The sequence below is a fragment of the Phoca vitulina genome, unplaced genomic scaffold, assembly GCF_004348235.1.
Source record: "Phoca vitulina isolate PV1807 unplaced genomic scaffold, GSC_HSeal_1.0 scaffold6, whole genome shotgun sequence".
Taxonomy (NCBI): domain Eukaryota; kingdom Metazoa; phylum Chordata; class Mammalia; order Carnivora; family Phocidae; genus Phoca; species Phoca vitulina.
In genome coordinates this window covers 53,646,001-53,706,948 of record NW_022589709.1, presented here as the reverse complement: position 1 = coordinate 53,706,948, position 60,948 = coordinate 53,646,001, and the positions used below count along the sequence as shown (strand labels likewise).

Below are 60,948 nucleotides of genomic sequence, written 5' to 3'. Positions count from 1 at the left end.
GGCTCAATCGGTTAAGCTCTGACTCTTGATTTTGGTTCAGGTCATGATCTCAGGGTTGTGAGATCGAGCCCCACATTGGGCTCTGCTTTGGGTGTGGAGGTTGCTTAAGCTTCTCTCTCTCTCTCCCTCTGCCCTTCCCCCACCCCCCTCTCTCTCTCTTTAAAAAAAAATAAATAAATAAAATAAAACAATAAATTTTTTCTTTAAAATAGCAATAGGAGATTCTTTCTTGGTTTCCTTAGTCCAGTCTCTCAACCTTTGTCTTTTAATCGGAATGCTTTGTCCTTGTACATTTAATGTCGAATTTAAGTTTACCATCTTTTTTTTAAAAAAGATTTTATTTATTTATTTGACAGAGAGAGAGAGAGAGACAACGAGAGAGGGAACACAAGCAGGGGGAGTGGGAGAGGGAGAAGCAGGCTTCCTGCTGAGCAGGGAGCCCGATGCAGGGCTCCATCCCAGGACCCTGGGATCAGGACCTGAGCCAAAGGCAGACACTTAACGACTGAGCCACCCAGGTGCCCCTAAGTTTACCATCTTGCTATTTGTTTTCTATTTGTCTCATCTAGTCTTTGTTCCCATTGTCTTCTATCCTGCCTTCTTTCAAATCAATCAAGCATTTTTTTATTAGTCCATTTTATCTTCTTTTGCTTACCAACTTAAGGTTCCTGGTCAGGGCTCTCCAAAGTGAATTTCATATGTGTTATACTTGTTCCCTTTTTTCCCCTTCTTCACAGAATGCCAGTGTTTCTCCCCACTCGGCCCAAGCACCACAGAAGTTGCTGGCCCTCAGTTGACTGGGTATGACTGGTGGATGCTAGGTTAGTCTTAGTCTCCGTAACTGGTTCAGGAATGAGCATGTACCCCAATGTAGTAAATGAGACTAGAGGAGCAGCTCTAGACAGAAATGGAGAAACACGTGGCCCCTGTTTTATTAGTAACCACACCGTGGCCCCGAGGGAAAGCGGACTTAAGATGGTACTGAATTGTTCCCAGCAGAGTGCAAACTGAAGTAACCAAGTCTTACTTGACATTGATCTGCTACATCAACCAACCTTGAAGTCCCCTGAACTCTGGATTTCCTCCTATGTGAGCAAATACATTTACTTCTTTGTTTAAGCCATCTCAAGTGGGTTTTATCTTGTAGCTGAAAGCATACTAACAGATACAAGAAGTATACATTACTTTTATATTCAGAAAAGATAAACATAACAGTTTTTTAAATGCCTAGGTACTGAGGATTCTGATTTTGGCTTCCTGAAGCCACAGAAATAATTTTCTTTCCCAAATTAACTATTTGCCATCAACTTTTGTTATCTATTACCTCACATTGCTTCGAGCTTAGTTCATTTGTACCGCATTCTCTCCCTGACGAGACCACCAAGGTGCAGTGGCCATGACTCAGCACCTGATACAAACCTTGACATTTGTGCTGTGCTCTTTCTCATGAGACAACGGTGGTGGATATATCTGATTTTCTCCCCCAGGAGAAGGCGATGTGAAAGCTGACCACACAGTACACAGTGCTTTCTTGGGGAGGGCCCTGTAACATCTCATCAATACAGGGAAGGCAACATTATCTTTTAAGAAGAATCTAGGGGCGCCTGGGTGGCTCAGTCGGTTAAGCGTCTGCCTTCGGCTCGGGTCATGACCCCAGGGTCCTGGGATCGAGTCCCACATTGGGCTCCCTGCTCCGTGGGGAGTGTGCTTCTCCCTCTCCCTCTATGATCTCTCTCTCTCTCAAATAAATAAATAAATAAATATTTAAAGAAGACTCTAGAATGGCACAAAGAGAGTGGTTTATCTGTGAAGAAAGCAGTAAGGCCAAACTCTGGCTCAAATGGGCTCTTCATCAGGGCAGCCAATTCAGAGGAGAGAAAAATTTTCGTAACAGACAGTCATGGAGGAGGGGTTACCTGGCTTTGTGGATGAACCCAGTAAGCTAGCATCAGTTCTGGGGGGCGCATGCTCAGTCAATGCCTGTGTTCCAAAGGAAATCCTAGAACAAAGGAATAACAAGACAAGCTGTTTGGCATTTGTTGGTATGAACTACTCTCCTGGATGTTCAGGGCTCCTTTTTATCTGAAAGGTAAGCAAAATAAGTAAACAATTGTATGGCATCAGAAGTGGGCTCTGTCTTTCAGAAACACAGGTTAATAAAGGATGTTCAGTCACAACTAACAGCTCATTGAATAATGAAAGGTGAATTATTCACAAAAGGTAAGATTAGTGTTTTGAAATTCTTTGTCACAGAGACTTAAAGGGGAATGTGTTTACCTTTACAAAAGAACCATAGCAGGTACCAACAGGCCAGAGAGAAAGGATAAGCCAGGTTCTTTCATTACGTTATTCTGTGGACAGGACGGCAATGTGAAAGGCAAATGCTAGAACGTGGTTTGGAATACACTGGTCCCATCAGCTACAGCAATGGTTGTCAGCCTTGGCTATGCATTAGAATCACCCAGGAAGCTATTGCCCGTCCCCATTTGGCATCCCGGACTAATAAATCAGATTTTCTGGGGGTGAGACTCTAGCTTCAGTATTTTCTAACGCCCTCCAGATGATCCCATTGTGCATCCCAGCTTGAGAACTAATTAATTGCCCTTCGAGGGGAACCTCCATGACCCTCAGATCCTCTCCCTCTCTTTCCTCTCAGGACGTAGAGGTTTCTGTTGTGTCAATTAGTCAAGGAGGACTAATGTTGGGACACAGCAGAACAATCAGCATATGATAACCCCAGTAATAGGCATTTTAGAGCCTTGAACATGCCTCAGTTAATACATGACATTTTTAACTTGTCCTCAGGATGTATGGGACAACTGGAGATAATTCTGAACAAAACCAAACTTGCTGGGAGGCAGATTCTATATGAGGTCTGCAGGGCAGGGCACGGAACCAGGTTCCTGTATCCTCCACTGCACCCCCTGGGTCCAGCCCAAATCTAGCATAGAGTATGGGCTCAATAAATGTGTGTTGAAATGTGCGTGATTGAATGACTGTTAGGGGAAATTTCTTATTTCAAATATTTAATCTTTTGGAGAAGAGACAGTGAACAGAAGACTAACTGAGCACCAGCAAGGAATTTATGACACTTTCCATGAATTGATTCTGAGATATGTAATATGTCTGACTATGCTCAGTGGATGTGAATAGGGAACATAATGGAAACATCTAAAATTTTAAGATGGTTTCCAGGCCCATAAAGTAACATGAGTAAATATTTCTGAATGGAGGGGTGCCTGGGTGGCTCAGTCAGTTGAGTCTGCCTTCAGCTCAGGTCATGATCTCAGGGTCCTGGGATGGAGCCCTGAGTTGGGCTCCTTGCTCAGCGGAAAGCCTGCTTCTCCCTCTCCTTCTGCCGCTCCCCCTGCTTGTGCGTACTCCCTCTCTGTCAAATAAATAAATAAAATATTGAAAATATATGTCTGAATGGAGAGCAAATTTCACTGAATTTATGAATAAAAAAATAAAACATGGGGCAAAGGGATCATAAAGTGATCTACACTTCTTTTCACGGGGAGAACTCAGCAAGCAGTGAGTCTGGGGCAGTCTATTGTGAATGTAATAATTGTGTATCCAATTGTAATTTCAATTCCATAGAGCTTAAAATCACCAATAATCAAGTTTCCTGCCCTGAGTCACTGACATGGTCATGCAGGTGAATTTTGTTCCTGTGCACACTGCCAGCATCACATAGGCTATCTTATTCAGAAAAGATAAACATAACAGTTTTTTAAATGCCTAGGTACTGGGGATTCTGTCTCACTCCAAAAGGCTTTACTTGTCTTAAGAGGAAAACCTATACAAAAAACAAAATAATTCTTTGAAGTTTATTTGAACCAAAGAATATTTACACAGTTCTCTTTGTGTTGCACAAAGAGAATGATTGTATTTCCTTTTAATAAATGATTGTATTTTCTGTCAAAATGCATGTCTAAATGGCTTCAATCATGTTATGGTCCTTTCTTATATCTTTGGTGTTATCTTTTATTTTATTATTTTTTTATCCTTTATTTTAAAACCAATATACATATATTATTAAAAATTTTTTTTTTAAAGATTTTATTTTATTTTGAGAGCGAGAGCACACGAGAGGGGGAGGGGGCAGAGGGAGAGAGAGAGAGAGGGAGAAGCAGACTCCCTGCTTAGCAGGGAGCCTGATGTGGGGCTTGATCCCAGGACCCTGGGATCATGACCTGAGCTAAAGGCAGACACTTAACCGACTGAGCCACCCAGGTGCCCCTAAAAATTTCTAAGCATTAAAAAAATGTTAAAAGTTATTGTTACCATTTTGCATTTTATCAATAGTATCCACTACAAAGAGAGAGGTGGTAAACTATTTTTTTTTAGATATTTTATTTATTTATTTTAGAGAGAGAGCCCGCAGGAGGGAGCAGGGGAGGGGAAGAGCAGGGAGGGAGAGGAACAGAAGGTGGGAGGAGCACAGGGGGAGGGAGAGGGGGAGGGAGAGGGAGAGAGAATCTTAAGCCGACTCTGTGCTCAGCACAGAACCCCCCTCCGGGCTTGAACCCATGACCCGAGATCATGGCCTGAGCTGAAGCCAACAGTTGGACACTTAACTGACTGAGTCACCCAGGCGCCCGAAAGGTATTTGATTTTTTTTTTTTTAAAGATTTTATTTAACAGAGAGAGACACAGTGAGAGAGGGAACACAAGCAAGGGGAGTGGGAGAGGGAGAAGCAGGATCCCTGCTGAGCAAGGAGCCCAATGTGGGGCTCGATCCCAGGACCCTGGGACCATGACCTGAGCCAAAGGCAGACGCTTAACGACCGAGCCACCCAGGCACCCAAGATATTTGATTTTTAAGAGAGGAATTTTATAACTGCTCCTTAAGGATCATTCCTATTGTTCCAATTAACTTGTGTCTACTTCTTAAGGGACTTTTCTGAGGAATGTTACCAGGGTCCCTGAGGCTAAAAGATGACAGAATTGGAAAGGGGAATTTTAAGATATTCTCTGAGATCTGTTGATCTAAGAATCAGAGTAGGAGTTAGGTGGTTATTTTAGACTCCATTCCAGCATTAAGTCATTGAGTTGCTCTTCAGTTGTGGAGAGCACAGGTAAGCAATACTCACACTGATGTGCCCAAATGGATCGTTGGATTTTGTTACCTTGTAATACGAACAGGAACTAATGCTTCATGGGTATGTACCATTAATAAGAAAGGGAACCAGGGGCGCCTGGGTGGCTCAGTTGTTAAAGTGTCTAACTTCGGCTCAGGTCATGAGCCCAGGGTCCTGGGGGAAGGACCTCAGCGGGAAGCCTGCTTCTCCCTCTCCCACCCCTCCTGCTTGTGTTACCTCTCTCGTCGTGTCTCTCTCTGTCAAATAAAAAATAAAATCGAAAGAAAGAAAGAAAGAAAGAAAGAAAGAAAGAAAGAAAGAAAGAAAGAAAGGAAAGAAAGAAAGAAAGAAAGAAAGAAAGAAAGAAAGAAAGAAAGAAAGAAAGAAAGAAGAAAGAAAGAAAAGAAAGAAGAAAGAAAAGAAAGAAGAAAGAAAGAAAGAAAGAAAAGAAAGAAAGAAAGGGGACCAAATGGAAGGGTTAATGGTTTTAGGTAAGTCCATCAGAAGTGCTGGAAAATCGATTTGAAGTATATGCCTGACAACGGGTGAAACACTAGTGCTGTTCTCACGTATTATTTAGATGGCCATCGGGATGAACATCCATTATTTTTCTCTCCTTTCTCTGTGGTTTTCTTTCTGGCAGACTTTGCCTCTTGCATTCCAGGAAGTCCGGGGGCAATGGTGGATTGTTAGCCAGTCATCCCATTCTCCCCCAACTCCAACATAGCAGTCTATTTATATCCCATGCTAGCTTTCTGACTCCTAGAAACTTATATCTTGAGCACAATGATAAGGGGTTTTAAGCTAAACATTACCAAAACAGCATCCAAAATAACTGGCCATGATTTCCTGATTGAGATCCCTGGCCTAGTTTCCTTCCTTGGTATTGCCGGCTTCTTCAGCTTTGCTCTCCATTCTGTGTCTTTCCATAATTCCCTTTTGCTTCAATCGGATGAAATGTGTATGGCTTACAACCCAAGTATCGTAACTGATGTAACATCTGTTTTAACCCAAGTCTCACACTCATTGGGCAAGCAAAATTCCAGCCCATGGCTCTCTTTTCTAGATTTTGGTGTAACACAAGTTTATAGTGCTCCTTTTGTGGAATTAAAGAACATCTGACTTTTATTGAAGGACAAATGTTTCCTACTGAAAAACTTATTTACAAGAGAAAAACATTCTAAATATACTTCTAAAAATGATAATTAAGTCTTTGTTGATTGACTTACATTCAATTTATTTCAATTATATTATTTGATCTAACGGAGTATCCTGGCAGGACAGAAGGCTAAACTAAAAATCCTAAAATAATCCATTAATAATCATATAAATTTTTTAAAAAACTACCATGCAAACTAACAGCAAAAGTACTTTATTTATTTATAACATCATTTTGTAAACAATCACACTGTGCATTTTTAAATTCAACAATAACAAATTTTTTTCCTTTAGATTTACAGCAAACCTGTGTGAAGTCAATGAGTTAATACAAGAGTGAAGACGAACAGGGTAGAACAATTTTTGAAAATGTTAAATTACAGCACTTGATACAAAGACAGATAACTATCTGTACCATAAAAATTTACATGCCACAAAACATTAATTTATAATTTTAAATATGCAGTAAAACACATTTATAAAAAAGCATCAACATTAATTTTATTATAAACCAGTGAATTACTCAGAGGAATATTAAAACTTACTAAAACCAGTAAATTTTGCAACTGAGGTAAAAATATTTAAGTAAACAAAACTATCATTTATAAGAGCCGAAAAGTAAATGGAAGGGCAGACAACACTTCCTGACGACTATGTCTACTCCTTGATATTCTGAAGCAGCTTCAGTAAATGTGACTCAATGACCTGTTGAACTGAAACAGACAGGTTATCAAGACCACCGTATGTTGATCACAGAATTTTACACAGAACTATCAAATTCAATTTAACATCAACTTCTCCTTAAAATAAAGGTATTCCTCCTATTCTGAGGATATATGCCCAATAATATATATTCATTGTCTGAGGATGGTAAGATTGCAATGCAATACTTAGTGCACTTAAATTTAGTCTGTCACTGACTTAGTGATTGTCCAAGTTACTGGATTCTGTTCTCGTTCAAGGTGTGTTCTAAAGAACAGAGAAAGGGCAACTTTTACAATTTGCTACAAAAATGTTAAACAAGTCTTGTATGTAAATAGGTGTGCACTCTAGCAACGAATTATTTGGGTTGGTGAAAAGTAATAGTAACAAACTCATTTCCAGACTTTGTAAGAATTTGTTGATTTTGCCCACAGTTAAAAGTTACTGTCACTAGTTAGGATAACATGCCATATTTTATGACTACAAGTGATGAAAACGGTTTAGTCCGCTAGTCCGTACTGTTTACAGAGCTTTACCAACTAAAATAAAACCTGACAGTTCTAAAATACTTACCACTTCTATAGCCCAAGGCTACCGCTAAATCCATAGAATTATACCCAGAGTCTGTTTCAATGGTTGGGTCAGCTCCATTTTCTGTATCAAAACAGAAAAATCTGCATAAATAAAATGAAAATGTAGATATGTTTGTCTGTGACTGGCTCATGTGCAAATGGCAGGACAGATTTTCAGCAAATTGGATATTTGCAGGATGGCCTAACAAAGTACAGAGCACACGAAGTGCACAGAATTCACTTTGGTGCGTCAGCGGGAGGATGCCTCAAAGAGGCGTCCTCGATAACAGCTGAAACTCATAAACAACTATAGACAAAACTTATGCACAAAGACACCGTGGACAGAGAAAACAATGATGGATTCAGACACAATCTTCAAGAAGAAAGCAACAGGGACAAATGTTCCAAGCACAGGTGTGCTACGGGACGGAGCTGCTTATCACATGGGCAACTCTGTGGTAGCAGGTGCTTCGCAGGATTAAGGTATTTAGTAATGGGTAATGATTCTCCTGAGTAATACCAGGGGAGGCCAGCTTGTAAGGAATTAAAGTCCTCACATGGTATTTTCCAAATATTTTCACTTTTATTGGCTTACCTAAGAGCATTTTTACACATTTAACATGATTTCCATGTACAGCATAAAGCAAAGGTGTCCCTCCATTCTGCAAAAGGAAAAGGTGATTTAGTTTTTCAAGGTGAGCAAGAGTTGAATAATGTTTGTGTGAGACGTTTTACTAAGAACTGGGTATGTAAAAGTCGTTTAAGGCAATTTTCATATTTTGTGAAGAATATTTAAATCAGAAGTAATAACTGAGTTTGTACCATTAACTTTTTCTTCCGCGTGTTTAACTAGCTAAGTTAATTATTTTTCCAGATGTTTAGTAAAATTTATTATGTCTCTCCAAACTAAATAATTCCTAGAATTTATTACAGTATTTTAAAAATCAGTATCATAGACTCACCCAATCATACTCATTTACATCAACTCCACAATCAAGCAGCATTTTGACAATATCTGTGTAGCCTTTACTACAGGCCAATGAGAGTGCACTTTCTCGACCTTTTCCTAAAAGCTGGGGATCAGCACCCTGCAGTGGCAAGTGGAGATAACAGACTTTTCAATTCATGTAAACAAGAATATTGTTATTTCTGTCAATAAGAATTACAGTTCAGTACTTAGGTCAAGTAATGTTCTGGGGTTAATAACGTAAACTTCTACTCATGGATGCCTTTGTTATCAGGGTTGTCTGGAGGGCCTTCCTTCCTCCCTCTATCTCAAATGCTAACTATCCTTTCACTCTTAAGTTACACTTCCCCCATGAAGCTTCTCCTACAGCGCTGACCGTACTTTTGTTCTCATTGCACTCTGAGGGAGCTGGGCATGAAATTCTCTCTCGCTGTTTCATGTATGCTTAGTCTTATTTGCCCAACTAGATCCAAGTTCCCCAAGAATATGAAAAGCGTGCAAAATTTTTTTGGATCCTCTACCATTACATCTAGTTGGCTGGAGATAGAAAATCTTTACTCAAGACTTAAGTAACTATACGTATACATTTTCCAAAGCATTTTCCTTACATTCTGAAGTAGAAACTCTACCACAGCTATTTGCCCGTGTGCTGCAGCCCACATCAGAGGAGTAAATCCTTCTTCATCTGTGTGATTGATAACATTTTCTATTTAAAAGAAAAACAATTTTTGTCATCTAATTTAACAACCATCTATTAATATTATGCAGCCATCCAAAGGAATGAAATCTTGCCATTTGCAAAGATGTGGATGGAACTGGAGGGTATTATGCTGAGCAAAATAAGTCAATCAGAGAAAGACATGTATCATATGATCTCACTGATATGAGGAATTCTTAATCTCAGGAAACAAACTGAGGGTTGCTGGAGTGGGGGTGGTGGGAGGAATGGGGTGGCTGGATGATGGACATTGGGGAGGGTATGTGCTATGGTGAGTGCTGTGAATTGTGTAAGACTGATGAATCACAGACCTGTACCTCTGAAACAAATAATACATTATATGTTAAAAAAAAAAAAAAGAAGATAGTAGGAAGGGAGAAATGAAGGGGGGAAATCAGTGGGGGAGACGAACCATGAGAGACTATGGACTCTGAGAAACAAACTGAGGGTTCTAGAGGGGAGGGGGTGGGGGGATGGGTTAGCTTGGTGATGGGTATTAAAGAGGGCACGTTCTGCATGGAGCACTGGGTGTTATACGCACACAATGAATCATGGAACACTACATCAAAAACTAATGATGTAATGTATGGTGATTAACATAATAAAATAAAAAGATTAGGGAGGAAGATAGAGTGATAGGAAAGGGACAACAAGCAGAAGAGTTTGGTGTTTGCAGGAGTGTGTCTACAGGGAAAATGAACACAAGATTGTAAATAAAGATGTGGCTGCATCTGGAAAAAAAAAATAAGCAAAGGTGCTCCTCCATTATTTATAATCTTAAAGTAGAAAATCCTTTCGAAGGATATAAAACTCAGAAGTTACAAGGAAAAAAATAAATTTACCATTACAAAATGTTAAACTTCTGTTGAAAACATGAGAATCAAAGGAAAATGACAAACTGGAAAAAAAAATATGCAACATAAACAACAAAAAGTAAATTTCTTTAATTTAGATGAGGACATATAAATCAGTATGTATCAGGCAGTTCACATACAAAAGAGCTTAAATAGACCATAATTTAAAAAATCTAAACACACCCAGTATGAGATACCATTTTTCACCCATGAGATTAGCAAAGATTAAAATCTGATATCTTGTGTCACTGAGGGTATGGGGAAATACAAACTCTAACTTTGGTGTGAGGATAGGACAAATACCTGGCAATATATAGAAAAGTGAAAAATCCATATACTTTTTGACCCAGCAAATAAACTTGTAGGAATTTATCCTATGTGTATTCTTAAAAAGAATGCCAACAAGAATGTTATTTAATACTGAGAAACTGGAATCAACCATCACCAATGGGATTAGTTAAAAAATAAAAACATAGCATATATGTATGCAGCAATACAGTGCAAAATTAGGGAGCTATTAAAAAGAATGAAATAGGGGCGCCTGGGTGGCTCAGTGCGTTGAGCGTCTGCCTTCGGCTCAGGTCATGATCCCAGGGTCCTGGGATCGAGCCCCGCATCAGGCTCCCTGCTCCGCGGGAAGCCTGCTTCTCCCTCTCCCACTCCCCCTGCTTGTGTTCCCTCTCTCACTGTGTCTCTCTCTGTCAAATAAATAAATAAAATCTTTAAAAAAATAAATATATATAAAAAGAATGAAATAGGGGGCGCCTGGGTGGCTCAGTTGGTTAAGCGTCTGCCTTCGGCTCAGGTCATGACCCCAGGGTCCTGGGATCGAGTCCTGCCTTGGGGCTGGGGGGGGGGTCCCTGCTCAGCAGGGAGTCTGCTTCTCCCTTTCCCTCTGACCCTCCCCTCTGCTTGTGCTCTTTCTCTCTCAAAATAAAGAACATCTTTAAAAAAAATAAAAAAGAAATAAATCTTTATGTGCTCATTTGGAAAGATCTCCAAAATATTAAGTGAAAAAAGTACAATGCAGTGTGCTCCCTCTTGTTTACATAGCGAAAAGCAAATATATATTTCCACACATAACTCCAAAAATAAACAGAAATGTTTTCTAAAAGAGTTTCCTGAAAACATAAGAAATTTATAATGTTTGCTTTTGGGGAAAAGGTTAGGGTGGTAAGGGAGGCTGTAACTTTTATACTTTGTAGTACTTTATTTTCTTTACTACCTATAGAGTTATCTGCCTGGTGAGATTATGCAACTATTTTTTTTTTTTGTCTTTACACCTTCCTGCATTAAATCTAATAAATCCAATTAAATATGTTTTAAGTACAGTTTAAAAAACAGGCTATTACCTTGTTCAATCCGAGTAGCTAGGTAGAGCATCTCTCCCTGAGCAGCCAACTGGTGAACAGATAAAGCTGAAACGATACCACAAAAAGCTTCATGTTTTTCTCCCTGCAGGGTACACTTTCATCATGTCATTCATATTTGTGCAGCAATTCTCTTTTCTAAAACAAAAACTATAATTTTATTGTTTAAAAAAATTTAACTTAAAATATATCCTAACATTACAAGTAGCCATTCTGTATCTGAGATTTAATATACGTTTAAGGCAATTCTGACATCTGCCAAGTATTGTTATCAATGAATATGCAAACTGTTATGATCAACTATTAACAATGCAAATTGCTAATGATCTTATCAATCAAAGAAATGGCTTAGGTATTTAATTTTTAAAATGCTAACTCAATATCCAAACTTAAAAGGATGTTGGGTCTAAAACACATAAAGACACACCTTTTGTCTTTTTATTAATTAAATCATCTGAAATCCCAAATATCATTATTTCAAGACTCCATGGGTTTTTCTTAACTTTTGGAGTGAGGTAGTAAATGGAAAAATGACTTCGAGAGTAAATTCTTGAATGCAGACCTAGGTGTGGCTAGTTAGCTGTGTGACCTTGAATAAATGATTAACCGTTTTTGTCTGTAACATGAGGGTCATGAACTGCATGATCTCTAGGTGTTTCTTTTCAGCTCAAAAATAATATGGTTGGACTATTTTTAAGAGAACATCTTTATTTAATTTATTCATTTATTCATTCATCTATCAATTTGTTCATTTATTTATTTTTTAGGACAACATCTTTAAGACAAAACTAAACAGGCACTGTTCTGTGAGGGTTCATCTTAAAAATTAGTATCACTTGATCCTCGACTTCAGCGATATGACTGAGTGGCCTTAATAGAAAGGAAAGCAATTATGAAACACATGCAAATTTAATAAGTAGAACAATAATGGTTAATAGCGAAGTAAGAGTCATGGACTCCTCCTGGCTTAACTGTTACAGCATGTGATTCAAGATCAGGATGGATATGGTGTTTCCAAAAAAACCATATATTTTACCATGCTTTAGAATATAGATCCATTTACATTATATACTCAAATATAGTTCCTAATATCAAACTGCTACCTGTTTTCTCTCATTAACATATCTATACTATTTTTTTTTTTTTTTAAGATTTTATTTATTTATTTGAGACAGAGAGAATGAGAGAGAGAGAGCACATGAGAGGGGGGAGGGGCAGAGGGAGAAGCAGACCCCCTGCCGAGCAGGGAGCCCGATGCGGGACTCGATCCCGGGACTCCAGGATCATGACCTGAGCCGAAGGCAGTCGCTTAACCAACTGAGCCACCCAGGCGCCCAACATATCTATACTATTTAGAATGTTTTCTGATTTATGTAGAAATACTTTATTTCTTCTAGAATGATTCTACATTTTTAAAAAATTATGGATTCAAGGTGTTTTGTTTTGTTTTTTTAAGATTTTATTTATTCATTTAAGATACAGAGAGAGAGAGAGACAGTGAGAGAGGGAACACAAGCAGGGGGAGTGGGAGAGGGAGAAGCAGGCTCCCAGCTTCGACCTGAGCCGAAGGCAGATGCTTAACCATTTGAGCCACCCAGGCGCCCCTGGATTCAAGGTTTTAAGAGAGTTAATTTCATATTCATATTATTATAGTCAAATTCAAAATTACAATAGAAATCACTCAGGTTTTACTATAAATCACTTGCTGATGAGTAAAATGTAAAGCTTTGTACTCCAAGAACAGAGAAACACTCACAATGTCTTAGTTTGCACAAAGTTCAGAATGATAAATTGTTATAGTAAGACTATAAAAGTTTTAAGAATGAAAACCTGTAGGGGCGCCTGGGTGGCTCAGACTCTTAAGTGTCCAACTCTTGATTTTGGCTCAGGTCATGATCTCAGGGTCCTGAGATGGAGCCCTGTGACAGCTCTGTGCTGGGCATGGAACCTGCTTAAGATTCCCTCTCTCCCTCTCCCTCTGCATCTCCCCTCCCCACCTCTCTCCCTTAAAAAAAAAAAAAAAGAAAACTTGTATAAAATCTGTATGTGTATAAACAAATATAAACCTGTACTTGTATAAATCTATATAAAGTCTGTATTAAAATCTGTATTTGTTCTTGGGGCGCCTGGGTGGCTCAGTCAGTTAAGCATCTGTCTTCAGCTCAGGTCATGATGGCAGGGTCCTGGGATCGAGTCCCGCATTGGGCTCCCTGTTCAGTGGAGAGTCTGCTTCTCCCTCTCCCGTTCCCCCTACTTGTGCGCTCTCTCTCTCTCTCTAATAAATACATAAAATCTTTTTTTTTTTTAAAGATTTTACTTATTTATTTGACAGAGAGAGACACTGCGAGAGAGGGAACACAAGCAGGGGGAGTGGCAGAGGGAGAAGCAGGCCTCCCGCCGAGCAGGGAGCCCGACGCAGGGCTCAATCCTAGGACCCAGGGATCATGCCCTGAGCCGAAGGCAGACGCTTAATGACTGAGCCACCCAGGCACCCCAAGTAAAATCTTTTTAAAAAAAATCTGTATTTGTTCTTAACAAAACATGAAATATTTGATTATGTAGTAATAGTGTGAAAAAAATTTTAAATTACTAAAACTATCAAGATATCACTTAAGCTTTCCAAAATAGAATATGCATTTCAAAGCCAAATTCTTGAAAGCATTATATTACTAATAAGAATATTTTAATACATCAGTGGGATATACTTACAATTTGCTAATAGAGGTGTGGTTGAGACCTCATTTCCTCTGTGTTTGTTGGTCAGAGTAGTTGACTGTTTTATGGGTGAGAAGTGCTTTGTTGTAGAGGGAGTGTAGACATGTCTTACTTGAATTCCCGGAGAAGGAGATGTATGGATATTGCATTCAGCTAAGTAAAATAAATTTAAACACATTAAACTAACATTTTAATGACAAAGCATTTCAAAGTTCTATGTCAATGTTTACATTAAAAAAGAAATACATGAGGTATAACTTCAACCATTTCTCAAGTGATATTATTCTTTGCTATAAAAATTCTGTATTATCACAGTGAAAGTTCCAGAAAAAAATCTGTATTAATCTTGAGTGATTTTATTCTGAGATTAGTTTTTTTATTCAACAGATTGTTGTAAAAGTAAGTCTACAATATGATGACAAACTTCACTGAATTAAAGCATGGAGCTGATATCAATCAAATATTCATGGAATAGGGAATAGTAAGGTAATTCATTTCTTAAAAGGCACAAATAATTTTTTTCTCCTATCATTTTAAAGGGTACAAAAAGGGGCGCCTGGGTGGCTCAGTCATTGAGCATCTGCCTTTGGCTCAGGTAATGATCCCAGGGTCCCAGGATCGAGCCCCGTGTCGGGCTCCCTGCTCGGCGGGAGGCCTGCTTCTCCCTCTCCCACTTCCCCTGCTTATGTTCCTTCTCTCACTGTGTCTCTCTCTGTCAAATAACCAAAATCTTTAAAATAAATAAATAAATAAAGGGTACTATAAGAAACTTTAATTTGTAAATAAAGAAAGGTCAAGCAAGAAAATTTTTTAAAAAATCAACATATACTTATAGATATCAAATAACATGAAATTATTTAATTTTGGTTTTGGTGAGATTCTAGAAAATCATATTAAAATATGACTTCCAAACTCTTCCAAATCATATTAAAATATGACTTCCAAATTCAAAATCTCATGATCAGAAAGGAAAAAAACAAACAAAATGAAATAAATGAAAACAAATGCAGATATTTATACCATAACTTTCAACCTTTAAATAGGACAGATGCCACTTCCAGGTCAGAGTTAACCTGATCTTGAATATTTTTACTATCCTCTTCATTTAAGGACTTCACAAATCGAGAACACACGTTCATATCAAATCGGTTAGGTAATATGAATTTCATTCCCATGGCAACACCCTGAGCTGATCCTTCTTCTGCATTCGAGTCCAGCTGATGTTCTATTTTAATGTCTGGCATGCCAGTTAGACTGTAACTGTTGGGACACTCTTCCACTATCAGCTGAGCTCCAATATCCAGATTTGCTGATGTAGCCATGATTTCAACTGTAGTTTCAATAATTAAAACATTCCTTCATGATTTCCTCTTTGTTTTATAGGAGTGGTATCCACTGTGCTCCTGGAATTCAGATATTGAAAAATCTGGAAGAAAAAAGTTAAAAATATCGTATCAACTTAGCTGAAGTACACAAAATACGCAAAAAGTGCTCTTGTAAGCACCTACACACAATAGTAAGCATACAATGTTCAGAGGCAGACACCTGGGTATGAATCCAAGCTTCGCCATTTATTAGCTGTGTGAACCTGTACATTACTCAACCTCTCTAAGCCTCAATCTCACCTGTAAAATGGAGGTGTCACCATTAACCTCACAGGATCTTGGTAAAGAACAAATGAAATATAGTAACATTCTCACCTTCATCACTAGGTTTCAACAAATTTTACTCTTTTCTCCCCTTTCCTATTCCTGGACATTGCCAAATGAACAGAAGATCAAGGTAACAATGAAAATAAACTTTCATGCTCTTTCACCAAGTTAGAATAGACCAAGAAGATAGCAGCTGTGAATCAGGAAGAGAGCCCTCACCAGAACACAACCATGCTGGCACCTTCATCTTAGACTTCCCAGCCTCCAGAACTACCCAAAATTCCTGCTACAGCAGAAGCCCACAGAGGACTTGGAGGCACTTCATCAAGATGGAAAGAAGCTAATTCCTATTGGGACAAAACATGGTAAAAAAATTCCTAATATCATCTTTTTCTCAAAAATTTGACATTTGTTGTTTTAATAGTTCAAGTGAGTGATCCTTTCATTGACTGCTAGATTCTTTAAACCACCTTCTAATGTTAAAGTGTCAAGACTTCATTTCATAAATTAAAATGGCTAAAACATTAAAAAAAAACCCTTTCATGTGAAAACTTTAAACTCTTACCTGTAGTCCATCTTTTAACATGCTATGTTTGTAAGTGGCTCTCAGTTTGAATTTAAGATAGAACTCATGTTGTATCCATGTCTATTAGCATCTACAACACCTGTGATTCTTGGATAGTCAAAGGCTTTACAAAGTTTTGGTTATCATGAACTGAAGATATACTTATTTATCAGTTTTTGTTCGGCTCAAATGTTAGTAACTTAATATAGGTTTTTATGAAAACTGTTACTACAGAAACTATAGATTATAGACTGGCTTCCTCTGCCTTATCATCTCTAGGGCATTAGGATCCAACTATAATTTCTAGATCTCAATTTTTGTAATAAGTATTAAGAAATAAGAATTAAATATAAATAAGAACTGATTTTTTTCAAATATAATCAAGACATGAATTCAATAAATGCAAACTCTCAAAGCATAGATTATAAGCACACCTGTTATAGAATCATTTACTATTGTTTTATAATGAGTTTTTAGTAATCGCTGGCACTTCCCTATGAACCTTAATATAATTTCAAGAGAATTCCATTATTGTACCTAAAATTGTTTCTAAAAAATGAAGAACTCCAAGATTATAAATGCCCGATGCATATAATCCCTGAGACGGGGGGAAGAAAATTAAAACATCTAGTTAATCTTTTCATGTTAGGGTTTACTGCCTCTTAGAAATTTTGAGAGGACGCAGGGTGTTTTAACATTGGAATTTAAAAAGAAAAATGCAAAAAAAAAAAAAAAAAAGAAAAATGCATTACGATCACAGTGGAACAGGGGCTGGAAAACCATACATTTACAGATAACTACTATTTTCAGTTTAAAAACATTTTCCAAGACTGGTTCTTATAACAATCCTTTGAGTAGTGAGGGTAGTTACCTGTTATTTCCTATGCAGAGAAAAGAAAAAGGGAGCTTATACATTATGAAGGACCTATCCAGCTATTTGGATAGATCACCTTGACCATAAAATAAGCAGCACTAAACTAATCCAAACTTCCAAGGGACAAGAGGTGAAGAAATAACAAATCGTAATAATAATAATAAAAAGAAAGTAACAGGTAACAAAGTCAATATACTTTAGCAAAAGGAAAGAAGGAAACCAGAACAGAAAATGAGTTGTGATTCAAATGGAGACGGAAGCTCAATGCAGAGGGCTTTAAAAATGTATTGGAAGAAGGGAAAAATGGAGGGTGGGAAATCGGAGGGGGAGACAAATCATGAGAGACTATGGACTCTGAGAAAGAAACTGAGGGTTCTAGAGAGGAGGGGCGTAGGGGGATGGGTTAGCCTGGTGATGGGTATTAAGGAGGGCACGTATTGAATGGAGCACTGGGTGTTATAGGTAAACAATGAATCATGGAACACTACATCAAAAATTAATGATGTAATGTATGGTGATTAACATAACTTAATAAAATAAAATTTAAAAAAATGTATTGGAAGATAAGAACTGTGTTTCCTGAGGGAAGAACCATCTCCCACAGACTCCTATCCAGAGCTGGCCTAAATGCAATCCCCTGAGCTCTCTTAGCACACTGCATTTATTTCTATTTTTAGTATTTATCATTCTCTTGAAAGTTTCCACTTAAACTCCAAAGACATTGAAAACTTCTCTAGGATGGAGACCACTCTTACTATCTTTGCACACAAAGCAGAACCTGATCCTATCAGGTGTTCCAGAAATGTTTTCTGATCTGAACTTTAACATTGTTTTAAATTCTTTTCTGTACTGAAATGATCCTGCAGGATGCCCAACAAAGGCTTGCTAATTAGATTTGGCTTTACATTTTCAACATCACTACTAACTAGCTGTGCAACCCTGGACAGAAAAATCACATATGTTTTCTGAGACTCATTTTTATTAATCTATACAATGTAGATAGTTGAAATAGACATCTCTAATACTCTTTCTAGCTCTAAACATCTTCCATGTCATAAATCAGAGTTTACAGACGGAATTACAGGTCTTTGAGGGGAGAACCTGGGAGAGGAGGGAGTGAAAACAGAACGCTGTCTTGCCACTACTCTAGAAGAGATGAGCCAAGTTGACTGGTTAAGCTAAGATTCTGAAGACTAGGAGAAGAGAGGGGAAACATGATCGAGAGTAGGAGGCGGTAAGAAAAAGAGGTATGGCCAAGGATAGCTAGGATCACCTCGATCGGTCAGAGCCCAGGGATGAAGACAGAGACACACTGGGCAACTGTGCTACTCCGCAGTGAATCCTAGCAACAGGAGCCCCCTGGTTCTTCCTAATTCTGAAATTGTCCTACAAGGAAAGGAAGGTGCTATGAAAATGAATGATGCCTCACAGGCGACAGGTGTCCCAGCGTCCCAGGACAGAAGCCCGCTGGAGGGGACACTTGTAGGAAGGGAAGTCCGTTCGGTCGCCACCCGCCAGTTCTGCCGGAAAAGTCCCAGCACAGCTCAAATACCGCGGGCGGAAACTCTGGTTCACCCACGGCGGGAGGGTCAGGGGGACAGGGGCCGGAGGCCGACTGGGTGAGAGCGCAGGGCCTCGCGACTACCTTCGACAGCCGACAGCGAGTCGGGCCTTTCCATCTGCGGCCACAGATTCACTGCAGGCCCCCAAACCCCGGCTTGTTTTGACCGCGACGTCACTTCCGATTTCTTCTTTCGGTTTCTGGCCAAAAAAACGTGCCGCGTCACTGCAGCCTAGAGGCCTTCCAGGTTTTTTTAACCGCCGCTGCTCGGTCTGTATTGCCTGAGTACTACAGAGACTGGGTCACTTCAGTAGACCCTTCTGGGTCACTAGGGCAACACCCGTCTAGCCCTCGGATCACGTCTCCTCCTCTCCCATCGCCCCGCCCTCCTGACCCTCCCCTGCGACTCTCGGCTGCGTAAGGCGCGTGAACTTACGTCATTACGTCACTTCTGTGCGACTGGCCTGACTGTTCGTGTCTTGCGTCTTGGTGGCTCCGTGGAAGGTCCGCGTGATCTTCCGCAAGTGAGCCTCAAGAGTCCGGGGAGGAGACGGAATCCAAGAAATTCTCCTTGGACGCAGAGTGTCCCGCGGGGCAGGTGAGGCGGTACGTAGGTGAAGGCGGCTCCCAGTGGGGGTAGTTCAGGCTCAAGTCGGGCCTTCCTTGGTATCTGGCATGCTCATCTGGGGCTTTCCAGTCTTCACGGAACGGCTAAAATTCCTTAACCAGCCTCTCAGGATCCCCGCGATTTAGCTTCGACGTAGATTTGCCTCTTCTACGATCACATCCTCTCCTCCTGTGCACCATTATTAACCCGCATCCCTCCAAGGCATTGGGCACATTTCCATCTCTGTCTTTGCTTATGATGTTCTCTCGATTTCGAATGCTGCCTATCCCCCGCGCTTGTGCCCATCTTAAGAGGTCAGTCTGTTTTAATATTAGACGTCAAGGCCCAGTTGAAATGCACACTTCGAATCTTTCTGGGAGCTGCCCGGTTAGAATTGAGAAGCTGTTTGGAGCTCTTAGTACTCTGTACGTTATTTATAGCATATATTTGATATTCTGCGTTATATCGTAGTATCTGTTATTAGTCTAGTCCCAGTTTCTCCGGTTCTTGACCTCTCCCTGATCTTTTTTTTTTTTTTTTTTAAGATTTTATTTATTTATTTGAGAGAGAGAGAATGAGAGAGAGCACATGAGGGGGGTTAGGGTCAGAGGGAGAAGCAGACTCCCTGCCGAGCAGGGAGCCCGATGCGGGACTCGATCCAGGGACTCCAGGATCATGACCTGAGCCGAAGGCAGTCGCTTAACGAACTGAGCCACCCAGGCGCCCTCCCTGATTATTTTCACATCATTTCTTGCCTCCACGCCTTTGTATGGTGTCATGTTCCCCCTCCCTCACCTCCAGTGCTGTATCTCACTTTAATCTGGCAAACCACTGCTACTACTCCTCACTTGGCATTTTTATTTAAGATTTTATTTATTTATTTGTGAGAAAGCGAGCGCGAGCGCGCGCATATGCAAGGGGAGTGGCAGGCAGAGGGAGAAGCAGGCTTCCCGCTTAGCAAGGAGCTCGATGCAGTCTCGATTCCAGGACACTGGGATCAGGACCTGAGCCACCCAGGCGTCCCTACTCCTCACTTGTAAACTTTTAGAGCTTTAAACTATTTCTCTCAAGGCAGAGTTATGTACTCCTTTGCTGATATTCTAGTAATGTACTGTACTACAGTAAAGGTCGGAGGCCTGCGTGCTTGATTTGGCCGGGTGACTGTTTTCATCGGGCAGCCAGTGAGCCTAGAATGTTTTTTTACAGGTGAATATATGCAATCTGATGATAGGAAACACTAACCTTGAACCAGAAGTAAGTGAAATGTTTTTCCCTTCAAAATTCTCGATCTTTTCATTCATAAACATAAAATTGTACTCATAATTATTTGGGCGGTTTTGTTAGTAAAAAATTGGGATTTTTTTTTTTCTTGCTTGCTTCCTTGTAATTACATAATACTGTTCGTTTTTGCCTGTTGGCCTGCAAAGCCTAAGATATTTATCATCTGGCCCCTTACAGAAAAAGTTTGTTGACTCTTGATGTGTAGCAGTGTTCATATTATAGACACCACTTGTGCCTTTAATTCTGTGTTTTTCCATAGAACCCAGCACAGTGCTTCCTTTCTTTCCTTCCCCAAGTTTTCTTTAAGCACTTAAAAAAAATCTTCCAGATACGAAATGTTAGTTTAGTGGGAAAAAGATATTATTACAAATTCAGTGTTACTATGCACACAGACAGAAATATGCAAAATGAAGTGGAGTTAGGAGTAGAAAGAAGGATAGAGGATATGATCCTTGAGTTGAGCTTTAAAAAATAAAAAGGAAGTGGGTAGAGAACATTCCTGGCAAAGAGGACAAATGAGCAGAGACAGTGAGAGAAGAAAGAGCATGGTGTGTTAAAGGGAATAACAAAAAGGTAGAGCTGGAAAGGTAAGTAAGGGCCAGATCACAAGCCGTGTTAAGGAGCTAGGACCTTTGTTTTCAGGCAGTGTTGTGCTTTGTAGCAAAAGCTGGATTTGCTGGGTAGTTAGGTCTTGCTGATGGCTATTTCCAAGATGGATGAGGGAGTCAAGGGGCCCTTGTACTGCACTATTGCTGTAGATGAGAAGATCTGAGTTAGAGCTGTGGAGTGGACATGATGAAGTTTAGGGAGGTAAAATCAGCAGATCTTGTTAACTATTTGGATGTTATAAGTGAAGAGGAAGGACAAGTCAAGGCTGATTCCATATTCCTGGCTTCTGCCGATCACCAGCTAAAGTGGAGACTATTGGAGAGTGTGAGGGCACTGTTTTACTCAACATTGTATGTCCTGAGCCTAGAACAGTGTCCTATACATTGTAGGTACTTGAATGAATAGAAAAGATTCCTTCTTTTAATTGTTGATTGCTATGTTTCGTCAAAAGAACTTTTAGAATATGTCATACCTACTTATTTTGGTGTTACTGGTGTACTGTTTTCAGGCTTTTTGAAATAGATGATGAGTTGCACCACTGATAAAATGAACCTCTTTTGCAATTGAATAGTCCTGGAGAGACATTTTGGCTTAATTCCATGTCAAAGTTTTATTTTTATTTTATTTTTTTAAAAGATTATTTATTTATTTGACAGAGAGAGAGGGAAGGAGCGCACAAGCAGGCAGAGGGAGAGGGAGAAGCAGGCTCCTTGCAGAGCAGAGAGCCCGATATGGGGCTCGATCCCAGGACCCTGGGATCATGACCTGAGCCGAAGGCAGATGCTTAACTGACTGAGCCACCTAGGTGCCCCCAATTAAAAGTTTTAATTCATTTTTATCCTATTCTGTTATTTAAATTGAGAATTTAATTTCAGAATTGCTTTATTCTTGTTTCTTTTCTTATTGTTTAAACTTTTTAAAATTAAGCTTTTACATTTAAACTTCTACATCAGAATATTAACTTATTTTAAGCTTTTAAATTTAAACTTCTGCATCAGAATATTAGCTTTTAATTTTATTTTAAGCTGTTAAATTTAAAGCTTCTCTGTTACAATTTTTTTTTTTTTTTTAAAGATTTTATTTATTTATTTGACAGAGAGAGACACAGCGAGAGCAGGAACACAAGCGGGGGAGTGGGAGAGGGAGAAGCAGGCTTCCCGCCGAACAGGGAGCCCGATGTGGGACTCGATCCCAGGACCCTGGGATCATGACCTGAGCCGAAGGCAGATGCTTAACGACTGAGCCACCCAGGCGCCCTTCTCTGTTACAATATTAGCTTTGTTTTCCCTCTTGGTATTGCTAAGGCTTTCAGGAAGTCAAGACCCTAGTCTATGTTCATATAGATTAAATGTTGTCCTAAATTTAGTTTCAGGAAACTTTTGTATTTGCATTTTCACCTTAATTTTTCTGTTATTAATAAATAAACAGTCTAAGCCAGTGGACTTCTGCTTTGGCTACTGGATGGCTGAGCCAGATTTATTTCCGTGTGTTGTAAATTGGTCAGTTAGATGTGAGAACATTTGTGTACAGCCTCTGTATAGCTGAGTGGATGGTGCGCTTTGGTAGCCCTGTCTGTATGCTACCTGCTTCCTTTAGATTGTCTCTTCTGTGTTAGAATTAAATGATTTATTGGTCACTAATTTATAAGCTAGCACACAGGCTTTTGAAAAGACACAGAGTGAAAATGGTAACTATACAGGTTTAAGAATAATATATTTATATAAAATATTTTCTTTTTCAGACATAAAGCAGAGTCACTGTAATTATTTCTAACGTCAATTTCAAACTATTTACCCTTGGATAACAGTCCAATTATATGAAATTATGGCTGGTTATAAGCCTGCAGCTATTCAGACATATCCTGTACTTGGTGAAAAAATCACCCAAGACACACTGTACTGGAACAACTATAAGGTAAGTGTAGATGGTAATGAGGGGTTTGCATTTATGCTTATTTCTCCAGCATGTTATACTTTGGATACTGTAATAGAGAACTAATAACTAAGAAGAATCTGTCAGCAGTTTACAGTTTGGGTGGAAAATTTGATATCTGGTATTTTTTCTTGGAAATTTTAAATTAAAAGTCCATGCTGCTTAATGATTTTAATCATACAAGTGCCTAGCAAAGAATAGATGATTAATGAATGCTGAATGAAATAAATTTTTGAATTTGAATCTTATATGCAAGATTTTTTTTTTGCCTTTCTAAAACTAAGACAGAAGGGCGGGAAATCGGAGGGGGAGACAAACCTTGAGAGACTATGGACTCTGAGAAACAAACTGAAGGTTTTAGAGGGGAGGGGGGTGGGGGGATGGGTTAGCCTGGTGATGGGTATTAAAGAGGGCACGTTCTGCATGGAGCACTGGGTGTTATAGGCACACAATGAATCATGGAACACTACATCAAAAACTAATGATGTAATGTATGGTGATTAACAGAACATAATAAAAAAAAAAAAAAGAGGCTCACGGGGCTGTGACCCCAGCCATGCAGCCTATGGTCCATTCTTGCTTGCTTCCTGTAGAAGTAGGTCTTCATCATCTCTTCAAGACCTGCTGGTCCCATTGGTTCTCCTAATGGTACACAGTGCTCCGGTTATGGAATGGATCAGTCATGGGTATGAAAGGCACAGCATAGGGAATCCAGTCAGTGGTATTGTAATAGCATTATTTGCTGACACATGGTGGCTACACTTGGGGTGAGCACAGCATAACATACAGCGCTGTCCACTCTGCTGTACACCTGAAACTCATGTCACATGGTGTGTCCATTATACTTCAATGAAAAAATAAAGACATAAAAGCACACACAAAAAAATAAAACTAAGACAGAAGTGATGCAGAATTAGTTCTTCTAGACTGTCTACAAAGACTTAATAATTTTTTTAAAAAAATGAACAGTTAAATAGAAAAATGGAAAAGATTGAGATTGGGATGTTTATGGAACAAGAAATTTAAATGACCAGTAAATATATCAAAGAGCTGCAGCTTCATTCATAATTAAAGAAATATAAATTAAAACAGTAATTTGTATGCTATTTTTCATCTCTTATAGTGGCTGAAATGAAAAATTTTGATCATCATTGCTACTTGAGAGAAGAAAATCGGTGCAGACTTTCTGGAGGGCAATTTGACATTATCATGATAAAGATACCTTTTAGCCATTTAAATTCTGCACTTTGGAACTTACCTCAATGATTATACTCCCCCAAATTTGCTAAAATATACGTTTACAGGTGTTTATTATAAAGTATTACTTTTAATACTAGAAATTTTTGAAAAATCTGTGTCAGTAGTGGATTGGTAATGTAAATTATGATGTATCATATAATGGATGGCAAATCTATTGATCATATAAAAAGCTAAGATGAGTTATTAAGTGGAAAAAAAGCAAGGTGCAGAACAGCCTGCATGGTATGATCTTTGTGTTAGTTACAGAATACATGGTTGAATGTATTCTGGTACAGACATAACTCTTTTTGCCCCTAGCAATAATTGCAGAAAACTCCACAGCTAAAGAGAAAGAGTGGGGTATGGTTTTCCAGCCATATATTTATGTACTTTAATGGCAACCAGGATAGTCTGGGTGATGGCATTTGAACCTTTTTTGCTTTCTTCATACTTCTGTATTAAATATATCCTAGTAAATGTTATTAAGAACAAAGAGAAATGATCAGTAAGAAATTTTGTAATGTTTAAAAGATCTTACCAGTTGTAACTCTGTTAATCCTTTGTATTGTTTTTTATTAAGACCCCTGTTCAAATCAAGGAGTTTGGTGCAGTGTCAAAAGTAGATTTTTCTCCACAGCCTCCATATAATTATGCTGTCACAGCTTCCTCAAGGGTAAATATAATATTAAATTTATTTTCCCTTTGTGTAGTTGATATTTACTACTGATCTTGAGCCATCTGGTTAAATACTGTGTTTTTTATCTTTTTGTAGATTCACATTTATGGCCGGTACTCTCAAGAACCTATAAAAACCTTTTCCCGATTTAAAGACACGGCATACTGTGCTACTTTTCGTCAGGATGGTAGACTGCTTGTGGCTGGCAGTGAAGATGGTGGAGTTCAGCTTTTCGATATAAGTGGGAGAGCGCCCCTCAGGCAGTTTGAAGGTCATACTAAGTAAGAGTTGTTGTTTTTTTGTCATTGTAAGCTTTTTGTTTGTTTGTTTTTTGGACTTTGAATAAAAACATAGAGCAGTTCTCTGAAGATTATGTACCAGTGTATACTTTCTTTCCTGGTTGTTCTAAGACAGAGTACCTAATCTTTTTTTTTTTTTTTTTTTTAGATTTTATTTATTTATTTGACAGAGAGAGAGAGAGAGGGGGATCACAAGTAGGCAGACAGGCAGGCAGAGGGAGAGGGAGAAGCAGGCTCCCCGCTAAGCATGGAGCCCGATGTGGGGCTCGATCCCAGGACGCCGGGATTATGACCTGAGCCGAAGGCAGACGCTTAACCAACTGAGCCACCCAGGTGCGACAGAGTACTTAATCTGGTCCAGTCCTATGGTCCAGTTTGGTGGGGCTCATGAATTCCCTAGAATTATATGTGACATTTAAGAAATGTACATTTGTCTAGGGAGATTTCCTATAGCTTTCGTCTAATCAGTGAGTTCTGTGACCAGTCGAGGTTACAAACCACAGTTCTAAAGGCAACCTCACAACTATAAATGAGAACTCTATGGGCTGGACTACTTTCGAGGTTCTCATTTTGAAGTTAAGTTGGAAGGTTGATTTTTTTTCTTCTTGAAGTAAATATTTTGCCATGTGATAAATGGCCAGGGCAGTTTTATATTATAACTTTGTATCAAGATTATCTGGTTTGCTACTGATTTGAAATCTCAAGTGTTTTTTATAGTATATTATCAGGATGGTCTTTCCCCATCAGTGAAACATTTAAAATATAACAGAAATTCACTTAACATGATCTTACTTAATGGCAAGTCTTCTTAGAATTTTGTAAGGAACTATCCATTTTGAAATTTTTTAAATTAAAAGTACCTTTGCTCTATGGGATGCCTGGGTGGCTCAGTCTGTTAAGTGTCTGCCTTCAGCTCAGGTCATGATCCCAGGTCCTGGGATCAAGTCCTGCGTCGGGCTCCTTGCTCAGTGGAGAGCCTGCTTGTGCTCTCTCTCCCTCCCTCTCTCTCTCTCTGACAAATAAATAAATAAAACCTTTAAAAAAAAGTACAGGGTGCCTGGGTGGCTCAGTCGTTAAGCGTCTGCCTTCGGCTCAGGTCATGGTCCCAGGGTCCTGGGATCGAGCCCCACATCGGGCTCTCTGCTCGGCGGGAAGCCTGCTTCTCCCTCTCCCACTCCCCCTGCTTGTGTTCCCTCTCTCTCTGTGTCTCTCTCTGTCAAATAAATAAAATCTTTTAAAAAATAAATAAATAAAGATTTAAAAAGTACATTTTTTCCAACATTTAGAACATTTATTTAGCAGTTTTGTAGAAATGTTAACATATTAGAAAATATAATTTTACGGCTATTATTCTTAAATTCATAGAGTAGGGGTATTTGAAATTTTAAATTGGCTTAGGGACAAACACCTGTTTTAAAGATTTTCTCTCATAATTTCCCCCTACAATTACTCCCTGAAACTGAGCTGCTTTTTTTGTTATTTGGGGAAAAGGAGTATTTTATGTGACATAGAATTTTTTTTTGCTTTTTAATATATTGATTCTTGATCTTTTAGAGCAGTTCATACGGTCGATTTTACAGCAGACAAATACCATGTGGTCTCCGGGGCTGATGATTATACAGTTAAATTGTGGGATATTCCAAACTCCAAAGAAATTCTGACATTCAAAGAACATTCTGATTATGTGAGGTGTGGATGTGCTAGCAAACTGAACCCAGATCTGTTTGTAACAGGTTGGTGAACTGTTTTTCCCTCCTGAAGTTGATAATTTAATTGTGATATAAATTGATACTGCTTTGGGACTCATTTGGGATAGAGCAGTTTAAAAATTTTTTTATAAAGGGATATGTTTCAATTTATCTAGTTGTTTGATTTCCTTTTTCTTCTTTTGGTGATTGTTCTTACTGTCCTCCAAATGTGTTTGGAAGCATTAGGCTTCCCTGAAAACATGAGTGTCAGAACTGTAATGGTTTTAGTACTCTGGTTTTCACAGAGTCTCCAGCAGCCAAGAAACAAAGATAATGCAGTGCAGTGTTTGTGGGTGCTTTCACAAAGGTTCCCAGGTGATTCAGTAGTGATAATAGCTTGAAGATCCGAATAGTTTAAGATCCTGTATAATATAGTATAGTATAGTATGGTATAATGCTTTTTCAGGAAACAGTCAGTGGTACTAGAGAGTTTGGAGGTACTGTGCACCTTCATGAACGTACCTATGTGTCTTTAAAATTTCATCTAAGTCTTTTCTCCTCTTAAGATTTATATTTGGATACACACACACATACTTAGTTTTCGTTGTTTTGAGTAATGAAACTCACATAATACAAAAATTGGCATTTTAGGGTCCTATGATCATACTGTGAAGATGTTTGATACACGAACAAACAAGAGTGTGATCTCTGTTGAGCATGGGCAGCCAGTGGAAAGTGTCCTGCTTTTTCCCTCTGGAGGTCTTCTGGCGTCAGCAGGTATTTTAAAAATTACTTTTCCAATACTGTTGGTCTTGAATCAGTTGTTTTTTTTATCAGTTCCTTTTTATAATTTAACACTGTGCCCTTGAATTGCATACCTAGGTTTTGGTCAGCTGATAAGTAGGGCAGGCCAGCAGTTATTATTTATTGAGTACTTAATGTGAGCCAGATACTGTGCTATTATATACATATTATTGAGCCTAGACGGTAATTAGTTTTCTCGCTATTTTGCAGCTAAGGAAATAAATAAAAGTTATTAAACTAATTTTTCCAAGATAGAGTGATAGATCTGAAATCTTAAAACTTGAGAGCCTGCATTGTGTATTTACCAAAAATCCGGGTTGTATTCCTGTCATTCCTACCTGAGAGATCCGTGACAGCTTTTGAAAACACACTTCTTTCCGTTCTAGAATCAGGCTTGTCTTTTTTTATGTCTCTCGATTGAAATGACTTTACCCAGGAAATAGCCAGTAGTTCTGGAAGAGGATATAACATGGAGTCAAAAGGGGTCTTTTTTTTTTTTTTTTTTAAAGATTTTATTTATTTATTTGACAGAGAGAAAGACAGCGAGAGAGGGAACACAAGCAGGGGGAGTGGGAGAGGGAGAAGCAGGCTTCCCGCCAAGCAGGGAGCCCGATGCGGGACTCGATCCCAGCACCCTGGGATCATGACCTGAGCTGAAGGCAGACGCTTAACGACTGAGCCACCCAGGCGCCCCTCAAAAGGGGTCTTGCTACATTTTTTCATCAAGTTGGAACTGAGGTATTTTTTTTTTTTTTTTTTTTAAAGATTTTATTTATTTGAGAGAGAGAGAGCACATGAGAGGGGGGAGGGTCAGAGGGAGAAGCAGACTCCCTGCTCAGCAGGGAGCCCGATGCGGGACTCGATCCCGGGACTCCAGGATCATGACCTGAGCCGAAGGCAGTCACCTAACCAACTGAGCCACCCAGGCGCCCGGAACTGAGGTATTTTTTTTTGTTATGTTGATCATAGAGCATTTTCAAAATTAGAGTGGAAGAAGTAAATTGGCTTTTTTCACTTATCAAGTCAAAATTAATGTGTTGACAGTAGAATACATAGGTAGTATGTATAATTTATAGCATATATATGGCTGTGTGTGTAGCTTTTTTTTCTTCATTTTAAAATCCAAATAAAAATTACCCTGTTTTGTACTTCTTCCTCAGTACCTCTTTAATTTCAAAATAAATTAATAACATGGCTGGATGTATCCATTTTTCTTGCTGTTATTTTGAGAAATGGAAATAAGTTCAAGTTGAACAGGGAGAATGGACACCTGTATACTAAACTCCACTGTGTCACTAGCTAATTGTATGACCTTGGGCAGTCCCTTCACTCAACTCCTATAGACTATGAAAATGAGAGTTTGGATAGGATCAGTTATTTTAAATTGCGCTCTCATGAGCTGCCACGTGTGGTGAGACAGGGACTATGAATTGGCTTCCAGCCCCACTTTCCCAGTCAGGATCGATCAGACCTTTGCTTCTCCCTCTCCAGCTCGTTTTTCTATTTTACCTTCTAGACTTTTGCCTAATATATCAATGAAATGAAAGATGCCGTATTAAAAGAATTCTTTTTAAACTATTGGATTAAATTGCCTTTAAGGACCTTCTAACTCTTAGAGTAGAAGTTATAGGGAAGTTTTTCAAATGAATAACTATATTATTCATTTCCATAGTGACACAAAATTTCTTTTGCAGGATGATTTTATTAGAGTTTTCTTAATCGTTTTTGGTTATACTTTTTATTTTGCTAGGCAGTTCTGTGAACTTTACAAATATGCAATTATCTAATCCCCAAAACAGTTCTTTGAGGTAGGAACTATTATTATTATTCTCAGTTACAAACTCAGTAAGTGATAGAGCCAGCACTGAAACCAGGCAGTTTTGCTCTGGGACCCCTCACTTCACCTCCATGCTGTACAGTCTCCAGTGAAAAATGCTTTTCAAATCTTTAAAATATTGAATGTTTGGGCAGAATTTCAAACTAAAGATTATTTCTTTTTGTAGGAGGCCGTTATGTTAAAATCTGGGACATGCTGAAAGGAGGACAGTTGCTAGTGTCTTTGAAAAATCATCATAAAACTGTGACGTGTTTATATCTGAGCAGCTCTGGACAGAGGTTACTTTCTGGGTCACTGGATAGGTTAGCATTTTAATTTTCTTTATTATTACTAGTGTACAAGTATTTACTGCTCAAGGAAATGAGTTATTTCTGAAGTATTTGTGCTAAAGTAAATGTTCTGTCAAATGATTTCTGTGGAAAAAATCTTTTCAGTTGAAAATAGTTTTGACCTTTTATTCATATACAGCAAACTTTTTTTCTCACTTGACATAACTTAGTGCTTTAACTTATATACTTAAGGAATTTTATTGAACCATTTGAACATTGATCTTTTAAAATAGTCTATGTTATTCTGTGGTTTCTTTAAAAATCCTTATTGTATATTTGTATATTTAAAAATATTTATAATGAGTATATGTATATATCCTAGCTTATTTTCAAATTTAAAACTTCATGTGACTATGAACTCTGAGAAACAAACTGAGGGTTCTAGAGGGGAGGGGGTGGGGGGATGGGTTAGCCTGGTGATGGGTATTAAAGAGGGCACATTCTGCATGGAGCACTGGGTGTTATGCACAAACAATGAATCATGGAACACTACATCTAAAACTAATGATGTAATGTATGGTGATTAACATAACATAATAAAAAATAAATATGTTCACATGGAACATTGAAAAAAAAACTTCATGTGAAAATTTCTATACATTTATGTGATTCAAATATTACTATTTTAAGTAGGTATTAGTATTCTATTAGTTAATGTTCTAGAACAGTGTTGTCCAACAGAAACATAATGTGGGCTACATTATGTAATTTTAAATGTTTTAGTAGTGGGGCGCCTGGGTGGCTCAGTTGGTTAAGCGACTGCCTTCGGCTCAGGTCATGATCCTGGAGTCCCGGGATCGAGTCCCACATCGGGCTCCCTGCTCAGCAGGGAGTCTGCTTCTCCCTCTGACCCTCCCCCCTCTCATGCTCTCCTTATCTCATTCTCTCTCTCAAATAAATAAATAAAATCTTTAAAAAAAAAAAATAAATGTTTTAGTAGCCACATTAAAAAGGCAAAAAGAACTAGGTTTCATTAATAATATATTATTTAGTTCAGTGTATCTAAAATATTATTTCAATATGTAATTGATGTAAAAATTATTACCGAGAAACTAGAGACAAGTTAAGCATCGAATACATGTCCTATGATACAATAATAACGTTTAGTGATTAAAGTGAAATATAGTTGTGTTTAACAGAAAAATATTTTTTACACTACCTAAGTTTTTAAATTAAAATTCAGGTTAATTAAAATCAGGTAAAATTAAAAATGTGGTTCTTCATTTTCACTGGCCACATTTCAAGTGCTCAGTAGCATGTGGCTAGAACTATGGCACAGTTCCAGGATTTATTCATAGTCATTTGTTTTTGGTCATTATATTTCCATATTTCCTATTTCCATTGTTATGGAAAGCTTTGGTTTTTCAGTATGTTTATAAAAATGTATACATATTTTGTGGGGTGCCTTGGTGGCTCAGTCCATTAAGCATCTGCCTTCGGCTCAGGTCATGAACCCAAGGTCCTGGGATCAAGTCCCGCGTTGGGCTCCCTGCTCAGCGGGGAGTCTGCTTCTCCCTCTGCCTGCACCCCCTGCTTGTGCTCTCTCTGTCTCTCTGTCAAATAAATAAAATCTTAAAAAAGCATACCTATTTTAAAAGCTAGAATGTATTTTTAACACAAAGGAGTTTATCATGTAAATATGTAGTAGTCTCTGAAGTGCTGTTACTAGGCAGTTTGGGGCTCCATTTTTAGATGCGTCTCTCAAAAATCAAGTGCGAGTTGGCTCTCTTCACAGTAGTTGTCAACCCAGAGTAGGTTTTGTCTCCCAGAGGATGTGTGGCAACATCTGGAGACATTTTTGGATGTTGTCAGAAGTTGGGGGTGGAGTGCTGCTGGTGTACAGTGAGTAGCGGTCAAGGATGCTGCTGACCAGCCTACCGTGCACGAATAGTCCCCACAGCAAAGAAGTATCTGGCCCATAGTGTAACTCACGTTGATGTTGAGAAACCCTGCTGTTTTGGTTCCCAGGTACTTTGAAACAACCTTTCTTTTTACTTTCAGGTTTCATCGTCATTGGTTCATGGTCTTTGGTTCATGATCTGTCCTTCTGGTGGCTAGTCAAGTCTTTTAAACATAGCTACTGCTAATAGTTCATTTTTTTTTTTTTAAAGATTTTATTTATTTGACAGAGAGAGAGATAGCGAGAGCCGGAGCACAAGCAGGGGGAGGGGGAGAGGGAGAAGCAGGCTTCCCGCTGAGCAGGGAGCCCGATGTGGGACTCGATCCCAGGACTCTGGGATCATGACCTGAGCCGAAGGCAGACGCTTAACGACTGAGCCACCCAGGCGCCCTAATAGTTCATTTTTAAAAGAGATTCAGTGATGGGGGCGCCTGGGTGGCTCAGTTGGTTAAGCGACTGCCTTCGGCTCAGGTCATGATCCTGGAGTCCCAGGATCGAGTCCCGCATCGGGCTCCCTGCTCAGCAGGGGGTCTGCTTCTCTCTCTGACCCTCCTCCCTCTCATGCTCTCTCTCTCTCAATAAATAAATAAAAATCTTTAAAAAAAAAAAAAAAAGATTCAGTGATGAATTATTTATAATTAATATTATTAATCATTATTTTTCTTTATTGCTGTGTAAATTTTAATATTTATACATTGAATTTCTAAAAAAATCAGAAATTTGCATTTTATACTCATTTCCTAGGTGATTTGTAACAAAGCTTTCTTTTTTATTAGGAAGGTGAAAGTATATAGCACGACTTCCTATAAAGTAGTCCACAGTTTTGATTATGCAGCTTCAATTTTAAGTCTTGCGCTTGCAGTAAGTACTTTTAGTTCTTTTTAAAGATTTCACTAACCTTGTCTGTTAAACTAAAATGGAATTTTAAGGTTTATCTTTGTATTTGAGTAAATCTTACTTTCTTCTTGGCATATTAGATAGTTAAGACAATTTCTATTATATGACCTGTCCCAAAAATTTAGTATGAATTGAGATTTAGGTCTTGCCCACTGTTATATAGGTTCAAACCAAGTACAGCTGTAGGCATTGTTAACACTAAGAGCAGGATCTGGGAATGTCCACTGTCAAGTTTCATGAGCCATTGAAGAAGAGGCTATTTGAATACATCATATAGAAATCTGAATTAGAAGAGGAAAAGCTTATTACAAAATATTTTCTTGGCAAGATTGTAGAAAGTCATGCTATCATGCAGTCTTTTTTCTAGTAAGAGGATTCAGGAAAAAAAATTATTTTAGAAGTTTCCCAAGATATCATTAACTGTATTATTATACAGTGATAATTTACACCAGGTATAACATGTTCTATCAATATAATAGTATTCTGGAGGAAAAAATGATTTATCTAACTTTTTGCATGGATCATTGTTAGGCAGAATATCTATATCTGATTGGAACTCTTGGTGAAAGTATGGATAAGCAGAAAACACGTTATAAATGGTGTTTTGAGGAAAAACTAAGATAAATGATGGGTTAGGAATAGACTAACTTATTTTTCTAATTGCTCTTAGCATGAAGATGAGACAATAGTTGTAGGAATGACCAATGGAATACTGAGTGTTAAACATCGGAAATCTGAAGCAAAGAAGGATTCTCTTCCCAGGAGAAGAAGGCCTGCATATCGAACTTTTATTAAAGGAAAAAATTACATGAAGCAACGGGTATTTGCATATTTCTTACATTTTTTTAAAATTTATTTTTATTTTTATTTTTTTAATTATTCATTTATTTGAGAGAGAGAATGAGATAGAGCATGAGATGGGGGAGGGTCAGAGGGAGAAGCAGACTCCCTGCTGAGCAGGGAGCCCAATGCGGGACTCAATCCCAGGACTCTGGGATCATGACCTGAGCTGAAGGCAGCCACTTAACCAACTGAGCCACCCAGGTGCCCCTTACATTTTTTTTTTTAGAAAGTGTAGTTTGTTAGAGTAGCCAACTCCATTCCTGCATGTTACTGGAAAGTGTAGTTCACATGGGATTTAACTTTATTTTGCTTTTCTCTACATTAATTCTCTCTCAGATTGCTAGTTTGGGGACACTTTACTATTAATAAGTAATGGGGAATTAAGGACTACTTTAATACCCTGAATCATAACAATGTTACAGTATTTTACCATGTTCAAAACAATGTCTTTGACACACTATCTGATTTGATCTCCTAAACCACCCTGAACAGTAGTAGAGCTAGTTATGTCCCCGTTTGGCGTTTGAGAAGATGGAGATGCAAATAAGTTCTGGTCGATCCAGCATCTCATTACTGGTAACCAGAGTCATTGGGACTAAATCTCAGTTTCTCCCATCTTTGTTTTCTCTTTCTACTAAGTCATACTGCCTGCCATGTGAAGAGAATTGAAATGAGTAATGTGTTCCCAGAATGAGGTATTGTGTATCTGTTCTAAGTTAAATCATAGGAGAGTAAGAACACATTGATGTAGCAAATTATTCCATTTTCAGTTAGTCTGCATTCTGGGCATATGCCTATTATTCATTATACAGTTCAGGGTCACCCAGGTATAAAAAAAATCCACAATGAAAAAATTTGTTTTGAACGAAACTCTATACAGATACTGACTTTTCTTTATAAATTTACTTTGTCATACAGGATGACATTTTGATCAACAGGCCATCAAAGAAACACCTGGAGTTATATGACAGGGATCTGAAAAATTTCCGGGTCTCTAAGGCACTTGACAGAGTCCTTGAGGTGAGTGAGGAGCATATATACATATATACAGTATGCTCTCTCTGTGAGTGAGTGAGAGAGTGTGTGTGTGTATGTATGTGTGTTTTAATTAAGACTAACTTTTTAGAGCAGTTTTAGCTTTACAGCAAAATTGAGGGGAAGGTACAGAGATTTCCCATAGACTCCCTGCCCCCACACATGCATAGCCTCTCGTATTATCAACACCCCCACCACAGTGGTACATTTGTTATAGTTGATGAACCTACAAGGGCATATTTTTATTTTTATTTATTTATTTATTTATTTTTTTTTAAAGATTTTATTTATTTATTTGAGAGAGAGAGAATGAGAGAGAGCACATGAGAGGGGGGAGGGTCAGAGGGAGAAGCAGACTCCCTGCCGAGCAGGGAGCCTGATGCGGGACTCGATCCAGGGACTCCAGGATCATGACCTGAGCCGAAGGCAGTCGCTTAACCAACTGAGCCACCCAGGCACCCGACAAGGGCATATTTTTAGAAGAATCATTTTATTACTTACCTTGTGCATTACTGTGACTCAAAACTGTAAAGATATAAACCTATTTAAATTTGGTAATTGTTAGTGAGTTCCAAGACTATGATTTTTTTCCTGTGCTGTCTTATCTGCTCATGTTGACTCTGAAAATTTTTCTAGCCCAGTTGTACAATAAAGACACCTGAGATTACAGTTTCCATCATAAAGGAGCTAAATCGAAGAGGAGTCCTTGCAAATGCCCTTGCAGGTCGGGATGAAAAGGAAATCAGTCGTGTTCTTAATTTTTTGATACGGTATGTTTTATGTCTATGAAACACATATATTTTGCATCTGAACTCCTTCTTTATCTCTAATGAGAGACATTTACTTTTAGATTGACCTTTGTAGAGAACTGATGGAACAATTCAGTAAATCTATTTTAAGGATTTTTTTTAAAGTTGGCAAGTTTCAGTAAAATTTTTGCTTTGTAGGAATCTGTCTCAGCCAAGATTTGCCCCTGTTTTGATCAATGCTGCTGAAATAATTATTGGTAAGTAGTTGTTAAAACTTGAAAAATCCGGGGTGCCTGGGTGGTTCAGTCGGTTAAGTGTCTACCTTCAGCCCAGGTCATGATCCTGGGGTCCTGGGATCGACAGGCTCCTTGCTCAGCGGGGAGTCTGCTTCTCTCTCTCTCTCTGTCCCTCCTCCCCGCCACTGGTGCTCTCTTGCTTGCTTGCTCTCTCAAATAAATAAATGAAATCTTAAAAAAAACAAAAAACAAAAAACTGGGGCACCTGGGTGGCTCAGTCGGTTAAGTGACTGCCTTTGGCTCAGGTCATGATCCCGGGGTCCTAGGATCAAGCCCCACGTCGGGCTCTCTGCTCTGCGGGAGCCTGCTTCTCCCTCTCCCTGCCGCTCCCCCTCTTGTACTCCCTCGCTGTCAAATAAATAAATAAAATCTTAAAAAAAAAAAAAACTTGAAAAATCCAAGCATGCTTATACAATAGAGTTGTCAAATAATAAAATCAAATAGATTACAATACCTTGTTTTTATCAATTCTCCAGTAACGATTGTCATGAAGAAAACAAACAACCACATATATCATTGGATTTTAAGGGAAGTAAAACATTTACAGTAGTTTGACTGAGTTTCTGAGATTAGAGTTATTGTAATTAAATAACTTTTGCTTACACATCTACAATGACCATGACTATTTTTTAAGGGGAAAAAAAGTAGGTCAGAAACTGCACACTGTACTTTCTGTAATTATTTCTTTTTGAAATACATTTATTCAGATGGATTGTTTCTTTTTGGTAAATCATAAATTGTAAAGTAAGTACAGATTTTTCAGTGTGTTTATAGTTAGTATTTTTATATTTTTTGTAACTACTGCTGTTCATTTACTGTTTAGAAAGATACTTCTAGTTAATGTGTTTTCTCTCTCTTTCTAGATATATATCTTCCTGTGATTGGTCAGTCACCTGTAGTTGATAAAAAGTTTTTGTTACTTCAAGGACTTGTAGAAAAAGAGATTGATTACCAAAGAGAACTCCTAGAAACCTTGGGGATGATGGATATGCTTTTTGCTACTATGACAAGGAAAGAAAGCACTTCGGTGCTGCAGCATACATCTGATGGCTTTCTAGAGAACAAGAAGGTGGAAGCATAGTGTCTGCTTAATGAGACCTGTAAGAACAACTGATTTGAAATAGATTTGATTCTATTAACTACTGGAAAGAGAATCTCTCTGATACATTAAAAACCAAAAAACTATTCACAGAAGCAGTTTTATGGAAGAGACTGGAATATCTAGAATTGGAAAATAAGTACCTGTTTTAAGACATGGTTTTCCATGTAATATTTTGAATTATTTCATGGTATCTTCGGCTAGAAGATCTCAGTTGTCCTGGTCATAGTATATTGTCCACCTTGGACAAAGTGATATTAATTTTAATACAGCAAAGTTCTGTATCAACATTTGGGTAGACATTCAGAACTCTGGAAAGGGTTTCAACTGGGAATGCTGCCAAAGGGACAGGGCTTTATTTTTTACTTTTCTCCTGGAGAAACAACAACAGCAGCAAAAGAAATGGCAACAGCAAATAAATTTTCTCTTCACTCTGATCATTGTGGGATTTCCAGGCCCTTGCTGATCTTGCCTCCCTCTTCTTGATGTTATCATTTATCCTAGGTCACGTGTTCTGCTTCGGCTGGTAATGGGACTGCATCTGCTCCAAATATGACAAATCAGTGGCCAGCTTTGAACAGTTTAACTCTGAACTAGTTAGACATGTATTCAAAGAGTGTGATGAGGCAGATCTGATACCTAAAAATTGTGCTCTCCATTCCAGATTTTTTTTTCATTCCTTTAATCTTGACCGTCCTCATCAGAACAAGGTCTACAGATAGACCTTATTGGACCACGTTTCTTTTCCTTCTCAAGATGCAGCTTTTCTACCCAGTTTTCAACTTGCTTCAGGTCAGAGGAGTGATAAAATTTGCCATTTTTCTCATAATAAATAGCCTTTCAACCCTGTATACAGATGTTTGGAGCTTATCTTATAGCTTCCTACCCTTCTGAAAACCATTTTCTGTAATCTGTATTTAGATTTTGTTTCTCTAATCTCCACAATCATCTTGTGTTTTAGAACTGGAAGCTAGAGTAGCTTGTTTTGGAAAATAGTTTTTGTTTTTTTTTCTTTAAAGGACAATATAAGTTACATTTTTTATAAAGATATTCTTATTTTCTTCTTGGCTTTCTGAGATATATGAATTCCTGATGGATAATCACTGGCTAGTGTTAGGTCACTGATTTCACACTTGCTACCTCTCCCACCTTCTCCCAATTCGTATTCCACCTCAAGTAGTTAATTATCTGTAAGCAAACATTCCTTGTGTTAGAAGAACCCTTAGTTAAAGGAAGATTCTGTAATGAGAATCTCCTCTTAAAATTTAGTTCTGTGAATTCAGATTTTTTTTTAAGGCAGAAAAAAATATTTCTGTGGTCTGGAAAGGGCATGTGCTCAAAAATAGGGCCTAGTTTCCCTTTCGTGAATTGATTTATGCAATCCTACAGCACAGTGGCTTATAAGGAACCAGGAGTTTGCTTCCCTGAGTAATTATGACATTAGACAAGGTCAGAAACTGTCTTCATGTTCGAAGTGTTAATTTATTTAAATAAATTTTGTATTTAAAAACTTAAAAATATTTAACTTCATAAGTATGCTGGTAATTTCTATATTAGTAAAAGTTAGAAGTCAAAATTTCGTCTAAAACTAGCTGCCATCAAGTGTGTAACATGTGACAAGGGTTTTCCCATACATTATTTTATATGATTCTTACCACAGCCATCCAGTGTTGGTGTTCTCATTTAAGGCTGAATTAGCTACAGTGGTTAGCCCACTCTTGAATTCCCCAACCTTGAGTGCTTCATCAGCCTGGCACTGGGACTGGCCTGCCCTCTGGGGCCAAACCTAGTATTTCCCTTTAACAGGACTTCATTGAGTGCTGCAGTTCTTGGATGAAATCAAGAATGAAGATGAATTTTCAAAAAGGTTATGCAACTTCCATAGCCATCGATACTGTATGGTAATTTCAGGAATAGCTTCTGTATTCATTGGGACAAACTAGTATTTGTTATTTAAAGTATTTAAACACAATTGGCATATTAGGCATATTATGGTATGTAGCATTGGTCTTTGGATTCTAATTTAAAATGGCTAACAGATTTTAAGACTTCTGAATTTTAGTTGAAAAGTATTTTAAAATGTTACTAAACCTGCAAAAATATTGACATGTTCCAGAGAATTTAGGAGCTCAGTGTACATTTAATTTATTATATGCATAAGAGTTAAGTACTTGGGAAGGTTTTGCTTGTTGGATCAAGCATTTGAAGTGCTATGTAGAAGAAAAATATTTTAAGCGTATAAATGCTGTTGTTTAAAGGAATTTGAGTTGTAAGTGGGTTTGTTTAAAGAAATTTAAAATTTAATGTATTCAACTTAAATCTACTCTATCAAACATGAATTAAAGGCCCCCTTGAAAGTGATTATTAAAATGTACTGGTTTTATGGTTGGAATATTTATAAGTTGAACCTAAAGCCTTAAGGAAAGTTTTCAAATGCTTAACAAGTAACTATAAATTGTCTTTCCTATGAACAAAATGTTCCCCTCAGACACGAAAAGCCATTGGTGACTAGGCTACATGCCTCTTTCCCCTGACTGTAGTGAACTAGACTAGGGGTGGCATATCTGGCTCCAGCCCTTTCTAAGCCGAGAGATGTAATTGGGAATTATTATCAAATGCTTGGTCTAGGAAAATGTGGGATTCTGAGAATACTTTCTGGATTATCAACAGAGAAAGCTGCAGAGAGAAAGGAGAAGGAAACCTAAGTCCAGGGAAAAAATAAGCAAGGCAAGGCCATCCTGCCTCAGCAGGTGAGGCTAGAGAAGAGAGAAACCATCATAGTTTGCAGCAGCTGTGGTTCCCTTCTGGTTGTACCTTAGGGGTTCCCTCTGGGGTCCAGGAGACTCTTTGGAATCCTTCTAATAAATTCTTTTTGCTTAGATGAATGTGAGTGGTTTCCTTTATTTACAACCAAATAGCTCCAAAGACACTAGTTCACTAATCCTGATATTTATTGAGACACACACATTAGAGGTCAGGGAATTGGGGATATTGCAATGAATGATATAGACAAAATCCCTGTTCTCTTGGAACTCATATTCTTGGGAGAGGTAGATGTTCAGTAAACAAGTAAAATATATTGGTGGGCCAGATGGTGATAAATGATACAGAGAAAAATCAGGCAGAGGAGGGAGATAAACTATGTTTGTTGGGGGTGAGTAGGTGGGTTGCAGTTTTAAATAGAGAAGTGAGGGAGGCCTTCACTGGGGCTGCAATTGGGCAAAGGTCTTAAGGAAACTAAGAGAGATGCTTATTGATACTTAGGGGGATGGGGTGGAAAGACCCCGAGGCAGAAACATGCCTGGTGAGTTCAGAATAGCGAGGTGGCTGGTTTAACTGATACAGAGCAAGGGAAAGAAGAGTCTAAGAAAGTCAGAAGGAATGGGATGGAAATGAGATGGTGTGTTTAGGCAGCTATTTGAGGGAACTTTACCGTAAAGGGAAGCAAAAAAACTGGGCAATGGCTGATGGGATATGGGGTCAAGACAGTGTTCTAAAAAAATAACTTTAATGAGGTATAATTGGTATGCTATAAATTGCACATTTTAAAAGTTCAGTTTTATGTTTTGGCATGTACACCCATGAGACCCATCACTGTAAGTAGGATAAAGAGTATGTCCCACGCAAGAATTTCCTCCTGCCCTTCTGTAATCCCTCCCTAGCTAGGCCCCACCCACCTAGGCAACCACTGATCTACTCTGGGTGCCACTATAGATTTGCAGATTGGTTTGCATTTGCTACAATTTTATACAAATGGAATCATACGTAATTTAGGATTGGGGGGTACTGGCTTTTTTTTTTTTTTTTTTTAAGATTTTATTTGACAGAGACACAGCAAGAGAGGGAACACAAGCAAGGGGGGTGGGAGAGGAAGAAGCAGGCCTCCCGTGGAGCAAGGAGCCCGAAGTGGGGCTCGATCCCAGGACCCTGGGATCATGACCTGAGCCTAAGGCAGATGCTTAATGACTAAGCCACACAGGCGCCCCGGGACTGGCTTCACTTAGCATAAATGTTTTGAGATTTGCAATTCATTCGAGATTTAAACTGGAAAAAGTTACAGAACAGATGCTGATGGGGATAATCCTGCAGACTGAAATTGTAGTTATATAGGAGAGAGGGAGGCTGATTGCTGGGGCAATGTTTTTGGGAGGGGACTTGGGGTCGAGTGCCCAAATGGAAGGGTTGGCTTAGATAGGAGAATGAATAGTTTGGGCGTGGTTCAAGAGGGAAGGCAAAGTATATGGGCACAGATGTAATGAGGCGTGTAGATGCGATGGTTAGGGCTTGTGGAAGTTCTTTACTGGCTACCTTCATTGGAAAAAGATAACCAGCTAAAACTGAGGTTGGAGGAGGTTAGAGGTATTGGAAGTGAGAAAACAGAAGACATGATACACTCCTAGAAAGGTCAAGAGCTCAGACTTTGGAGCCATCTGCCTGGGTTTGAATCTTAGCTACTCACTAGCTTGTGTCTTTGGACAAGTTACATTACCATTTTGTATTTACTTTTCTTCATCTGTTCATCAGACATCACGTTGTTTGGTTGTGAGAAGTAAAAGTATCTAGGATATTTCTGTCAGCTATTACTATTTTGGGGAGAATGGATGAACTAGAGAATGAAGTAGGACTACCAGCAGCACTAAGGGCCCACCTGAAATTAATGTCATGGATTTGAAGTGAGGCCTATCAGCATGATTGTGTATTTATTTTCTATTCACATTTGGTTAAGAGGGTGTAGATGTGGGATACCTTGAGACATGGACTTAACCAGCATTGGAGTTTTCATTGGTGAATGAAAATAATCGAGAAAGGGATGAGGTAGTTGTTGAGATTTATGCGGTATGGTTATGATGGACTATGAATCCAAGCTGGGTAAGGAAATAAGATAGTGAGGACAGTGAAAACATAGCTGGATCAATGAGCTGTTGGTTTGTGTGAAGAGTTTGTGTGATAGAGGTAGTGAGACACGTGGAAGGTGCTGGTGAAAGAGCCAAGAATTATGACCGGAGGAATGTTGGAGACAGTTACAGCAAGCCAGGAGCTAGAATGTTCAAGAAATGATGGGGAGTGGCCAGTGATCAGTGGAAACCAACAAGGTGAAGTATTAGGTATGCAGTCAGATGGCACGAAAGTCAAAGCTGAGGCTTTCCTGGGGAGTGGTGAGGGAGAGTGATCCATAATCAGCATCGAGGATCACGTACTGCACCTGTTAGGGCTGCTGTATGAGGGGTGTGGGAACATGAGCAGCACCTGGGCAAACTGGAGAGGAAGCTTGCTAACAATAACACACAAGACGCTGGCCTTCCCCTCACTCCTGCCTTCCAAATCATGTGTGAATATATCTAATCGGTGGAACTCCTATTTGCATCCAGACCACTATCTGCAAAGGAATCTGGGAAATACGGTTTTTAACTTTGCGGCTCTGTAGTTCTGAAGGCAACCTAGAAGGATGGAGCAGCAGGTAAGGAGAGCAATCCATACAGTATTCTTCGCTAACTATTCTGCACCTGTTTAAACATACATGTATGCATGCCCTCACTTCTGAACAAATAGGAGCACGCTATACTTGCTCTTCTGCGTTTATTAGAGATTGCTCTCTCTTAGTGCATATAGTTCTGCTGCATTCCTTTTTATGCTGGCCTCCTATGTCACTGTGCAGATAGAGGTGTCAATCAATTTAATCAATGGGTACAAGATACAATGCTTATAATTGTTTTTCTGATATCTACAACTCAGAATGTTTCTGGAAGCTGTCTTTATTGCCCATTGAGAATTTTAATCACATGAAATTGAAACTGTGCATTAGGACAGCTTAATAGGCTAGGTTGTCCTAATTCAGTTTTTTTTTTTAATTTTATTATGTTATGTTAGTCACCATACAATATATCATTAGTTTTTGATGTAGTGTTCCATTATTCATTGTTTGCGTATAACACCCAGTGCTCCATGCAGTACGTGCCCTCCTTAATACCCATCACCGGGCTAACCAATCCCCCCTCCCCCCTCCCCTCTAAAACCCTGTTGTTTCTCAGGTCCGTAGTCTCTCATGGTTCATCTCTCCCTCCAATTCCCCCCGCCCATTTTTCCCTTCCTTCTCCTAATGTCCTCCATGTTATTCCTTATGTTCCACAAATAAGTGAAACCATGTGATAATTGACTTTCTCTGCTTGACTTATTTCACTTAGCATAATCTCCTCCTGTCCCATCCATGTTGATGTAAAAGTTGGGTATTCATCCTTTCTGATGGCTGAGTAATATTCCATTGTATATATGCACCACATCTTCTTTATCCATTCATCTGTTGAAGGGCATCTCGGCTCTTTCCACAGTTTGGCTATTGCGGACATTGCTGCTGTGAACATTGGGGTGCATATGGCCCTTCTTTTCACTACATCTGTGTCTTTGGGGTAAATACCCAGCAGTGCAATTGCTGGGTCATAGGGTAGCTCTATTTTTAAATTTTTGAGGAAACTCCACACTGTTTTCCAAAGTGGCTGTACCAACTTTCATTCCCACCAACAGCGTAAGAGGGTTCCCCTTTCTCCACAACCTCTCCAACATTTGTTGTTTCTTTCCCTGTCCATTTTGGCCATTCTAACTGGTGTAAGGTGGTATCTCAGTGTGGTTTTGATTTGGATTTCCCTGATGGCTAATGATGATGAACATTTTTTCATGTGTCTGTTAGCCATTTGTATGTCTTCTTCAGAGAAGTGTCTGTTCATCTCTTCTGCCCACTTTTTGACTTGATTATTTGTTTTTTGGGTGTTGAGTTTGAGAAGTTCTTTATAGATTTTGGATACCAGCCCTTTATCTGTAGTGTCATTTGCAAATATCTTCTCCCATTCTGTGGGTTACCTCTTTGTTTTGTTGACTGTTTCCTTTGCTGTGCAGAAGCTTTTTATCTTGATGAAGTCCCAAAAGTTCATTTTTGCTTTTGTTTCACTAGCTTTTGGAGATGTATCTTGAAAGAAGTTGCTGTGGCCGATGTCAAAGAGGTTACTGCGTATGTTCTCCTCTAGGATTTTGATGGATTCCTGTCTCACATTGAGGTCTTTCATCCACTTTGAGTTTATCTTTGTGAATGGTGTTAGAGAATGGTCGAGTTTCATTCTTCTGCATGTGGCTGTCCAATTTTCCCAGCACCATTTATTGAAGAGACTGTCTTTTTTCCATTGCATGTTTTTTCCTGTTTTGTCAAAGATTATTTGACCATAGAGTTGAGGGTCCATATCTGGGTTCTCTATTCTGTTCCATTGGTCTATATGTCTGTTTTTGTGCCAGTACCATGCTGTCTTGGTGATCACTGCTTTGTAATATAGCTTGAAATCGGGCAACGTGATGCCCCCAGCTTTTTCTTTTTCAACATCTCCTTGGCGATTCGGGGTCTTTTCTGATGCCATACAAATTTTAGGATTGTTTGTTCCAGCACTTTGAAAAATGTCATTGGAATTTTGATCGGGATGGCATTGAAGGTATAGATTGCTCTGGGTAGCACAGACATTTTAACAATGTTTATTCTTCCGATCCATGAGCATGGAATATTTTTCCATCTTTTTGTGTCTTCTTCAATTTCTTTCATGAGTGTTCTGTAGTTCCTAGAGTATAGATCCTTTACCTCTTTGGTTAGGTTTATTCCGAGGTATCTTGTGGTTTTTGGTGCTATTGTAAATGGAATCATTTCTCTAATTTCTCTTTCTACAGTTGCGTTGTTAGTGTATAAGAAAGCAACTGATTTCTGTGCATTGATTTTGTATCCTGCCACATTACTGAATTGCTATGAATTCTAGTAATTTAGGGGTGGAGTCTTTTGGGTTTTCCACATAAAGTATCATGTCATCTGTGAAAAGAGAGAGTTTGACTTCTTCTTTGCCAGTTTGAATACCTTTTATTTCTTTTTGTTGTCTGATTGCTGTTGCTAGGACTTCTAGTACTATGTTGAACAACAGTGGTGAGAGTGGGCACCCTTGACGTGTTCCTGATCTTAAGGGAAAGGCTCTCAGCTTTTCCCCATTGAGGATGATATTCACTGGGTTTTTCATAGATGGATTTTATGAGCTTGAGGAATGTTCCCTCTATCCCTATACTCTGGAGTTTTAATCAGGAAAGGATGTTGTATTTTGTCAAATGCTTTTTCTGCATCAATTGAGAGGACCATATGGTTCTTCTCCCTCCTCTTATTAATGTGTTCTATCACATTGATTGATTTGCGAATGTTGAACCACACTTGCATCCCGGGGATAAATCCCACTTGGTCGTGGTGGATGATCCTTTTAATGTATTGTTGGATCCTATTAGCTAGGATTTTGTTGAGGATTTTGGAATCCATATTCATTAGGGATATCGGTCTGAAATTCTCCTTTTTGATGGGGTCTTTGCCTGGTTTGGGGATTAAGGTAATGCTGGCCTCATAGAATGAGTTTGGAAGTTTTCCTTCTGTTTCTATTTTTTGAAATAGCTTCAGTAGAATAGGTATTATTTCTTCTTTGAATGTTTGGTAGAATTCCCCAGGGAATCCATCAGGCCCTGGACTCTTGTTTTTTGGGAGGTTTTTGATCACTTTCTCAATCTCATTACTGGTTATTGGCCTATTCAGGTTGTCAATTTCTTCCTGTTTCAGTCTTGGCAGCTTATAGGTTTCCAGGAAGGCCTCCATTTCATCCAGATTGCTCAGTTTCTTGGCATATAGTTGTTGATAATAATTTCTAATAATTGTTTCTATTTCCTTGGTGTTGGTCGTGATCTCTCCCCTTTCATTCATAATTTTATTAATTTGGATAAATTTCTCTCTTCTTTTGGATAAGTCTGGCCAGCGGTTTATCAATCTTATTAATTCTTTCAAAGAACCAACTTCTAGTTTCATTGATCTGATCTACTGTGTTTCTGGTTTCTAATTCATTGATTTCTGCTCTAATTTTAATTATTTCTCTTCTAATGCGTGGCTTAGGTGTCGTTTGTTGCTTTTTCTCTAGTTCTTTAAGGTGTAGAGTTAGTTGGTGAATTCGGGATTTTCCTATTTTTTTGAGTGAGGCTTGGATGGCTATGTATTTCCCCCTTAGGACTGCCTTTGCAGTATCCCATAGGTTTTGGACCGATGTGTTTTCGTTCTCATTGATTTCCATGAATTGTTTAAGTTCTTCTGTGATTTCTTGGTTGACCCAAACATTCTTGAGCAGAGTGGTCTTTAGCTTCCAAGTGTTTGAATTTCTGCCATATTTTTTCTTGTGATTGAGTTCCAGTTTTAGAGCATTGTGGTCTAAGAATATGCAGGGAATAATCTCAATCTTTTGGTATCGGTTGAGACCTGATTTGTGACCCAGTATATGGTCTATTCTGGAGAAAGTTCCATGTGTGCTCGAGAAGAATGAGTATTCTGTTGTTTTAGGGTGGAATGTTCTGTAAATATCTATGAGGTCCATCTGGTCCAATGTATCATTCAAAGCTCTTGTTTCCTTGTTGATTTTCTGCTTAGATGATCTGGCCATTGCTGAGAGTGGAGTATTGAGATCTCCTACAATTAACGTATTGTTATCAATATGACTCTTTATTTTGGTTAACAGTTGGCTTATGTAGATGGCTGCTCCCATGTTGGGGGCATAGATATTTACAATTGTTAGATCTTCTTGTTGGATAGACCCTTTAAGAATGATATAGTGTCCTTCTGTGTCTCTTATTACAGCCTTTAGTTTAAAATCTAATTTGTCTGATATAAGAATTGCTACCCCAGCTTTCTTTTGAGGTCCGCTGGCATGGAAGATGGATCTCCATCCCTTCACTTTCAGTCTGGATGTATCTTTAGGTTCAAAATGAGTCTCTTGTAGACAGCATATGGATGGGTCCTGTCTTTTTATCCAATCTGCAACCCTGTGCCGTTTTATGGGAGCGTTTAGGCCATTCACGTTGAGAGTGATTATTGAAAGATATGAATTAATTGTCATCATGTTGCCTGTGAAGACGTTGTTTTTATAGATTGTCCCTGTAAATTTCTGTTGTAGATCACTCTTGGGGTCTTTCTCCTTTTATAGAACCCCCCTTAATATTTCTTGCAGGGCCGGCTTAGTGGTCACATATTCTTTCAACTTCTGCCGGTCGTGGAAGCTCTGCATATCTCCATCCATTCTAAATGAAAGCCTTGCCAATAAAGTATTCTTGGCTGCATGTTCTTCTCATTTAGTACCCTGAATATGTCTTGCCAGGCCTTTCTGGCTTGCCAGGTCTCTGTGGATAGGTCTGACGTTATTCTGATGTTCCTCCCTCTGTATGTAAGGCATCTCTTCCCCCTAACTGCCCTTAAGATGGTTTCCTTGGTTCTAAGATTTGCAAGTTTTACTATTACATGCTGGGGTGTTGGCCTGTTTTCCTTGATCTTAGGAGGGGTCCTCTCTGCCTCTAGGACTCGAATGTTTGTTTCATTCCCCAGATTAGGGAAGTTCTCAGCTACGATTTGCTCAAATACATCTTCTAGCCCTCTCTCTCTCTCCACTCCCTCCGGGATTCCAATTATTCTGACATTGGAATGCCTCATGGTGCCACTTATTTCTCTGATTCTATTTTCATGGATTCTGAGTTGTTTTTCCCTGGCCTCCTCTTTTCCCTTTTTATCTATTATACTGCCTTCCAGATCGGTTATTCTCTCTTCTGTCTCAGTTACCCTAGCTGTTAGATTATCTAGATTGGATTGGATCTCACTGATAGCATTTTTAAGTTCTGCCAATTCCCCTTTTATTTCTGCCCTTAGAGACTCTATGTTGCCATTAATTGATTTCTCTATTCTAGCCATTGTCTTCACAATTGCTAGCCTGAATTCCATCTCCGACATCTTGGTTATATCTGCATCCATTTGTAAATCTGCAGCATAAGTCATAATCTCTGAGTCTTTTCTGTTTTGGGGGCTCCTCCTCCTAGTCATTCTGTTGATGGGTGTTTGAGGGAATGTATAGAGTCCAAATTATTGACCAGAACCCAAGCAAGATGCACCTGTTTTCTTGGGACCTTAGGGTTGCTGGCCTCTTGTTTTCCCAGCCTGTCTTCTGTGGGAGGGGCCTGCTGCGCTGTTACTCAGGCAACCCTGTTTGGGCGGAGTTGCCCTGTGCCCCTGTGGCGGGGGATGGGCTCAGTGGGAATCAGTCTTTGGGGCTTTTGTTCTCTGGCGGCTTTCCCTGGCGGCTTTCCGCGTCTCTTCCGCAAGTCAGAGCAGAAGAGACCGTTTCCAACCCTCTGCCTCAGAGCAGAGAGACCTCAGTCTGTTCTTCAGTGAGCTCTCCAGGCCACACCGCCTAATTCAGTTTCTTAATAGGTTAAGTTGTCCTAATGCATTTTCAATTTTGCCTCTAGCTCACCATTAGTCCACGAGGTGGCAGTATTATTTTGAATACCAAGAGAAACCCACTTTTCCACAGTCCTTTCTCTGAATCAGGCTGGTGTTTCTTGGTAGAAAGCTGAGTTCTCTCACAAAACAACTAAGATATTTGGCTAGCACTATGTTGACAAAGTGAGTTCAAAAACCATCTATAATTATTATTAGATGCTAACCAGAAATACAGAAATAAAATCTAACCAAGTCCTTCTTTGAATTAAGATTAACCTTTTTAACAATGTAGAATAATGAAAAGAACAAAAACTGTATGATCCTGGGCAAGTCCCAGCTACTCTGGGACTCAGCTTCCATATCTGTCAAATGGGACTAATGTTCCCTCCCTTGCAGGACTGTTGCAAGAATAAATGTGATGATATATCAAAAATGTCTTACCTGCTTTACTGTGTTTTTCACATGTTTGTGATTATGGGAAGTCTGCTTGTCCTGCACTAGTTGGGAGCTTTTCCTTAGTTCCCCTGATTATTAACATCATTTAGACCACTTAGATAAGGGTTGAGTTGAAGTTTTGTTTTATACTGTTATAAAGGATGTTTTCTAAATAAATTAATCACATAAACTATAAAATGAAGGGTATAGGGGCACCTGGGTGACTCAGTCGCTTCAGCGTCTGCCTTCAGTTCAGGTCACGATCCCAGGATCCTGGGATGGAGCCCTGCATCGGGCTCCCTGCTCAGCGGGGAGTCTGCTTCTCCCTCTCCCCCTCCTCCCTGCTCATGCTCTCTCTCTCTCTCTCAAATAAATAAATAAAAATCTTTAAAAACATAAACATAAGGTTATTTAATCTTCACAACTTTCGCACTCTGGAGTATGTACTATTACTATCTTCATTAAAATTACTTTTTTTGCAAATACATATTTCTGTACCATATAAAGTTAATAAAAATTAAACATTTAAAAACAAGGTGGTAACTGTGTGAGGTGATGGACATGTTAATTAGTTTGGTTGTAGTAACCATGTCACTGCATATGTACATCAAATCATCACTTTGTATATCTTAATATATATAATTTTTATTTGTCAATTACACTTCGCTGAAGCTGGAAAGAATAATGAAAGAATGGGGGTGCCTCGGTGGCTCAGTCAGTTAAGCGTCTGGCTTCCAGTCAGGTCATGATCCCAGGGTCCTGGGATCGAGTCCCGCATTGGGCTCCTTACTTGGTGGGGAAACTGCTTCTCCTTCTGCCTGCCGCTCCCCCTGCTTGTGTTCCCTCCCCCTGTCAAATAAATAAATAAAATCTTAACAAAAAAGAAAAATGAAAGCATGAACTACCTAAAAAAAAAAAAAAAAGAAAACAAGGAACAAGAAGTAACCACCAATATAGAGGAAATTTAAACAACTTAGAAGAGTATCTAACAAAACTTTATATAAATATATTTCAAAAGCTGGATTACATGGATACTTTTTTAAAGTTTTTATTTAAATTCCAGTTAGTTAACATACAGTGTAATATTAGTTTCAGGTGTACAATATAGTGATTCATCACTTCCATATAATACCTGACGCTCATCACAAGTGCCCTCTTCAGTCCCCATCACCTATTTAACCCACCCCCCCACTCTGGTAACCATCAGTTTGTTCTCTACAGTTAAGAGTCTCTTTCTTGGTTTTTGTCTCTTTTTTCCCCCCTATTTTTGTTTTGTTTCTTCCACATGTGAGTGGAATCATACGGCATTTGTCTTTCTCTGACTTATTTTGTTTAGCATTATACTCTCTAGCTCCATCTATGTCATTGCAAATGGCAGGATTTCATCCTTTTTATGACTGAGTAATATTCCATTATATATGGAATATATATATATATATACACACATACATATGTATATATACCACATGTTTATCATCAGTTGATGGATGTTTAGGCTCTCTCCATAGTTTGGCTATTGTAAATAATGCTGCAATAAACATCTGGGTACATGTATCCCTTTGAAGTAATATTTTTTATCCTTTGGGTAAATACCTAGTAGAGTGATTGCTGTATCATAGAGTAGCTCTATTTTTAACTTTTTGAGGAAGCTTCATGCTGTTTTCCAGAGTGGCTGCACCAGCTTGCATTCCCACCAACAGTGTAGGAGGGTTCCCCTTTCTCCACAGACATGGATACTTGAAAATATAAATGAACAAAATAGGTTCCAAAGAGACAAAAAAGTGAAACAGAACACTGACCAGGGAACTAATTGAGAACTTAATCTGAGAAGCTCTGGACTCAAATGTTTTATTAGTGAATTCTTTAAAACTTCCAAGGAACAGAAAATTCTAATGTATTTAAACTGATCTAGAACTTAGAGAAGAAAACTTTCCACATAACTCTCTGAAGCCAGCATGACACAAATATTGACAAACCTCTCTTTTTGTAGGTTGTACTATTGTTGAAAGTGTTTGCTGTTCTTCCTTGGAGACAGATTATTGTTCTTCACACAGTGTACATCCGGTTTACCTCTAGGACTTGAGACGCTCCTCCTGGTGGTAGGATGATACATCCCCACTGTGGAAATCAGGAAGTGGTCATGTAATGTGCCTTGGCCTATGAAATAAGGACAAAAGTGACATCGTGCCACTTATAGCAGAAGCTTTTATTTAATTTATTTTTTATTTATTTATTTAATTTATTTATTTGACAGAGAGAGACACAGCGAGAGAGGGAACACAAGCAGGGGGAGTGGCAGAGAGAGAAGCAGGCTTCCCGCTGAGCAGGGAGCCTAATGCAGGGCTCGGTGCGGGACTCGATCCCAGGACCCTGGGATCATGACCTGAGCTGAAGGCAGACGCTTAACACCTGAGCCACCCAGGCACCCCTAGCAGAACCTTTTAAATCCAGTTCATGGCTCACCTGGTCTCTCTCTCTTGCCATGACAACCAGCCACATGCCAGATAAGTTCATCCCAGAGGGAATGTGCCATGGAGATGAGACGCAGTAGACATATAATGAGTAAGAATTTGATACTTTGATACTCTAAGCTACTGAGATTTGGGGATTGCTTGTTATCATAGCACAGCCTAGACCGCCCTGATTGATAAACTCCTCTTCCCCAACAAAAGAAAACTGTAAGCAAAATTCACTTATGAACATTAATGTTAAATCCTCAATTAATAAGAATAGTATTTCAGGCATACATTGTAGGAATAATATACTCCCAAGTAAGCCTCTAAACAGGTAGGTATGTTCCCCACTGATGACTTGGAGACCTCCCACTTTATGCGTGTAGGTTGCCATCTAAAGAAAAGGTAACATGGATTAGTTTGTAAAATATGTAAGTGACATTGTTCCCTCTCTCCTTCAACCTACTGTGTCAGTGTCAAAAAAGAGTTAAGGGGGCGCCTGGGTGGCTCAGTCCTTAGGTGTCCAACTCTTGATTTTGGCTCAGGTCATGATCTCATGGGTCATGGGTTTGAGCCCTGCCTCAGGTTCCGTGCTCAGAAGGGAGTCTGCTTCTCTCTTTCTCTCTCTCCCCCTACCCCTCCGTGCTCTCTCTCTCTCTTTCTCTCTCTAAAATAAATAAATCTTAAAATAAAAAGAAGAAGAAGAGTTAAGGGGCACCTGGGTGGCTCAGTCAGTTAAGCAGCTTCCTTCAGCTCAGGTCATGATCCCAGGGTCCTGGGATTGAGTCCCGCATCGGGCTCCCTGCTCAGTGGGGGTCTGCTTCTCCCTCTGCCTCTGCCCCTACTCCCCTCTTCCATACTCACTCTCTTTCTCTCTCAAATACATTAAAAAGAAAAAAAAGTTAAGGCTTCAAAGGCTTCATGGTATCAAGACACCCTCAAGTGGGAAAATGCTTCTTAGAGCTGAGATATAGATGAAGAATATATTTTATTTTTTTAGATTTTATTATTTATTTGTCAGAGAGAGAGCGTGCACAAGCAGGAGGATCAGCAGGCTGAAGGAGAAGGAGGCTCCCCGCTGAGCAAGGAGCCCGATTCAGGACTCGATCCCAGGACCCTGGGATCATGACCTGAGCGGAAGGCAGACGCTTAACCGACTGAGCCACCCAGGCGCCCCTGGATGAAGAATATATTTAATGAAAGTTCCTAGGGCTCATTGCCTTATAAAATTTCATGGTACGATGCTTCCCATGAGGACATAGGAAGTGGATATTACTCTTATTTTGCAAGTGGAGGATTTGAAATCGTTAACAGGGAACCCTGATACGGATTCAGATCACTATGCTCCTGGTACAGCTTGACTTGCTAATGTTTTCTTGTTTTGTTAAAAATAAATCAACTGTTGCCTAAGTCAGTGAGTTTCTACTAAAAGTACTCTAATGTTTGTTGCAGTTTTTTTCTTTTTCCTTTAAGTAATAATGGATGTGGTGATTTCTAAGTCACTAAAAGATGAATGCATCAAGCTTTTGTAAAGCATCCCCGAGAAGCAGTTGTCCCTGTGAATATCACATTGTCTCTGCTATTGCTGTGAGCAGCTCATGTGATCAGTGATCGATATTCTTAGAAAGCAGGACATGGAGGTCATCTGATAGTCAGAGGAACACCTATTTAATATTCAGCTCAACCAATATAAACTGTTATGTCAATAGTCTGGATAGTAACATAGCTAGTTTATCTCGGGATTTCTTTCTTAACCGTGTAGGAGATAAGGGTAGGCATCTCCTGGATCCATCCTGGAAAAACAGCAGTGGAACAATATTTAAAATTTGAGGGGTGACTCACTTAAGCAGTGGCTGACATAAGGTTGAATTCGTGACAGAAGCTAGGAGAGGACAGGGACCGTAGGTGCCTTCCACAGAGTCTGGCATACAGGAAGTGCCAAGCGTTTGCCGTGCGAAGGCTGAACTCTGAGGAGTCAAATGTCAGATTTGAGATGGGCGTGAGCAGGGCTGCCGGAGAGGGACGCGGCTTGCTCTCTTGGGACTAAACAAGGATGTGAGTCTTTGGTCTCTGGGGAACTCGACAAAAATGGAAACTTCATGGACAGAAGGCTTTAAAACCCTAAAGTTTATTTTGTCTTTATTTTGAAATCGTTTTAGACTTATCGAAAAGTTCCAAGAATGGTGCGGCTTTCCTCAGCTTCCCCTCATGTTAACAAGTTGGGTTGCTAACCACAGGACAAGTATCAAAACAAGGAAATTAACATTGGTGCAGTGCTAGTAACTAAAATATACCGGTTTCTCCAGTTTTCTTCCTGATGTCCTTTCTCTGTTCTCGGATCCAGTCCAGGATCCGACATCACATACAGCTGTTGTGTCTCTTTAATATCCTCCGGTCTTTGATGGTTCCTTTGTCTTTCCTTGTCTTTCATGACCTTGAAACTTTTGATGAATGCTGGTCAGTTATTTTGTAGCATCTGTCTCAGTGTGGGGCTGTCTGGTGTTTTCTCATGATGAGATTAGGCTACATGTTTTGGGCTAGAATACCACAGAAGCGATATCGTGTTTCTCTCAGAGCTTCGCATCAAATCTACATGATGTCCATATGCCCTAATGCTGCTGACGTTACTTTGATCCCTTAGTTAAGGCATTGTGAGCCAGGTTTCTCCACCTTTGTTATTTTTCCCTTTGTATTTGAGAAATATTTGAGATTATACAAATATCCTGTTTCAGCTTAAACATTCACTAATTTCACCCACTACTTGTGGTTTTGGTGTGCATTTCCCTGACGATTAGTGATGTTGAGAGCACCTTTGCTTGTACCCGTTGGCCCTGTGTATGCCTTCTTTGGAAAAGTGTCTATTCAGGTTGTCTGCCTCTTTTAAAATATGAGTATTTGTTTTTTTGCTGTTGAGTTGTATGAGTTTCTTATATATTTTAGATAGTAACTGCTTATCAAATAGATGGTTTGCACAACTTTATGGACAAGCTCTTTGTAAGGGGTCAGTTAAAGAAGGATCTGCAAAACTTCTTTCTAAAAAGCCTTTTATTACTAACTTCTACTTCAAAATGTTATCGTTTTTAATCTTAGGTAATATGATGCTACTTAAATAAAAAAGACAATATTCCATTAATAATGAGAATTAAGTGGCTGTTCAACTTGTGTACGCTATTGCTATCAAGAAATAGAAGTGATTTAATTTCTGTACTTCATGAAGTTTTTGTTCTAATGTGTGAGTTCTTAACCTGTGGACCATTAATGGACTTTGGGGTAGACAAGAACTCCCTAGAAAGTAAGTGTAAAAATTGGTGAATATGAGTGAATGTGTATTATTTTGGGGTGAAGATCTGAGCTTTTTTTCAGATTTTCAAATGTGTTTGTGACCACACTCCCTTTCCCCCTGAGGCCTTATGCTTTCATTAATCTAGTGAACAAACATAGATCATTCTTTCTTCCTTACTCAAACTTGAACCACTGGGTTTGGCAATGTTGATAGAGGAGGACAGAATAAACTTTAATTCAGGTTGATCATTTTGGTTGGAGAAAAACATGTCCCTACAATGGACAAAAGATGATAAGTTTCCCTTTTATGTTACCAACTGCATAGATTTGAATCAGCATTGTACCATGAGGTATGTTTAACTCACAGAGAAACAATTACATTTTGATGCCAACCGAAAAGCAAATAAGTGTTTGGTATGATTAATGATACTTCCCACTTGGGGCTTTAATCTTGCAGTGTGATGTTTACTTATTATGGTTTATATAATTTGTCATGCAGTCACCATATCAAAGGTGAAAGTCAAAGGCAGTAGGCTGAAGTTTTAAGGAATACCATTTCCATTCTCCTCTGGAACACTTTTATCTTAACCTGGTTCTTAGTACAGTTTATATTGTGTGGAGGAAGAATGCAATGTTTTATACCAAGTAATATTTTAAGGATTTTATTTTGTATTTGCCACCAAAGTCATTTTAATGGCACATTTTAACCATGCCAAAATGACCGGCGAAACAGACTGAGCTCTGCAAATGTAACTGGGGCAGGGGAACCATTGCGAGAATGATGGCAAATGAGGTTTGTTGATCATATATTTCATAATCTTGGAAGAGATCATAAGTATTCTAGGGGATGAATAGGAATTATGGGAGAATATCTTTTTTTCCCAAGATTTTATTTATTTATTTACCTATCTATTTATTTATTTATTTAGAGGGGGGAGAGAGAGAGTGCGTGTGTGTGGGAGCGAGCAGGAGGAGGGGCTGAGAGAGAAGCGGGCGGGGAGGGGGGAGAGAGAGAGAGATTATCAACCAGACTCTGAACTCATTGCAGAGCCCAATGCAGGGCTTGAACTCATGACCCTGAGATTATGACCTAAGCTGAAATCCAGAGTCAAACGGTTAACTGACTGAGCCACCCAGGCCCCCCTATAGGAGAATATCTTTATCTATAAAACCAAATGAAGTCTTACAGAGAAACTGAAAGACAAGTGCCATTCTGTGTTTCTTCTCATTTGGCTCTTTTCTGTCCTTGAGCATTGTGTGATTCCCCTGGCAGTTTCTCCTCACCTCCTTTTCTGTGACCCCTTGCACTTCACAAGGCGCAACTAATTCTGAAGTCCTCAACGTTTAAAAGACAAAGGCAAGAGAGTTTCAATCAGCAACCTTTATGTTGTAGAGGACTATGAAGTGTTTCAGCATGTCATACATCTATTTTTTTTTTTTGGAGGCTCCATTTCGAACCTCCAAGACCCCATTTTGCGTGCTGTAGTAGGTCCCCTACGATTAAGTCCAAGTAGGGTGAAAAAGAGAGAATGAGATAAAGAGTACTCTCTTGTGAGAAAAGCGGGAATTTGAATGGGAGCATTTCTATTGCAGATTAAGTAAGACAGTCGGGGCCCTGGCTTCTCAGCTGTAAAACAAATGAAAACAAAACATAATTATATTGGGGCAGGGTTTGGAGGAGAAAATAGGAACAGATAATGAGTCTAAATAGGGGCCCAAGAGATGTTCCTTCTTGCCTCAGACTCCAGAGCTGAATTAGTAAATCCTTGCTGGAAGGTTGAGGGAGGTATCATTGAAGCCGATGTTGTTCATTCAACAAACAGTTATGTGTTTCTTCTGCCAGATCTTATATGAGGCATCAGAGAATCAAAGATAATTAAAACAGGGGCGCGTGGGTGGCTCAGTGGGTTAACCATCTGCCTTCGGCTCAGGTCATGATCCCAGAGTCCTGGGATCGAGCCCTGCATCGGGCTCCCTGCTCAGCGGGGAGTCTGCTTCTCCCTCTCCCTCTGTCTCCTCCACCCTGCTTATTCTCTCTCTTTCTGTCCCTCTCTCTGTCTCAAATGAATAAATAAAATCATTAAAAAAAAAGATGATTAGGGGTGCCTGGGTGGCTCAGTCGTTAGGCGTCTGCCTTCGGCTCAGGTCATGGTCCCAGGGTCCTGGGATCGAGCCCCGCATCGGGCTCCCTACTCGGCGGGGAGTCTGCTTCTCCCTCTCCCTCTGCCTGCCATGTGCTCTCTCTCTGTCAAATAAATAAAATTAAAAAAAAAAAAAAGATGATTAGAACATACTTCTGACCTCAGTGAACTCTCTGCTGAGGGAGACAGAAGCAGATACAGATCATCCAAATGCCATCCAGTAAGTTCGGTGACCAAGAGCTGCACAGAGTTGGGAAGGGCAGAAGAAGGCATCTGACCCAACGTGGAATGAAGGGTGCTGCTGAGTTTTCTGGTGGGAGAGACTGAACAAAGGCATAGGCGATCAGGAGAAAAACACAGATCTGCAATCTGGCTTCCAGAACGTATGTGGCTGAGCAGACCAAGAAGAGGAGAGGGCTGAGGTTGGTGGTGGAGCCAGATGGACCAGGGCAGGAGCAGTCAGCGTGGTGACTGGCGTTGGTTTGACCATAAAGAAATGTGACTCCTGAGGTCTCCTGAAGCTCACTGTGTGAGGCCGTATAGGGCAGGGGTTGTAAGTACGGGCTGGGTTTAAACCCGGGCTTTACCACTTACTGGTTTCTTTCTTGGCAAAGAGGAGATAGCACTGGGAGCCGATAGCATCTCTAGTGCTGTGAGGAATAAATGAGCTCATAGAAGTGACGGTCTTAGAACAGTGCTTGGTTTATGTTAAGCATAGTGTTAGCTGCCATTACCCTGAGTCTGACGCGGTGACCCATAGTGCAGCTCCTTGCAGGGCTGGTGGCTGAGACCAATGTACAATGAGAAAGTGGCTTTCTAGAAACCATTGCCAAGCGTCGCTCCAAAGAAGGGAGTGCAGGTTACTTAACAGAAATACCTAGGTAGCATTTTGAAAATACATGTGTTCGGGGCACCTGGGTGGCTCAGTCGTTAAGCGTCTGCCTTTGGCTCAGGTCATGATCCCAGGGTCCTGGAATCGAGCCCTGCATCGGGCTCCCTGCTCAGCGGGAAGCCTGCTTCTCCCTCTGCCTGCTGCTCCCCCTGCTTGTGCTCTCTCTGGCAAATAAATAAATAATAAAATCTTAAAAAAAACCCCAAAAACCAAAAACCAAAAAAAAACAAAATACATATGTTGAGGATGCACCCTGGAGCTGCTGAATCATCACGTGCAGGGGTGAGGCCCAGGCATGAATCCCGGCAAAGGGCTTCCAGGTGAGAGGTCCACTCAGGCCTGTGGCCCGAAGCGCACGGCGGGCTCTGCCTCACCTCGGGATAACAACGTAACAAAGGAATGTATTCGGTGGAGCTGCATGCCGGGCACAATGCGGCACCGGGTAGTTTCCTTGAATACCCAGAAGAAATCAAATGGCCTTCCTTTCCACCCTGACACTGGATGTGCAAATGTCAAGAGACAGGGAGAGGCAAATGATTAAAGGACAGAGCAAGAGAAGAGCTTTGCAACCAAAGGGGTCAGGGCAAAGCGCCCTGTGCTCTAGGAACAGGACTTAGGGTAAACCAAGAGGTGCTCTGAGGAGGTTTTGCAGAGCCTTTGTGCTTCTGGCATCCCAAGCACCCAGCGCAGCTATTTATGTAGATGAACTCCCTGGAGGGGGGGACGCAGGTGGGACTGGCCAGGCCTGAATGCCTCGCCACATCCCGTACTGAAAAGGGTGGGTCCGTGTAGACTCTAGATCAAGCACACGGGCCACAGTGCACGTAAACGAAGGTTTGTGAATGTGCAACATATTTATTAAACCATGAAACGTAAAAGAGGGAAAGAAGGAACGCTTGTTAGGTGTCTAGAATCTCAGAATTTCAAATGTCCCTCAAGGAGAATTCTACAATGTCACTTACCGTCTTCTTCGGGGAGATTTCGTTTCTAGAGCTTCCCTCCCGGCTCCGAAGTGGTAGTGACATGCACTGCACCACCACGGGCTGGCCTTCTATGTGCTGGAACGACTCTGGTCAGGGCATCCAGTACCGTGTCGATACTGGGGGTGCACAGGAAGATAAGTAAGATATTAAGAGCCCTTAAAGACCTCAGAGCCCAGCAGAAAAGACACAAATAATATTGAAGCCCACCATTTACCAAGTTCTGGCTGAGTCTTAGGCTCCAGTCCTCACCAAATCTTAAAAGTGCCTGTAAGATTCATGTGATGATCTTCACTTTAAGGGTGATGAAAGCGTGTCTTCAGGAGATAAAGTAACAGATTGGAGGGACGCAGTTAGCAAGTGGCAAGTCAGGTGTGTGTGGTGACAAAGTCCATGCTTCTCTTTCTGCTCAACCACACTGCATCTTAACCAGCAAAACGATAAACCAACGAAATAGCACAATGTGGTCACTATTATTATAGTGGTATCTTCAAAGCACCGAGGGCCAGTGGATGAGGACAAAGGCTGACCTTTGGTGCATAAGCAGAACGGAAGGCTAGCCTGTATTGGTCATATTGGGGGCACACAGCTGAACGACGCTCAGTCTCTCTAGAAAACTATAGAAGGTGCAAAGTTTCTGGATGGAGCTGAGCCCCATGTTTTTTAAGTTTAAATATTTAACTACAAAAATTATTAACTACAGTTTTAAAAAAATTGTGGTTAAAAAATACATAATAAAATTTACTACCTGAACCATTTTTAAATGTACAATTCAGTAGTATTAAGTATATTCATTTTGTTGAGCAACCAATGAACTACTTTTAGAAGTAACTAGATATTAGTGTTTTTCTCATTTATGTTTTTTATTCCTTTCTATGCTTTTCAAACTCTATTTAAATTTATTTATCTTTCTACCTATGTCTTTATTACTGGTAGGTAATTTGCTAATTTCTTTCTCCCCCTTTCAGATTTTTTTGTGTGCTTTGTTTTCAGATAACTTCACAGTCTAACCTAATTATTTGATAGAAATGGTTATGTCCTTCTTCTTTACTCCTGAAAGCTCATATTAATAAGAACAGCAATGTGCCCTGCTTAGAAAACCTACATGCTTCCAACCTCCTATGACTGACAGAGGTCCTCAATAAGATATAGGTAGAAGTTGTGGGTAGGGATTCCAAGGAAAATCTTTAAAAGAGGCTGACTGGACTGGGAGGTATGCCTCTTTTCCCTTGATGCTAACTCCTTCCTGCTGTGTGGAGGCTGGATACGATGGCTGGTACTATAGCAACCATCTTGCAATTGTGAGGCCACTCTGAGGATGGAAACCAATGCTAAAGATGGTGAAGCAAGAAGGGAGGAGTCTGAGGCCCCTAGGAGGATGAAGCTATTGAAACAGCCTTGGGCTGTATAATTCTGGACTCCTTCGACATGAAAGAAAATTAAAATTCTATCTTGTTTAAGCCACTGTGGTCTGAGTTTGCTGTTACATGCAGCCAAACCTAATACTAACTAGCATGATCTCTGTAATCTGGATGGGCTACTTACTTACTTTTGCATGAATGCTGCATGCTTGTAAGAATCCATGTCTTCACTCTTACTGGTTGTTTGGCTCAGGTTCTCCCTTCTGCCTTTTGCCATCCTTCAAGACTCCCTTCCTCCGTGAAGCAACTTGGGCTACTCTGGCCTTCACTGGTCTCTGTCCCCTGAGTTCCCAGGCTTTGACACACTGCACAATTCAGCAGGAGACTGTACCAGGGCCTTGATCACTACCAGCCATCCATGTGGGCCTGTCTTCCCAACTCTAATGTAAGCTCCTGAAGGGCCCGGCACTGCCTTTTCCTTGTGTTCCTTATCTGGGTGCGTGATCTCTGTCTAATCAGGGATTTCATTTTCTTTTCTTAAGATTTTTATTTATTTATTTGACAGAGAGAGACACAGTGAGAGAGGGAACACAAGCAGGGGGAGAGGGAGAGGGAGAAGCAGGCTTCCCGCAGAGCAGGGAGCCTGATGCGGGGCTTGATCCCAGGACCCTGGGACCATGACCTGAGCCGAAGGCAGACGCTTAACAACTGAGCCACCAGGTGCCCCTCATTTTCTTTTCATCCCAACCCCTGATAATCTTCTGCTCTTTCTTCCCAGAGATACTGTAAAGGGCAAACTTTTTTCCCCTCTCTATAATATTATAAATAATTTACTTATTGCTTTTGATTTTTAAAAATTACAGAAGAAACACATGCACACTGTAAAAAATGATGCAACAATAAGATATACGTAAATGTAAAGTGAAAGGGCTGTTCACAACCCCTCCAGTCCCACTCCTCTCCCAAGAGATAATCACTATGAACAGCTTTTTGGGTAGTTTTCCTGGGCTGGCTACAATGCACTTGCAAACATATATTGAACTATAGACACTTTATTATTTATTTTTTTTAAATAAAAATGGGCTTCTAGTAAACATACCGTTCTGCAATTTGCTTTTCTTAGTAGTATATCCCTGGACATCTTTCAATGTTAGTATATCCAGAGCCACATTATTATTTTTTTAAACAAC

The 60,948-nt window shown here is 39.6% G+C and overlaps 2 protein-coding genes and 1 long non-coding RNA gene across 8 annotated transcripts in view; 1 reads left to right on the top strand and 2 right to left on the bottom strand.

The window, feature by feature from the left end:
• Window positions 1-6,440: 6,440 nt before the first annotated feature.
• Window positions 6,441-19,182, bottom strand: ANKRA2 (ankyrin repeat family A member 2). 3 transcript variants are annotated; one of them, XM_032404226.1, is made up of 9 exons: window positions 18,877-19,182; window positions 15,174-15,566; window positions 14,135-14,293; window positions 11,408-11,473; window positions 9,092-9,189; window positions 8,479-8,604; window positions 8,112-8,178; window positions 7,518-7,598; window positions 6,441-6,955 (listed from the first exon to the last, which is right to left on the bottom strand). In XM_032404226.1, the coding sequence occupies exons 2-9, from the start codon at window positions 15,460-15,462 to the stop codon at window positions 6,900-6,902; spliced, it is 942 nt and encodes a 313-aa protein (XP_032260117.1). In that variant the 5' UTR covers window positions 15,463-15,566; window positions 18,877-19,182; the 3' UTR covers window positions 6,441-6,899. The 3 variants fall into 3 exon arrangements, with proteins under 3 accessions (XP_032260117.1, XP_032260118.1, XP_032260119.1); XM_032404227.1 differs by lacking the exon at window positions 18,877-19,182 and adding an exon at window positions 18,661-18,860; XM_032404228.1 differs by lacking the exon at window positions 8,479-8,604.
• A 75-nt stretch (window positions 19,183-19,257) lies between these two features.
• Window positions 19,258-39,955, top strand: UTP15 (UTP15 small subunit processome component). Of its 4 annotated transcripts, none has more exons than XM_032404222.1 (14): window positions 19,258-19,390; window positions 20,606-20,653; window positions 23,031-23,203; window positions 25,041-25,133; window positions 25,233-25,417; window positions 26,990-27,168; window positions 27,775-27,900; window positions 29,931-30,066; window positions 32,770-32,854; window positions 33,561-33,710; window positions 34,652-34,753; window positions 35,405-35,538; window positions 35,716-35,774; window positions 36,677-39,955. In XM_032404222.1, exons 3-14 carry the CDS (start codon window positions 23,114-23,116, stop codon window positions 36,892-36,894), a joined length of 1,557 nt encoding a protein of 518 aa, XP_032260113.1. In that variant the 5' UTR covers window positions 19,258-19,390; window positions 20,606-20,653; window positions 23,031-23,113; the 3' UTR covers window positions 36,895-39,955. The 4 variants fall into 4 exon arrangements, with proteins under 4 accessions (XP_032260113.1, XP_032260114.1, XP_032260115.1 ...); XM_032404223.1 differs by having other exon boundaries at window positions 19,258-19,398; XM_032404224.1 differs by lacking the exon at window positions 20,606-20,653.
• An 18,357-nt stretch (window positions 39,956-58,312) lies between these two features.
• LOC116631949 overlaps window positions 58,313-60,948 on the bottom strand; it is an 11,830-nt gene continuing 9,194 nt past the window's right edge. Inside the window, exon 3 of the long non-coding RNA XR_004299327.1 lies at window positions 58,313-58,516. This is a non-coding gene — a long non-coding RNA (uncharacterized LOC116631949). The remainder of the gene's footprint in view (window positions 58,517-60,948) is intronic.

Coding starts and splice junctions, on each gene's coding strand:
- ANKRA2 (XM_032404226.1), bottom strand. CDS start 15,462: ATGGCTACATCAGCAAATCTGGATATTGGAGCTCAGCTGATAGTGGAA. Junction 11,474..14,134: donor CACACCTCTATTAGCAAATT/GTAAGTATATCC, acceptor GTATCGTTTCAG/CTTTATCTGTTCACCAGTTG. Junction 6,956..7,517: donor AGCCTTGGGCTATAGAAGTG/GTAAGTATTTTA, acceptor TGTCTGTTTCAG/TTCAACAGGTCATTGAGTCA.
- UTP15 (XM_032404224.1), top strand. CDS start 23,114: ATGGCTGGTTATAAGCCTGCAGCTATTCAGACATATCCTGTACTTGGT. Junction 27,169..27,774: donor CCCAGATCTGTTTGTAACAG/GTTGGTGAACTG, acceptor TTGGCATTTTAG/GGTCCTATGATCATACTGTG. Junction 32,855..33,560: donor TTTTAAGTCTTGCGCTTGCA/GTAAGTACTTTT, acceptor AATTGCTCTTAG/CATGAAGATGAGACAATAGT.